This window comes from Bufo gargarizans, chromosome 2, assembly GCF_014858855.1.
Source record: "Bufo gargarizans isolate SCDJY-AF-19 chromosome 2, ASM1485885v1, whole genome shotgun sequence".
Lineage (NCBI taxonomy): Eukaryota > Metazoa > Chordata > Amphibia > Anura > Bufonidae > Bufo > Bufo gargarizans.
In genome coordinates this window covers 140,560,879-140,632,967 of record NC_058081.1, presented here as the reverse complement: position 1 = coordinate 140,632,967, position 72,089 = coordinate 140,560,879, and the positions used below count along the sequence as shown (strand labels likewise).

Genomic DNA, 72,089 nt, shown 5'->3' with positions numbered 1-72,089 from the left:
TTATTCACTGTGTGGAAAAGAGATTCAAAACACAGCAGTATATCACAGCAATGAGGCAACAATATTAGGTGGGGTATCGTCAATGGCAACACATTGTGGTTGTATAGCGCAGCAATAGGTAACCGGTAGCTGCATAGCGGGGGTATCATCTGTAGTAGTCATAGTAAATAATGAACAGCAGAGGAGAAAATGCTTACCTGAATGAGCCGCACTGTGTGGAGAATTGAAAGTAGGGTAAAGTACCCACAGCCAGTAGCAGATAGGGTAGAGGAACCAAAAATGGCCCTGTGTATTGGGCTCTGTGGCCCTAGTCAGCACTGGGTCTAAACTCGGCAGCAGCCCTATAGGAATGGTGCCATGAACCATGTGGAACGTGTGGAATTTTATATCCTGCCACATTGGTGCCAGGAAGGAAGGAGAAGGAATGTCAGAATAACGGCTACTACGTCAGGTAGGCTCTGGGCATGCGTGGGTGGGTGGTGCCCGGAGAGGAGGAATTCCTAAGATGGCGGTCGCTGCTCCAGAGTGGCACTGCGCATGCGCCATATGTTAGTTGAATGCACCCGGAGAGGAGGCGCATGCGCAGTGCTACTCTGAAGCAGCGACCGCTATCTTAGGAATTCCTCCTACCTCTTCCCCTCCTCTCCGGGCGCCACCCACCCACGCATGCCCAGAGCCTACCTGACCCAGCAGATGTCATCCTGACATTCCTCCTCCCTTCCTCCGCCCCTGAACCGCCCTCCTTCCCAGGCACCAATGTGGCAGGATATAAAACCCACACGCCCCACATGGTTCATGGCGCCATTCCTATAGGGCTGCTGCCCAGTTTAAACCCAGCACTGACCAGGGCCACAGAGCCCAATACAGAGGGCCATTTTTGGTTCCTCTACCCTATCTGCTACTGGCTGTGGGTACTTTACCCTACTTTCAATTCTCCACACAGTGCGGCTCATCCAGGTAAGCATTTTCTCCTCTGCTGTTCATTATTTACTATGACTACTACAGATGATACCCCCACTATGCAGCTACCGGTTACCTATTGCTGCGCTATACAACCACAATGTGTTGCCATTGACGATACCCCACCTAATATTGTTGCCTCATTGCTGTGGTATACTGCTGTGTTTTGAATCTCTTTTTCACACAGTGAATAAGCCACACAGTGAATATTCCAATCATTTTCCTTTACATACGGCTACATACTGTCACCACCAGACATCTGAGAAGCTCTGACAGATGCCTTTCAGAACCTCCTCCTTGAGCTTCCTTTGTTTTGCTTTCAGTTCCTCATCTCGTTAGCCTCTCTCAGCTGTCATGTAGTTGTACTGATTGCATCCCTTTAAATTCCTCCCCATAGTGCATCAGTGTGCGGTTTATATTTCTTCCTGGAGTGTGTGTGCATGCTGATCCTACTTCCCAGTCTTCTACAAGATAAGTGTTGTGCATTCATTTGTGTTTTTCTGTTTGCTGGATCCCAGGTGACCCTGACTCCCTCCGTATCTAGTGTAGGGAGCCGGTGGTCGTGTCCCCTCACTATTATAGGGTGTTCAGGTGTTATACAGTCGAGGTACGAGGATATGCGATCATCTACCATTGGGATTTTCGCATAGGCTGAGCAGTCAGGGAGAGTGCCAGGTCTGATGCAGGGGTCTCCCTTTTTGTTCCTTCGTTTTGGATCCAGTGAGTCGTATAGTCATTTTGTGTTGTCTTGTTTCCTGTACACCTTCCGTGACACATACCTATGTATATGGTTTTTATCCAGCAGAAGACATCCTTCCCCAATTAAGCAGATTGCTGTACAAAGATTATTATTGTTTATGGTCTCTCTGGATTACTCAATTTGTGATTTGATGTTTTGACTAGAACATTTTCTATTTGATTTTTGTCTTCTGCTGGACTAGAACATTTTCTATTTGATTTTTGTGTGTATATCACGCTACATTATATTATGCTTTGAACTATTTTCTAATAATTGCATGTCTGTAAATTATTCCAGTGTTCTGAAGAAGGCTCAATGCCGAAAACGTTCAGTACATTTTATTTGAACTGGAAATCCGATTGTTAAATAAAATACAACACTTGAAACAATCTAGGGTAGTAAAGGAGTTTTAATTTTTCTACCCAGGAGAAAAGGTGAATGTTTTGTATATGAACTTTTCATGTGCGTGAACGATCATCAAGCAACTTGCGTTTTTGTTTTGCTTTCACGTCTGAATAAACACTGATGTTTTGAACCAAAAACGTGTACTTTGCCTCTGTTCTGCACTCGCTAATTCTAACTATCAGAGCAAATCCCTGATAACCTCTTCCCCATGTACAGTTATCAGTGATTGACAGCTATCTCTGTATACACGCTTACACAGAAAATTTGATCCATCACTGATAACCTCTTCCCCATGTACAGCTATCAGTGACTGACAGCTATGTATACACACTTACATAGAGAATGCTATCAATCACTGATGCCACCTCCTCGTGTACAACTGTCAGTGACTGACAGCTATCTCTGTATACACACTTACAAAGAGAATGCTATCAATCACTGATAACACCTCCCCTGTGTACAGTTATCCGTGACTGACAGCTATCTATGTATACACACTTACACAGAGAATGTTATCAATCACTGATAACACCAGCCCCATGTACAGCTACCAGTGACTGACAGCTATCTATGTATACACACTTACACAGAGAATGCTATCAATCACTGATAACACCTGCCCCATGTACAGCTATCAGTGACTGACAGCTATCTCTGTATACACACTTACACAGAGAATACTATCAATCACTGATAACACCTTCCCTGTGTACAGCTATCAGTGACTGACAGCTATCTCTGTATACACACTTACACAGAGAATGCTATCAATCACTGATAACACCTCCCCTGTGTACAGTTATCAGTGACTGACAGCTATCTATGTATACATACCTACACAGAGAATGCTATCACTAATAACACCTCCCCGTCAACAAGTATCAGTGACTGACAGCTATGTATACACACTTACACAGAGAATGCTATCAATCACTGATAACACCTTCCCTGTGTACAGTTATCAGTAACTGACAGCTATCTATGTATACATACTTACACAGAGAATGCTACCAATCACTAATAACACCTCCCCGTCTACAAGTATCAGTGACTGACAGCTATCTATGTATACACACATACACAGAGAAACACCTCCTTCGTGTACAACTGAAGTCAGAAAGGTGAGAAATGTAAATGTATAAATTACAAGTTTTAGTGAATCTTTTCCCATAAAACTATATATCAATCTGCTGCGGCCTGCATATTGCACTTCATTATGTGGTGACAGGTCCTCTTTAAGCGTACAGATAATATAGGATCCATGTTTAAAGGGTATTCAGATTGTAACAAGATATCCGATATTCACAGGATGGAGATTACTATTAGATTAGCAGGGGTCCTACTGCTGGGACCCACAACAATCACGAGAACAGGGACTCCTTACCCCAAATATGAACAGAGCAGCAGGTCGAATAGAGACAGTGGAGTACAGTGCTCATTCTTTTCCAAAACATCCATACAGTTGAAAGGAGCAGCAGTGCAAATCCAGGAACGGCCGCTCTGGTCATTTTGGGGGACCCTGAGGGGCATGCGTTCTGCGTACTTATTATTAGTGGGATTAGTGGGGGTCCCAGCTGTAGAACTCTTGCCAATCTAATAGTTATAGATAGGGCATAGGGGAAACCTTGCCACAACCAGAACACCCCTTTATACAAGTATAGTGCCATAACCAAGATTGCTACATAAACACAACAGTGAAACTAAGCAAAGGGCCAAAATCTAGCACCGGAACCAAGCCTAGAACACAAGTACCTGGATACGGCCTAATAAGCCCTTGATCGGCACCGGTATCAAGACTTGAACAGAGTGCGGTTCCTCACCTCTTCACATAGAACACAAGTACAGCCCCAGAACCAAGTTTATGACATAAATAGAAACTTGTTTATCTGTCTATCCATCCTTCCGTAGAATAGCTGCAGGGGTGGGCAACCTGGGGCACTCCAGCTGTTGTGAAACTACAATTCTTAGCATGCTCCATTTATTTCTATGAGAGTTCTGAGATGAGCAGAGCAAGTATACATGCTGGGAATTGTAGCTTCACAACAGCTGGAGTGCCGCAGGTTGCAGATCCCTGGGATTAGGTCATCAATGTCAGATCAGCAGCGTTACAACTCCCATCCGGCGCACCTGCTGATATGCTTTTCTACAGTAGCTCTGGTGCTAGAACTACAAAGATTCATCATCTTCAGGATAGGTCATCAATATCAGATCGGTGGGGGACCAACTCCTAGTATGCCGCTGATCAGCTGGTGGAAGAAGCCGTGGGAGATAAATGTGATATCTATGAAGACCCATAACAGACATTGCTCTATGGTTATGACCATCCTGCAATCCGGCAGCGGTGGTCCATGCCCACTTTGGCCATGTGTATACTGTTAAAACACATCACTGCACATTACATTAATGATTCAAATGTTATGTTTTTGTTTGCGATCCGCAAATAACGGATCGCCTAGCGAAACTATACAGGGATTTTTTGCGGAACTACAGAACAGAGACGGAACGGAAACGAAAACACAACGGAAAAACGGATCCGTTAAAAACGGACCGCAAAATACTGAAAAAGTCATACAGTCGTGTGCAAGAGGACTGAAATTAAATTACTACTTTAAATGTATCAAACATTGTGCTCCTTGGCCTTCATCCTGGGGGCCTGGAGTTGCAATTGGCACAAAAATACTGAAACAATGATAGTTTGTTTTAAGCAGTTTTGTTTTCGCCTTGGACATCATAATGATGCCATTGGTGTCAGCTAAGATGGTGTGAAGTGAGAATAGCGCAGAATTACAGGATTGTACAGGCACACACTGCCATCTACTGGGCAATCTACACTCAATGACATTTCTTTTTCTGCCTATAAACCTAGTAGGGGTTCTTACTGACTCAAAGTCCATACAAAAAATCATTCCACTGAAGGTGCTGCCTGCACAGAACACAGGCAAGCAGCAGCTTCAGGAGTTCCTGAACAATTAGCCACTGAACTGTGGATGAGACGAGTCCTTAATTATAAAGGTAGGTTCAGACTTGCATTAAACGGATCCAGCAGGCTGTTCCAGCAGAGAGCAGCTTGCTGGTGTTCTCCAGATTCAACCTAGCCGGATAATGCCATTCACTGACATACCCCATTGACTATAATTGCATCTGACAGGGATCCGGCTGCTTTCTGACATAAGTGCCTGCTTGCTGAAAGTAGTATCTGGCTAGACCAAATCCGGTGAAATCTGCCAGACCGGTGAAACCTACCCTAAGGCCCCTTTCACACGGGCTAGTTTTCTGCGTGGGTGCAATGCGTGAGTTGAACGCATTGCACCCGCACGGAATCTGGACCCATTCATTTCTATGGGGCTGTGCACATGAGCGGTGATTTTCACGCATCACTTGTGCGTTGCGTGAAAATCGTAGCAAGCTCTATTTTGTGTTTTTCACGCAACGCAGGCCCCATAGAAATGAATAGGGCTGCGTGAAAATCGCAAGCATCGGCAAGCAAGTGCGGATGCGGTGCGATTTTCACGCATGGTTGCTAGGAGACGATCGGGATGGGGACCCGATCTTTATTATTTTCCCTTATAACATGAATACAGAATGCATAGTACAATAGGGCTGGAGGGGTTAAAAAAATTAATAAAAAATTATAAAAAATTAATCCACTTGTTCGCGCAGCTGGCATCTCTTCTGTCTTGTTGTGTGAGGAATAGGACCTTTGATGACGTCACTACGTTCATCACATGGTCAGTCACATGATCCATCACCATGGTTTTAAATACCTATTTTGGCCTTTCTGCTTCCATAAAACACAGCTCTTAGTGGAGTGATTGTCTGTTCAGCTTCTCTCTCTGGTGAATAATGATCCCAGCAGCTCCTGCTAGGGGAATTTCCCACACAAGCTGTGTGTGAGGCTGGCTATAATTGGTCAAAACTCCTGGGCTGTGTGAGGCTGGCTGTGATTGGTCTAGACTCCTGCCCAGCAACAACTGTTTAACTCTATGCTTTCTGTTGTTTCTGCTGTGTCATTGAGCTTACCTCACATCCATATAATGAATTTTAAAGGCATATTATCTTTTCTGCTTCTGTAAATACAATTTATACAACAGTTATATGATATCCAAACATGAAGTCACTGTAAATAACTGCTTTTGTCTTTAACACACAAACATAGGAACAGTATTAAGGGTTTTGGCAGGTCTAGCTGTATAAACATATAAGCTATACTAGCAACCTAGGACAGATCTTAGCTGGCCAGCTACAGTGAGTTCTTTTTTTTTCTTCTTCTTAACGCAAGTGGGGAAGTGCTTTTTGAGGGTGTATACTTCAATGCAAAACCACATTTTCTGCTCATGGTTTTTGGCAAAGATCCACACCAAAAACCAAAAAATGAATTGGCATGTCCCATGGGGCGTTTCAGAGCGGATTCCGCGGCAAGATAGAGCATGCTGCTTCTGTATTTCTGACATGCTATGAACCTTGCCAGAAAAAAAAAGCAAATGCTGTTTCCTATTGAAATGACTGGGAGGCTGCTTGGAGTTACAAAACATACCCAAAATCAGCACCAAAAAACTCAGTGTGAACAGGCCTTAAGGCTGAAAATACAAATAGGTACAGTATTCCTAGAGGTGAAATTTACCACCACACATACCCACCAAAGGCTTGGGCTCCCAGAGATCAGGGTTCCCCCCGTTGGCAACAAGTGATTGGCTGAAAGAAATTACTAAGGGGGCTCTGGGGGGCCATTCCTAGCTGCAAATCCGTAGCAGAAGTGCCCAGGCTGTACTGCTAAGCTGACAGTGGGGCTTAGCAGGCCAATGGGGGCAGTGTTTAGTGGTGGGTGGTGAGAAGCTTTTTAGTGCAACGGGAACTTCTAGACACAACTTTGCATGAGTTTCAGCCATGCCAAATACTTCCCTTGGAAATGTTCTGGCATTTTTGCACATAGGGTGTTTTTCGACGCAGCTTGTTAAAGCTTTTGGTGTTTTTTTCAGGTATTTTTCCATCCCTATTCTCTATAGATGAAAAATGGCTGAACAAAAAATGGCCATCCATACATTTGTTTTGCAAAATACATCACAAAAAAACCCATAAAACCTGCATGCTGTATGGATAAGTAAAAGTGTTCCAAAGTTATTACCACATAAAGTGAAACATGTCAGATTCGCAAAATGTGGCTTGGTCCTGAAGGTTAAAACTATCTTGGTCTTGAAGTGGTTAATAGTTTGGGTCTATATGATGTTTATTTTTATTTTGGGAAATGAGGGTGATGATTTTTATATTCTTTTTTTTTTTTAGATTTTTTAAAACTTTTTTTTAGCCCCCCCCCAAAATGCAATCATTAGGTTGCAATTTGTATAAGATAACGGAGTTTTACCCATTACCATATACAAAGATCTGTATATTACAATTCAGTGCTGACACCTGCCTGATTGTAATATACAAGTAATAAGTCTAGAAGCCTAGTACAGGCTCTGTCTCCCCTGTAGTTAACTCGTTGGTGGCCAGTGGGCCCTCTCCCCTCCCTCCCCCTCCTAATAAAAATGGCCCCCCCATCATTGGTGGCAGTGGAGAGTACCGATCGGAGTCCCAGTGTAATCGCTGGGGCTCCGATCGGTAACCATGGCAACCGGGACGCTACTGCAGTCCCGGTTGCCATGGTTGCTTAGCAATTTGTAGAAGCTTCATACTTACCTGCGAGCAGCGATGTCTGTGATCGGCCGGGAGCTCCTCCTACTGGTAAGTGACAGGTCTGTGCTATAGGCAATGCGCCGCACAGACCTTTCACTTACCAGTAGGAGGAGCTCCCGGCCGGACACAGACATCACAGCTCGCTGGTAAGTATGAAGCTTCTACAAATTGCTACGCAACCATGGCAACCGGGGACTGCAGTAGCGTCCCGCAGCTGTCAGTTTTCCTTTACAAGAGTTTTGATAAATCTCCATAGAATTTTGACGCGATGTCTGTGACAAAAATTCTGCCAGCAAATTCCATTGTGAGCAGGGGCCCTTAGGGTAGGGCGACACGGCAACACTGGTCTTATAGAAATTAATTGGGATCACAGTGTCCGTCACAAGAAATTCAACACGGCTGGATTTCTTGTGACAGGTGCGTTGAGCCCACTTATTTCTATGGGTGTCACGATGCGCTATGTGCGTGGTTCCAGGAGGTGGGGACGGCGTTGCGGTAACCACACTGGGGCTGAGTGGCGAGCTGATCACTCGGCTCTCTGCTGTATTGGAACTCAGGAGTCATGTGACGCTGGCCACGTCACATGACTCCACTAGCGCCCTATTTAAAAAGGCAATCTGCTGGCCACAGATTTCCTGTTAATGAGGTCCTTCCTGCGATTATACTGCAGAGAATACAACCCAGTTCCCTCCTGATCTATTGGAACCGGGATTAAGTAGGAGAGAGCATATCTCGGATTCTAGAGCCTGCTGTTTTTCCTTCTGAAGTAATGGTTTGTTGAGCATGAAATAATTTGAAGGTGGTGCACTGAACTCGAGCTTGTAGCCTTCTCTTATTCTATTACCCAGGGAGAGGTAGAAATATTTTCCCAGGCCGAGACAAATCTTGTAAGTCTGCCTCCTACCTAAAACCTGGCGTCATTGTGAGGGTTTTGCTGGGGTTTTTGGGGTGAATAGGAATTCTCTTCCCTTCCCTCTAGAGGGCTGTCACTTTCCCAAGCTCTCTTTCCTCTTCTGGTCAGATCTGGGTCTCCTTTGGTTATGAAAGGACAGTCTCTGTTGAAAATTCAAAATTTTGAATCTGACGGGAAACCTTTTTTCCTGTCTGATGCCTTAGCCAGGATATTATCCAGCCAAAAAGCTTATCCCCTTCACACGGGAAAGAGCATAGACGACTCTTAGCGATTAGCATTCTTATATTGTTATGAACGGGAAAAACCTTTCTTCTCTTTTCACCCAAAATTCCATCTTGAATAGACTGGGGCTCTTTAACCACTTCACATCCACCCATAGGATATAAACGTCCTACGGGTGGATGTTTATCTCTGAATGGACGTCCTGGAACGTCTATTCAGAGATGGCAGCTGCACGGTAATCGTGTAGCTGCCGAGTGGGGGGCCTGCTGTCAGTGTATACAGATCAGGAAGCGCTATGTGCTTCCTGTACCGGCCCGGTGGTCATGTGAGTGGTCCGGGGGAGTGCAGGAGCTGTTGGGTCTTCCATAGACCTCGATCAGCCCTGCACTGAGGCTGTACAGCCTCTCTGGGGGCTGTACTTCCCCTGTAACTGGGGCTACTATGTCAGTTACAGGAGAAATCAATAGTGGGAAAAAAAGGGAAGTTAAATGTCCCCCAGAGGTCTTGTATGAGGTCTTGTATAAAAATTTAAAAAAACTGTGTCAAAAAAAGCAATTTTTGTCACTTTACATCACAAAAAGTGCAACACCAAGTGATCAAAAAGGCGTATGTCCCACAAAATGGTACCAATAAAACCGTCACCTCATCCCGCTAAAAATGCCGGGCACTCGCAACAATGGTTCACTCAGAGAGCAGGAAATTTAAATAATTAAAATCCTATTTTATTGTTCTATAAACATATATATTAGGTTTAACGATTGCAAACAGTATACATGAAATATGTTGTAAACATTCAATAAAAATTAAATAAAACATAAATAAAATAAAACTTTAACATTTCTATGACACACTGTTGATATAATTCCTACAACACACTATTAATAAAGCTCCTACGGCACACTGTTAGTGAAAGTTGTTGCTGTATTGCTCCTATGATCAACTATTAGTAAAAGTTGCTAGTGTATTTTGGCTTTTGGACACTAGATGCCGTTTGTATTCAACTTCCAGTTTGAGCTGCAATGTATTTCTCATCAGCCAGATGGCGATAGTACTTGCAGTAATGGGTAATTGCTTGCTAAGTTCAGCTGTATACAGATCCATCAGTAGATGTTTACTTGCAGAGTTTAGCTGGAAATTTTGTATGCATATCAACTATTTTTCAAGATTATTCAAAAATCTGACTGTTGACTTGTCCTCTATGGAGAGGTGCACATGTGAGATTTATATGTATCTGTAAATGGAGGTAAGCAATTTAAGTGTACAATCTTAGTATGCTATATAGCTTTTTAACTGTTGTGGTGTCCCACATGTTAATATAATGTTAAATGCCTCTTGTTGCCATTGTTGGCTTTGTCTTGATACCATATTTATTACTTCTTATTCTCAATAGATCGGCTTGGCTTCAGGTCTCTATTGTTCAAGGCCTTCAATCCTGCATATACACTCACCTAAAGAATTATTAGGAACACCAGTTCTATTTCTCATTAATGCGATTATCTAGTCAACCAATCACATGGCAGTTGCTTCAATGCATGTAGGGTCGTGGTCCTGGTCAAGACAATCTCCTGAACTCCAAACTGAATGTCAGAATGGGAAAGAAAGGTGGGCTACAACAGCAGAAGACCCCACCAGGTACCACTCATCTCCACTACAAATAGGAAAAAGAGGCTACAATTTGCACAAGCTCACCAAAATTGGACTGTTGAAGACTGGAAAAATGTTGCCTGGTCTGATGAGTCTCGATTTTTGTTGAGACACTCAAATGGTAGAGTCCGAATTTGGCGTAAACAGAATGAGAACATGTATCCATCATGCCTTGTTACCACTGTGCAGGCTGGTGGTGGTGGTGTAATGGTGTGGGGGATGTTTACTGGGCACACTTTAGGCCCCTTAGTGCCAATTGGCCATCGTTTAAATGCTACGGGCTACCTGAGTATAGTTTCTGACCATGTCCATCCCTTCATGACCACCATGTACCCATCCTCTGATGGCTACTTCCAGCAGGATAATGCACCATGTCACAAAGCTCGAATCATTTCAAATTGGTTTCTTGAACATGACAATGAGTTCACTGTACTAAAATGGCCCCCATAGTCACCAGATCTCAACCCAATAGAGCAAGGCTGGCCAACCTGAGGCTCTCCAGCTGTTGCAAAACTACAACTCCCATCATGCCTGGACAGTCTACAGCTATCAGCCTACAGCAGGGCATGGTGGGAGTTGTAGTTTTACAACAGCTGGAGAGCCGCTGGTTGGCCATGCCTGCAATAGAGCATCTTTGGGATGTGGTGGAACAGGAGCTTCGTGCCCTGGATGTGCATCCCTCAAATCTCCATCAACTGCAAGATGCTATCCTATCAATATGGGCCAACATTTCTAAAGAATGCTATCAGCACCTTGTTGAATCAATGCCACGTAGAATTAAGGCAGTTCTGAAGGTAAAGGGGGTAGTATGGTGTTCCTAATAATTCTTTAGGTGAGTGTAGGTTTTCATCATGCCTCCATGTGGGTTTAATATGAAGTAAACCCTAGGGATTCCTGGCTATCCTGATTTCATTTCAATGTTTGATACGGGCCAATGTAAGTGTAAGTGAGCAGGTCGTCTCCCCAGACGCGTTTCGAAGTAGCTTACTTCTTCCTCAGTGGTTACCTGCTCACTGTGGCTTTCGTCTTTTTATATCTGGCTAATGGGTCTATTGTTTACCCCAAAAAGCCATACTAGATTGTCATTCCGCTCCATATTTTCTTTTACAAGTAATCCATTTAAATTGCAGTATGGCTTGATTATCATTCACTCCAAAGGCAGTGCAGCCTATGCAGTCTGTATTGGAAACTACGGGATAAGGTGGCAGTTTTGTTGGTGCTATTTTAGGGTACATATCATTTTTAGTTGCTCTATATTACACTTTTTGTGAGGCAAGGTAACAAGAAATAGCTGTTTTGGCATCATTTTTATTTACAACATTCATCTGACAGGTTAGATCATGTGGTATTGTAACGCTCCAACGGGTGTGGACCCGCTGTGCCACTTACCGGTTTGGCTTTGGGCCAAACTTGAGAGCGGAATCTAAGTGTTACCCTGGTCTTCACCCTTTCTCCCGCTCCAGGATGCAGAAGCTGGTCTTAGCTGCAGGGGAGACACCAGGTCGCTACCGCAAGAGTGGTCCCAGTTAAGTGGCAACTGTCCGAACAGGCCAGAACGCCCCGGTGCAAGCACTGGGGATACAGGCAGGTGGAGCAAGCTGTTGCTGGATGGAAGAAGCGCAGCAGCAGAGTCAGATGAAGCAGAGCTGAGTTAGTGGTTAAGCAAAGCTGGAGCTGTTAAAACAGCAGAGCTGGATAGCTCAGGTGCAGCAGGTGTAACAAGCTAAACAGCAGACCGAGACGTGGTCGATGATCCGAACTATACACTTTAGAGCAGCGAGGTACAGGAGGATCAGGCAGAGACAAGGTCAGGATACAGGCTATGGTCGGAAGCAGGATAGCAACACAGGAACTACGATCTGGAACCTTAGCTGTAGAAAACTACAATATTGCTCAGGCATCACAGGAAGAGGAAACATCCTTATAAAAGTGGTGCCTGGCTGGGATAGGTGAGAAGGTGGAATCAGGGGCGTGCACGAACCCTTAAAGAAACAGGACACGTGCGGCTCCTACAAGATGCAACTGAAGCTGTCGCTGCCTGCGACAGTGCAGGAAAGCGGGTTCGGAGCCTGCAGCGAAGAGGAGGAGCCTTGTGTACAGTTTGACTGAGGTACTGTCATGGTCTTACCTTCTTGCCGTCCTCCTTCGTTTGACATGTGCTGGCGGCCATCTTGGTTTCTGGGTTTCTTGTAGCCTCCCACCCTGCGGCTTCTCCTTCCCACTGGGAGGAGCTGGATGCCTAGCTCATATATATAGGAGGTCTGTGGCTTCAGTTCCTTGCTTGGTCCTCCTGTGTTCACATGCTTCTAAGACTGCTGCTGCTTCTGGTTCCTGATCCTGGCCTCGTCTGACTACCCCGCTGGTTCCTGATCCTGGCTTCGTCTGACTACCCTGCTGGTTCCTGATCCAGGCTTCGTCTGACTACCCTTCTGGTTCCTGACCTCTGGCTACGCAAGACCCTGCTTCAGTTTAGCCATCTGTTTGGACTTTTGCTTACAGCTTGATTTCAATAAAGCCTTCTTATTTCCACTTATCTCTTGTTGTACGTCTGGTTCATGGTTCCATGACATTAGGACCAAGCCATGAATTCTGACGGTACAGGGCCATCCTCGCTACCTACGCTGGTTGCCAGACTTGATCAGCAGGATCACCTGTTGGGTCGGTTCGCTGTGGCGTTGCAAACCCTGCTTGAACGCACGGCTCATTTCGCTTCCGTTGCCGATGGGTCGGTTGTCGCTCCTGGGCCCGCTCCTACTGCCGCTCCGGTTGTTGCGCCAGAGTCTACCCTGACACCTGTTGCTGCGCCTGCGGTGTCTCGGGGTATGACCGGTTCTGCCCCCCTTCCACAGCAGCTTTGGGGGAGAGCCAACTCAGTGCCGAGGTTTCCTTAACCAGGTGGGCATTTATTTCGAGTTGCTGCCACATGCCTTTCCTACTGAGAGATCAAAGGTGGGCTTCTTGATCTCGCTGCTCTCGGACAAGGCCTTGGCCTGGGCCAGCCCTTTATGGGAGAACAACAATCCGGTGGTTGCCGAGTTTTCCGGTTTTGTTGCTTCTCTTCGGAAGGTATTCGATGTGCCGGCTCGTGCTGCCTCTGCTGCGAAGCTCCTTATGTCCATCAGACAGGGTTCACGATCCGTAGCTGAATACGCCATTGAGTTTCGTACCCTGGCAGCAGAGGTGGGCTGGAATAATGAGGCTCTGGTCGCTGCTTTCTCTCATGGTCTCTCGGATGCCTTGAAGGATGAGGTTGCAGCTAAGGACCTACCAGTGGAGCTCGAGTCTCTTATTTCTTTCCTGATTTTGATTGACACCAGACTCAGGGAGAGACCTTCCTTTAAGGAGAGCCTGCGGAGGTCTTCTAACAGATTGGCGCCTACGTTTGCTGTCCCACCCGTGCCTCCCTCTCCTCCCACGCCTCCTGGGGATGACTTGTCTGGGGGTGAACCCATGCAGCTGGGGTTTGCTCGCCTGTCCGAGGGGGAGAGGGTACTCCGGAGACGCGAGGGCCGATGCATGTACTGTGGTCTCGGTGGGCATTTTCGGTTGGCATGTCCGAACCGTCCGGGAAACGCTCGCACCTGAGATCCTGTCGGGGGCAGATCTTGGGTGGAGTCTCCTCGTCCCCGGTTTCCCGTGTTGACAAACCACTGATCACTGTTGTCCTCTCCTGGGTCGGGGGCTCGGTGACGACCCAGGCGTTGGTGGACTCTGGTGCTGGTGGTTTGTTCATTGATAGTGGGTTTGCTGCCGCCAATTCCATTCCTCTGCAGCCTCGAGGTTCCCCACTGGCTCTTGAGGCGATAGACGGCAGACCCCTTCTGCCGCCACACGTGACTCATGAGACCCTTCCAGTGGGGATAGCCATTGGTGCCGTTCACAGAGAGTCGGTCTGTCTCCAGGTTATTTCGTCTCCACACTACTCGGTGGTCTTGGGGTACCCCTGGCTCCAGAAGCATAATCCGACTTTCGATTGGAGATCGGCCGAGATCCTCTCGTGGTCACCGCAGTGTGGGGCTAGTTGCATCCATGGGCCTGTCAAGTTGCTGTGTACTTCCTCGGACTCTCTGTTGCCTCCTGAATACGAAGAGTACCGGGATGTATTCGATAAGGTGCGCGCGGTTGCCCTACCTCCGCACCGCCCATACGATTGTGCCATAGAGTTACAATCTGGTGCCGTTCCTCCTCGTGGCAAAGTCTATCCACTGTCGGTAGCGGAGAATGAGGCCATGGAGGAGTACGTGAGGGAGGCGCTTTCACGCGGACACATTCGCAAATCCTCGTCCCCGGCAGGGGCTGGATTTTTCTTTGTGAAAAAGAGGGGCGGTGAGTTGAGGCCTTGCATCGATTACAGGGGTCTCAATCGCATCACGATCAAGAACGCTTACCCGATACCCTTGATTTCCGAGCTGTTCGATCGCCTCAAAGGGGCCACGGTCTTTACCAAACTCGACCTGAGGGCGGCATATAACCTGGTAAGGATCAAGGCGGGCGATGAGTGGAAGACCGCGTTTAACACCAGGACCGGTCATTATGAATCCTTGGTTATGCCCTTTGGGTTGTGCAATGCGCCCGCAGTCTTCCAGGAATTCATCAACGATGTTTTCCGTGACCTGTTGCAGCAGTGTGTGGTGGTCTATTTGGATGACATCTTGGTATATTCTGAATCCATGGAGGCCCACATTATGGATGTCAGACGAGTGTTGCAACGGTTACGAGAGAACAGGCTGTTCGGTAAGCTTGAGAAATGCGAATTTCACCGATCCCAGGTAACCTTCTTAGGTTACATCATTTCCGCTGAGGGGTTCTCCATGGATCCTGAGAAGGTTTCGGCTGTCTTACAGTGGCCCCCAGCCCAGTGGTCTCCGTGCCCTGCAGCGCTTTTTGGGCTTCGCCAATTATTATCGGAAGTTCATCAGGGACTTTTCTATGCTAGCCAAGTCTCTCACGGATCTGACCAGGAAGGGCAGTAATTTCCAGGTCTGGCCGCTCGAGGCCATCCGAGCTTTTGAGGCTCTAAAGTCCGCCTTTGTGTCGGCTCCGATTCTGTCGCATCCCAACCCTGGGTTGCCCTTTGTCCTCGAGGTGGACGCGTCTGAGACGGGAGTAGGCGCCCTTCTGTCTCAGCGTAGAACACCAGAGGGTCCTCTGCTTCCTTGTGGGTTTTACTCCCGGAAACTGTCTTCCTCCGAGTGAAACTATCAGATTGGTGACAGGGAGTTATTGGCCATCGTGCAGGCCCTTAAAGAATGGAGGCACTTGCTCGAGGGTTCGGTGGTTCCGGTTCTCATCCTGACGGACCACAAGAATCTGACCTACCTTTCTGAGGCCAAGAGATTGACACCACGTCAGGCCAGATGGGCTCTGTTCTTGTCACGTTTTAATTACGTGGTCTCCTACCTACCCGGTTCCAAGAACATCAGAGCGGATGCCTTATCACGGCAGTACTCCGAGCTGTCCGGGGAGGAGTCGATTCCGACTTCGGTCATACCTCCGAATCAGATCCTGGCCGCCATTCGCACCAGCCTGACCTCTCCCCTGGGTGAGCAGATTTTGGCGGCTCAATCTGGTGCTCCCTCTGGGAGACCCAACGGCAGATGTTTTGTGCCTGAGGAGTTGCGCACTCGGTTGTTGCGAACCTACCATAACTCCAAGGCCGCGGGGCATCCTGGAAAGAATCAGCTGTCCTGGGCTGTTTCACGTCTGTTCTGGTGGCCTTCTCTACGTTCCGACATCGCCGCATATGTAGCGGCATGCTCCGTTTGTGCCCAGAGTAAGTCCCCTCGGCACCTTCCGTTGGGCCTTTTGCAACCCATAGCCACCGGGGAGCGCCCATGGTCACACCTGGGGATGGATTTCATTGTGGACCTCCCTGCATCCCGAGGCCATACGGTCATTCTCATGATTGTGGATCGGTTTTCCAAAATGTGCCACTGTGTTCCTCTCAAGAAGTTACCCTCTGCACAAGAGTTGGCCACGATTTTCGCCAGGGAGGTCTTCCGGTTGCACGGTTTGCCCAAGGAGATTGTGTCGGATCGGGGGAGTCAGTTTGTGTCCAGGTTCTGGCGCGCCTTTTGTTCCCAGTTGGGGATTCATCTCTCTTTCTCCTCGGCCTACCACCCTCAGTCCAATGGGGCCGCAGAACGATCCAATCAGGCCTTGGAGCAATTCCTTCGTTGCTATGTCTCCGATCACCAAGACAATTGGGTTGATCTCCTGCCTTGGGCTGAGTTTGCCAGGAACACGGCGGTGAACTCTTCCTCTGGGACATCTCCCTTCATGGCCAATTATGGGTTCCAACCTGCCGTGTTACCGGAGGTATTCTCTCCCCAGGATATTCCGGCTGTGGAGGGTCACCTTTCCGTCCTACGTGCTTCTTGGGTACAGATCCAGAGGTCCCTTGAGGTCTCTGCGCAGCGCCAGAGACTCCAGGCTGATCGCAGACGAGCGCCCGCTCCTTCCTACCAGGTCGGAGACCGTGTATGGTTGTCCACCCGCAACCTCAACCTTCGAGTGCCCACTCCCAAGTTGGCGCCTCGCTTCGTTGGTCCCTTCCGAGTGCTTCGCAGGGTAAACCCGGTAGCCTATGCCCTTGCGCTTCCTCCTGGCATGCGGATCTCCAACGTGTTTCATGTCTCCCTGTTGAAGCCATTGGTGTGTAATCGTTTCACTTCCTCGGTTCCTCGGCCTCGTCCGGTCCAAGTGGGCAATCGTGAGGAGTATGAGGTGAGCAATATCCTGGACTCACGCCTGGTCCGCGGTCGGTTGCAGTTTTTGGTCCATTGGCGTGGTTATGGTCCAGAGGAGCGTTCCTGGGTTCCCTCCGCAGATGTCCATGCTCCTGCTTTGCTCCGAGCCTTCCACGCACGCTTCCCTCAGAAACCGTTCCTTACTCCGCGGAGGAGGGGTCCTTGAGGGGGAGGTACTGTCATGGTCTTACCTTCTTGCCGTCCTCCTTCGTTTGACATGTGCTGGTGGCCATCTTGGTTTCTGGGTTTCTTGTAGCCTCCCACCCTGCGGCTTCTCCTTCCCACTGGGAGGAGCTGGATGCCTAGCTCATATATATAGGAGGTCTGTGGCTTCAGTTCCTTGCTTGGTCCTCCTGTGTTCACATGCTTCTAAGACTGCTGCTGCTTCTGGTTCCTGATCCTGGCCTCGTCTGACTACCCCGCTGGTTCCTGATCCTGGCTTCGTCTGACTACCCTGCTGGTTCCTGATCCAGGCTTCGTCTGACTACCCTTCTGGTTCCTGACCTCTGGCTACGCAAGACCCTGCTTCGGTTTAGCCATCCGTTTGGACTTTTGCTTACAGCTTGATTTCAATAAAGCCTTCTTATTTCCACTTATCTCTTGTTGTACGTCTGGTTCATGGTTCCATGACAGGTACATAGCAGGATGCGCGGCAAGCTGGCGGCTGCAGGCTGCAATTGTTACAGGTATTTTTATAGAGCAGGTTGTTACGGACGCGACAATACCAAATATAAATAATTTTTTTAGTGTCTCCACATTCTGAAAGCCGTAGTTTTATTTATTTTTTGGGCTGTCTTGTGTAGGGGCTTGTTTGTTTCGGGATGTGATGACGGTATGATTAGTACTATTATAGGGTGCATATGACTTTTTGATCTCTTGCTATTACACTTTTTGTGATGTAAGGTGACAAAAAATGGCTTTTTTTTACACTGTTTTTATTTTTTAGTTTTTCACCTGAGGGGTTAGGTCATGTGATTTTTATAGAGCAGGTCATTATGGACACGGCGATACCTAATATGTAAACTTTTTTTGATTTATGTAAGTTTTACACAATGATATAATTTTTGAAACAAAGCAAAATTATGTTTTAGTGTCTCCATAGTCAAAGAGCCATAGTTTTTTCATTTTTTGGGCGATTGGCTTAGGTAGAGTATGATTTTTGCGGGATTAGATGTCGGTTTCATTGGCACTATTTTGTGATGCGTATGACTTTTTGATTGCTTGTTATTACACTTTTTGTGATGTAGGGTGAGAAAAAAATTGATTTTTTAACACCGTTTTTATTTTTTTACTGGTATTCACCTGAGGCGTTAGGTCATGTGATATTTTTATAGAGCAGGTTATTACGGACGCGGCGATACCTAATATGTCTACTTTATTTATTATGTAAGTTTTACACAATGATTTCATTTTTGAAACTAAAAAGATCATGTTTTAGTGTCTCCATATTCTAAGCCATATTTATTGATTTTTTTGGGCGATTGTCTTAGATAGGGGCTCATTTTTTGCAGGATGAGGTGATGGTTAGATTGGTACTATTCTGACGGTATACGCCTTTTTGATCGCTTGGTGTTGCACTTTTAGTGATGTAAGGTGACCAAAAAATGGTTTATTTAGCACTGTTTTTATTTTATTTTTTTGACGGTGTACACCTGAGGGGTTAGATCATGTGATAGTTTTATAGAGCCAGTCGATAGGGATGCGGCGATACCTAAATATGTGTACTTTTCTTTTTCCCCCTATTTTTTTACACATTTTTTCCCTTTATTTTAAAAAAAATTATATTTACAATGCATGACAATACTTCTGTAGCCTTCCTGCCTGTGAGATCCAGGGGGCTAGATCTCACAGGCTCTCCTGGAAGGCAGCCACGATGCCTAAGGAAGGCATTGTGCTGCCTTCCATGCCATCGGGTCCCCTTCACAGCAGCACGGGTCAATGCGCCGTCATCAGTGATTTCACAGATGCGAGCGCATGCAGCAGGGGTTCGGCTATCAGTGACTGCCGGACCTTTGCAGCGGATCGGATGGGCGCATCTCCTGATCCTTAAGTCACAGACATCTGCGCCGTACATGTACGGCGTGGGTCCTCTACGGGTTAAAACATAATATTTTTGTTTGAAAAATGCTATTATTGTGTTAAAGTGAAATAAATAGTACCAATCAAAATAGTACCAATCAAACCGCCACCTTATCCTGCACAAAATGAGACCATTCCTAAGACAATCAGTCAAAAAATAAAAAAGCTATGGCTCTCAGACTATGGAGACACTAAAACATAATTTTTTGGTTTACAAAATGCTATTATTGTGTAAAACTTAAATAAATAAGACAAAGTATACATATTAGGTATTGCCACATCCGTAACGATCTGCTCTATAAAAATGTCACATGAGCTAACCCCTCAGGTGAACGCTGTAAAAATAAATAAATAAAAACTGTGCTAAAAACAACCAATTTTTTGGTCACCTTGCCCCATAAAGTGTAATAATGAATGATCAAAAAATCATATGTACCCAAAAATGGTACCAATAAAAATGTAAACTATTCCTGCAAAATTTTAAAAAAATGGCGTTCAGAAAATTATTCAAAAATGCTTTATTGTGTAAAGCTGAAACAAACAAACAAAGTAGACATATTTGATCTCATTGCGTCCGTAACAACCTGTTCTATAAAAATAGCACGTGATCTACCCTTTCAGATGAATGTTGTAAAAATAAAAACTGTACCAAAACAGCCATTTTTTTGTTACCATGCCTCACAAAAAAAACATGCACTATTTTTGGGGGGAGCAACGGAACGGAGATACTGATGCGGACAGCACACTGTGTGCTGTCCGTGTTTTTCGCGGACCCATTGAAATGAATGGGTCCGCATCCTATCCGCAAAAAAAACGGAACGGACATGGAAACAAAATACGGTTGTGTGCATGAGGCCTTACACTGTGCGTCCACTTTGTCTTCAAGCGCACCATTCTATCTTTCTGCGCCTGCGTGTACACTTAGATACCAGCAAGATAACTCTGCCTCACTGCGCCTGTGTATGCACTTCATCTCACCATTCGTTTTCCTTAGTCACTGAGGCTGCGCGCTGACTTAGTCTCTCAGCGCTGCAGGTTGACAGCTTTGATCCCCATCACTACTTTATTTGAGTTACTAATAATACAAGGACATCAAAGGTGCCGATGCACCTAATGATGGCTGGGGTATAAATGTTTTACATTTTACTCAGTAGGTCAGGACGAGGGGTAATTTTTGCTCTATAAAAAGCTTTATGTAGAGTCTTTTTAGGGTATCCTCTTTGATGGAATCTTCCATACAGTGTGTCACTTTCTCTGAGGAACGCAGAGTCACTTGAGCAGTTGCGAGGTGCCCTTATATACTGTCCAACAGGGATTCCTCTTCTCAGAGGCAGGGGATGATGGCTCTGCCAGTTTAGCAAGTTATTTGTGGACGTGGGTTTGCGGTAGACTTCCGTATTGATGCAGCCACCAGGGTCAATGGAGATTCTAAGCAGGGCTGTGGAGTCGGTAGATAAATGGTCCGACTCCAACTCCGACTCCTCAGTTTTTGACACTTCCGACTCCTTTGTATTTAATATGCGAATGTCATTACCATGTCATTACCACAGAACTACTGGCTAGTTAGCTGCTGCCTTCCTCCTTTGTGTGCTGATCTTCTGCTGATGATGGGGCAGTGGGAGGATCCAGGAAGGGGACGGGGCATTCATTTTAAAACATGATTTTCCTAGTAGATTCCCATAGTCATGTTTAAAGTTTAAGCTAACAATCTGAGTTTACAAGTTTTTATAGCCTTAGCTGAATGACAGCAGTTTTTCAAATGGTTTACAGCTTCAGTCTTGAACTATTGACTATTCCCTTCACTTATACAAGTGTCTCTAGTCCTGCAAAAAACATATTTACTTAAAGGGATTCTGTCACCTCCCCTAACCCAAAATCGGATTTTAAAGCAGTCATGCAGCACAGCTTACCTTGAATAGGCTGTGCTCTTCTATCTTGTAATCCGTCCAGTAGTTTATGTGAAAATCGACTTTTATGGTTATGCAAATTAGCCCTGAAGGTGCCCAGAGGGGCGTTTTGTTCCCCTTAGTGAGCCCAGTACCGCCCCTCTTACAGTGCCCAGCCCGCCTTCCTTCCGACTGTGTAACCGCCCCCAGCCTCCCACAGCCTTTCATCCCTCTCCTCCAGCTCCCTCACGGCCGAACGAACTCTCGCACAGGCGCAGTACCCACTGAGGGCTGCGCCAGTGCGATCTGCAGGAGACTGAGGGCAGGAGCTTCATCCTCGTCACTGGGCATGCGCCGAGCCCAGTGACGTCCGATGCTCGCTCTTCCCTGCTGACTGAGGGAAGAGCGAGCATCGGACATCACTGGGCTCGGCGCATGCCCAGTGACGAGGATGAAGCTCCTGCCCTCATTCTCCTGCAGATCGCACTGGCGCAGCCCTCAGTGGGTACTGCGCCTGTGCGAGAGTTCGTTCGGCCGTGAGGAAGGGGGAGGAGAGGGATGAGAGGCTGTGGGAGGCTGGGGGCGGTTAGACAGTCGCAAGGAAGGCGGGCTGGGCACTGTAAGAGGGTGATCTGTCCATCACTCCTGATGAAGCCAGATTAGCTGGCGAAACATGTTGGGGGGACAGTTCTCCCAGGTAGCACAGCTTTGGGGGGGGAACCATCGGTGGATCTCTTTGCTACAAGATCCAACAGAAAGGTGCAAACGTTTTTTACCCTCTTTCCGAGAAACTTTCCTTCAGCGGTGGATGCCTTTCTACAGCCGTGAGACTGGGGTCATCTCTATGTATTCCCGCTTATTCAGTTGATCTCCAGGGTTCTCAAGAAAATATGGGAGGACAGTGCTTTGGTGCTCATGATAGCGCCTTTTTAGCCCCGTCGTGCTTGGTTCGTGTGGCTGAGGCTTCTTTCATTCAGGGAGCCTTGGGTGCTACCAGAGATCCTGGACTTATTAAGCCAGGGGCCAGTCATCCACCCTCTAGTAAAGGGCCTTCATATGACGGCCTGGTTTTTGAAAAGGTCACTGCTAATGCATAAGGGATTGTCTGAATCCATTATTTCCACCTTGCTTAAAAGTAGGAAACCGGTAACCACTAGAATTTATGCTACAACCTGGGCGGCTTTCTTGGGAATTAATCCTGTCCCACAGTGTAGTCTATCTATTCCCAGGATTTTGCAATTTCTTCAGAAGGGTCTTTCCCTTAGTACTATAAAGGTCCAGATTTCAGCTTTAAACGTTTTGTTTGACGTTGGATTAGCTGTTCATCATCTTATCATGAGATATTGTAAAGCAATTGCAAAGGACATTCCGACTAGGACTTTCCAAATTCCTCCCACAGACCTAAATCTAGTGTTACAGAATTGGATGAAAGGACCCTTTGAACCCATTTCTGAGATCTCTATCAGAATGTTGACTCTTAAATGTGCCTTTTTAGTAGCAATCACGTCAGCTAAAAGGATAGGGGAGATCCAGGCCTTGTCCTTCAATCCCCCATATACTTCCATCCAGGAGGATAGAATTGTCCTTAGGCCAGACCCAGCTTTTCTTCCCAAAGTAGTGTCAAACTTCCATAAATCTCTGGAAGTAGTTCTTCCGTCCTTTGGTACCAATCCCAGGTGTCAGAAGGAGTTGGAGTTTAGTTGCTTGGACGTTAGGAGATGCTACTTTGTTTGTTCAGTATTCAGGTCCTAATAAAGGAAAGGCTGCTAGCAAAAGTTCCATGGCCAGGTGGATTAAGCAAGCTTTCTGTCTAGCTTATGTTTCCTTACAGAAACCGGTACCTATGGGTTGGATGGCGCATTCCACAAGAGCGGTATCTACTTCGTTGGCAGAGAGAGCAGATGCGTCTATTCACAACATTTGCAAGGCGGCTACCTGGTCTTGTGCTCTAACCTTCTATAGGCACTATCGACTGGACCTCTCTTCTGTCTCCGACCTTTCCTTTGGGCGTAAGGTCTTGCAGGCTGTTATCCCACCCTAGCTCTCTATTTTTGAGATCTCTCCAGGTGCTGTCATAGGACGAAGGGAAAAATTATAATTATTCTGACCGGTAATTTTTCAAAGTCCATGACAGCACCCTTATATTCCATCCCTTAGTTTGGTGTTGGTGATGGGTCTTGGCTATGGTGCGCAGCAACAAAAAAATAAAATAAATACAAATAATTTCAGTGAATTATACACAATGGATTTAGATGAATCAGACAAATGATTAGCGGGGATGCTGTCTTAGTCTCTGAAGACCACTGAGGAATGGAGAGGCCCCTCCTTCTTAAATATCTGTGGGTTTCCTGTCCTGGGCGGGGGATCCTCTCTCCTGGTACTGTCATGGACTCAGGAAAATCAAATTACCGGTAAGAAATCATCATTTTCTTTCCCAAAAAAATCAAAGGGAACAACTTCAGTAGTGCTGTCATGAGGGACTCCAGGAAATTTAATTATCGGTAATCCCAATTCCCTTTTTCATCCTGGCTAGAAAAGTACATATCATTCCAAACTATTTTTAGAGCCCATTACGCATGAAAAACCAAAGATCAATGACAGAAATTGAAAACAATATGTTCTTAATAATACAGATATTATATTTGTGAGAGAAAACGGGCAAATAAAAAATAAAAATACTCCGAGTGAGGATCATAGGGACAATACATAGGAAATATCTGGACTCTGTACAATATAGTAAGCAAAATAACACTGAGGAAGATATTTTGTTGCCATGATTATAACTCCAAAATTTATAGTAGAACAAAACCATCTAAGCATATAAAGAAACAGATTAGAAAAGCATTAGAAAAACTGCTGAAACTACAACACTGGGCATCACACAGACAAGGCCTGCCTCGCTTGTACCTAGTAGTGCAGGGGAGCGTTCAGCTGAATCACCAGATTAAACATTTATCCTGATGTTACCTATAGAGGCCTCTACACATTAACTGTCCCAGAGGTGTGCAGGGTTAACTAGGCTTTACCGAGAGGCAGCTGTGCATGGGAAACAAGGGGGGAAATGGGCATAAAAATCTGAGAAGAGTGAAATTACTTGAAGGTAATCTATTACCAGAAAATTCAGTTTTAAAACCAGGCTCACTGCCTTGTGGGCTAGCTCAGCTGAATACAAATATATAGTCACATAGTTAATATGGTTGAAAAAAGACATAAGTCCATCAAGTTCAACCAAGGGATAGGTGGGGACGCGATATTTTGCTTAGCGATTTGTAATTTTATTCTGGAGAAAAATACTTTTAATCTAGTTGCACCAAGGGTCAGTCCAAGCCATTCTGTGCACCCTTGCTCCTCTGCCAGCCCCTCCCTCGTCTTCTTGATTGGGTTCCTGCACAGTAATTATGCCTGGCTCTGTCAATCAAGAAGAGAGAGTGGGCCTGGCAGAAGTGCGCACAGGGGCTCAGTCCCATCTTTGGCGTATTTAACTGTTCATTTGCATATGGAGAGAAAGGATGCAATACATTCAGCTGGGCTAGCCCTACAAGTCATTGCGCCTGGTTTAAAAGGGAATTTCCTGGTGACAGATTCCCTTTAAGGGTATGGTCACACATGGCAGATTTCCACTACAGAAATGATGTGGTAAATCCACGGCATAGTACAGTACCAACAAGCTGGATGAGACTTTTCAAATCTCATCTACATGTATGTAAAAAAAAAAAAAAAATTCACAGCATAAATTAACCTCTGGATTTAAAAAATGCAGCATGTCAATTTTATGCTGCAGCTTTCCACAGTAGATTTCACCCTTTGTAAATGCATAGTAGGAAATCCACTGCAAACTTGGAGCCACCTGTGCATGCTACTTCTGTATTTTGCAGAAGATGCAGTTTTTCTGCACCAAATAAGTCGTGTGTGGACATACCTTTAAAGACCAACCATCTGTTAGCAGGATCAACCCTACTACCCCAGGCATATTGCTGAGCTAAAACAATCTCATTTATGTTCCTCTCTTGTGCCATTTCTAGGAAAAATACATTTTTAATATGAAAAAAATTAGGTCTCCGCAGCATCAAGGAGCAGGGCTCAGTCTCTCTGCAGTTAAAACACTCCCCCCATTCCCTTGATTGAGAAAGACAAGTGATTTCACTTAGTCCTGTAATCTCATGCCTGTGCCTCTTCTTTCCCAGCAGTTGAGATGACTACTGCACATGTGCCAATGATGACATCCTCCAAGGGGAGACTCATGACTTTATTAGGGTGGAGGAGGGAGTGATTGACGCTTGTGCAGTAGTCATCTGCATGGCTGGGGAGACAGAAGTACTGGACTGATAGTGTACACTATGGTGCTGGCACAAGATAACAGGGCCAGGCAAGATGCAAGAAGTGCAGAGCGGAATAACTAATTTACATATAATAAAAGGGTTATGTTTCTCAGAAACAGATGAACCTGAATACGGTATTATAATCAGCAGGACCAACCTAACTAGGCATATGGCTGGTGTAATAGGGAAGATCTTGCTGGCCGATGCTATTTAAACTGGCATCCTATAATCTAGAAAGTCTAAAACTTCAGCATACAAAACAATGAGCAATATCTTAACACTTGATTGAAGAAGCAAAGATAATTATGAAATTCTTCACCTGATCAGAAGCAAGTCATACAGTAAAAAAACTAAAAAAAAAACAAAAAACACAAAGATGAAGAACTGCTCTGAGCACTCGGGCCCTTTGGCTTTGAGCATGTGTTGAGTCAAGATCCACAGAAAGTATAAAGGGATCTGTATTCATGTGCCCGAAAAGCAGAGCTGATGAAAGCCAAAGCACCAGTTCTGCGCCTTCGCTTTTTCATACAGTAGGTATAGTTACCCTTTAGGCTCCATTCACACGTCCGTAGAATGGGCCCGCATCCGTTCTGCAAATTGCAGAACGGGTGTGGACCCATTCATTCTCAATCGGGCAGGAACGGATGCAGAGAGCACACTGTTTGCTCTACGCATCCGCAATTCCGGAGCGCGGCCCCGATCTTCCGGTCTGCAGCTTTATTCTTGTCCGCAATTGCAGACAAGAATAGGCATTTCTATGGGGGTGCCGGCCGGGTGTATTCCAGATCCGCAATACACCACGGACGTGTGAATGGACCCTTAACCTGTGAAATCTGGAGCAGCTGCCTATAGCACATCAAACCACATCCTTCATTTACTAGCCAGCATTAGGGTACCTGCATAACTGGTGCGTGTGAACATGCAGAAGAGCCGCACAGATTTCTATGTGGCTTTCTGTGCGTTTCTGCACCCAAAACCGCAGTTTCTGATAGTATTTTTTCGTGCAAATTTGATGCAGTTTTGCCGCAGATCTCACTCTTCATTTGAAAAGGGTGAAATCCACAGTTAAAACTGCAAACATAATTAACATGCTGCAGATCTGCAAATCCGCACAGCAGGTCAATTTCCGAGCAGAAAATATCAACAAGGTGAAATTGGTCTATTTTCACACTGCTGGTACCGTACTATGCACACAGGAATCCATGCTGAAAAAACGTACATAATCCGCAACATGTGCAGGAAGCCTTAGTGGTGATATTCAATTGGTTGTCGCGAGCCTCTGGCGTTTTTGATGCCCTGTAAGATTAATCCTGGATTCTGAATAATCAGCCACATAAGACCTGTCCACATATTGCTGTACAGCTGTAAGAAACGCATCGTTGTCCTTAGAGTCTGAACATCAGGGCACGGTCATAAATCCTCCTTGGCAGCAGATGCTCTGTTTGTTTCCGTGGATGACTTTGATTTCTTGCTGTCACTTTTCTTATTTTTCTCCGGTTTGCTCTGGTTTTTGGTTTTAGTACTGCCATCTGCTCCCTTGCCCGGGTACACCTGTCCTTCGAGTGTCACATCTGCACACCTGTCCTGACCCACAAGGAAGTCCTTCACCTCCCAGGCATAGCCACCGTCACGTAGCATAAAGATCACTCTGTTTGGTCCCACAATGAACCTACAGTGAACCAAAGAAATTGTTACACTTGTGCTGTCATCAGAAACCAAAGCTGAAAAACTGGTCCTCATCTAGTCCTGCCCACAAAGTGCATTTGCTACAATGTATCCGTTAGGCCTTATGCACATGTGTGCCCACCATTCCATGCATTGGGGACCACAATTTGCAATCCCCAATGCGCGGGCACCATCCCATGTGGTTGCCGCAGACGGATGAGGACCCATTCAACTCTGAAGTGCTTTCCGTGCCTCTGTTCCGCACCGCAGACCCATGCTGCTTCATTTATCGTTCTTCTGACATATCAATAGCAATTTTTTATTTTTTTTTTAAACAACCTTTATTTTGAGCATCCATTATGCTAATTTTTTACCCGTTTTTTTCAGTCCAATTCCATCCCAGATTCGTTAGTTTAAATGGAAGAAAAAGTATTAAATGGGGGACTTTTTCTCCTGTTAAAAATAACGGATGGATCAGAAGAATGGAAAATGAAACGGTGATATGAACCTAGCCTTAGCAGTAAGTTTATTAAAATCACATTTGGGTATTTCTCAACATTTTCCTTCAAAAATAGGATGCCTCTGTCACCAGTCCACCATAAGTAAAGTTAACCCCCAATATTAAATAATGAGGCCACCCTGGTGCCTCTGGCTCAAAAGAACTAATACAAATGTAGCCACGGTTATTTTGATTGGCTTAAAGGGGGATGTCCAATCCTGCCATTCCTAAGGTGATATGAGACTAGGCGCCAACTACCAGGTGGCCAGTAAAAAGTGCAGCGAGCTGGCGCACCAGTGTCTCAGCTTCTCTTGCAGTGCACGGAAGCTACAGCTATGCTCAGAAATCCTAAGGACCTCTATAAACTTATCCACTTACCTCTGGATGTCATAGTTGGCATTGAACAGGCTGCCCTGCCACAAGCTTGTAATCTCCTCCGTATCCTTCTCTGTTGGGTTTCCAGATACAGTTGCAAAGATCATTATAGTCTTGCCCTTCTTGGTTACCTGCAAGATGCTCTCTGGGTTCTTAGGATCAAGCTTTGAGAAGTCTACTGGGGCAGGTTTTCTTTGGTGTTCGGGCAGGTCGCCTTCTTCTATGTCATCATCTTTCTGAGGAAGAGGAACAATAATGAATGGAATTGGAGAGATTTCGGTCTCCTATCCACATGATAACGGAAAGGCTGCTGGGTATACATACATGTACTATATTTGAAGAAATCCCAGCCACTGTGTCTTGCTTCCTAGTGTATTCCTTTATTTTATTGTCATAATTCATCCAATATGAAGTGTTGCGGCACAAAGCCTCTATCAATCAGAATACATAATCAAGACAAGCACATACCTATATAACAAAATCAGCAACCGGCGGTATCCGGGTCAGCACGAATCAATATCAAGGTTTCACTTTATACAAAACATAAACAGGTAAGAAAAGGATAATATGCTATCCATATAGAAGATCAGCGGACGATGAAGTCTATGAAACATTATAGAACAGATCAGTGATACTCCCTACAAACATGCAATCTCATATTCCCGATTTAAACCTCTGGGATGCATCGTGGTCAAGGTGTGAATCCAGTAAGCCTCTCTACTACCAGCTTCTTGATATCTCCCTCTCTTCTTGGTCTCTATTTGTTCAAGCACCTGAAATCCCGGCTGTGACACAGTATGTCTACATTTATCAGAATGATAGGGCAACGACAGCAGTACGTTTTCTGTTCTTATAGTGGATTTATGTTTCCCTATTCTATCTCCTACAGCTTGCCTTGTTTCCCCTATAAACGCCAGACCACAAAGACATTTTATCATATAGATAACATTTGTGGAGTCACACATGGAAAACCCCTTCACCTTAAAGGCTTGTCCCATGTGGGGACGGTGAAATTCTGAATCATTTATAATGTGAGCGCATTAGAAACAATGGAGGCACGGAAAGGTGCCTTTTCTCACTGTTCTAAATATGCTTTGTTTCATTGTTTCCATCGGGCTACCCAGAGCCGCATGTATCAATGTATCCCTAAAACGAGGGTTCTTTTTATTGCAGATCAAGGGAGGATTTCTAAATTCCTCCACACCAGGATATGCCTTGGTTAGTATATGCCTATGCTTCTTGATCATTCCATCAAAACCTGCATTATATGGATGAAACTTATGTATAAATGTTATCCTTTGTAGTTTCCCTTTTGTAATGGTAGATTTTGCCTCATCTACAATTGATCTGGGGTATCCCCTCTCAGTAAACCTGCCGGTCGTCTCTTCTAACCTGTGGTCCTGTTGCCCTGGGTCAGATACTAAACGTTTGATTCGCTGAAAGTGGGACTTAGGTATTGCTCTCTTAAGGCCTAGTTCACACTTCAGTGTTTGGTCAGTGATTTGTGAGCCAAAACCAGAAGTGGAGCCTCCATAGACATTAGGTAGAAGGGAAAGATCTGCTCCTGTTCTATGTTTAGAGCTGCACCTGGTTTTGGCTCACAAATCACTGATGGAAATCACTGAACAAACACTGAAGTGTGAACGAGGCCTAAGTGAAGGGGGGTGAGCACAGGATACTATTTCTATCTGTATTTTTCCTGTATAGATCCGTGGAAAGATGACCGAACTCACCCTTTATAACCACAGTATCCAAGAAACTCACCATTTGTTTATCAAAAGTGATAGTAAATTTCAAGCCTTTGCATGCATTGTTCAGGTGGTTAAAGAAAGAAAGGAGGGTCTCCTGTGGCCAAGCTCACACGCAAAAAAATGTCATCAATAATCCTTTTCAATGTCAGGATATTACCCTGATACTGCTCAGTATTATATATGTGCAACTCTTCAAAAGATGACAAACACATTAGCATAGGGTGGCGCCACATTCGACCCCATCGCGGTCCCACAGAGCTGCAAATAATAAGCATCTTCAAACATAAAATATTTCTCAAACAAAACCAGACGCAATATTCGTAGAAATAATTCCTGTTGTATAACTGAGTAGTCACTGGTTCCTAATAAATCAGCAACAGCCTTAACCCCTCCTTCATGTTCTATTGACATATGAAGGCTCACAACGTCTATGGTCACCAGCCAGCTGTCTGGAGGAACGGAGCCCAAGTCCACAATTGACCTCAAGAGATGAGCTGTGTCTAATAAGAAAGATTGTGTATTCTTAATCGACGGGGTCAGGATCTTCTCCAATACCATAGATAAGGGGGGTAATATTGAGTCCATTGAAGCCACAATAGGACGACCAGGGGGGGTCCACCAGTGTTTTGTGCACTTTAGGAAGTATATACAATACTGGAGTAACAGGTGACTGATTGATCAGGAAATTCTGCAGCCGCTCATCAATGACACCCTCATGCTTGTAATAATCCACCATTTTAATGATTTTTTCTTTAATGGAGAAAACCGGATCTCTCTGCAGCACCTCGTAGGTTTCTGTGTCAGATAGCTGGCGCATGACTTCCTTTATATATTTATTTCTGTCCATAACCACTATGGAACCCCCTTCATCAGCAGGTTTCAAAATTAAGGCTTTACCCTCCATTAGTGCTCTGATGGCTGCTCTCTGCTGTGTAGTAATATTATGCGTTATCTGCAAGTCACCCCGTTTGATGGAGAGTAACAGTTTCTCGGCTTCTTTAGAAACAAACTGTACATGTTTCCACTGGATGGTATGTCCTTGGTGGCATGAATGTGCTTTTCAGCTTCAGACCCAAATGTGTGAGGCTCAATTGTCCCTTCACCACATCCTCTCTTTCACTGGTTACTTTAGCCAATGATCTAGGTTCAGCAAAATTGGCCTTCAATCTAATTTTACGGAAAAACTGTTGCAAATCAACATCAAATTGGAAACTGTCAGTCAGTAGTTGGACTAAATCTCAAGCCTTTCTGCAATACCCTCATCTGTTCGGGCTCGAAACTTTTAGATGACAAGTTTATAACAAGTGAGTCATTCATACCTGGGAGCGGGTTTGTTCCGCCTGGCTCGATCCCATCACAGTTGTTCCGCCGGTGTTTGCGGCCCGCCCTACGCCTCCTCCTGTTGGGCGCCAGCCGCCTCTCCGTAAAAAAGAAGAATGGGATTCTTGCGAGCCGGCTGACTTGCTCCCAGAACTGGAAGAATAAAGAATTTTTCAAGCTTGGATTTTATTCTTCCAGTTCTGGGAGCGAGTCAGCCGGCTCGCAGGAATCCCGTCCTTTTTCTTACCCGTTTATGTTTTGTATAAAGTGAAACCTTTATGTTGATTCGTGCTGACCCGGATACCGCCGATAGCTGATTTTATTATACAAGTATGTGCTTGTCTTATGTATTCTGATTGATAAAAACGTTGTGCCGAAACGCGTCATATTGGATGAATTAGGACAATAAAATAAAGGAATACACTTGGAAGCAAGACACGGTTGCCAGGATTTCAAATATTTTATGTGGGGGTTCGCTCCTTCCCGTTGCAGCATGAACGCCGTGGTGTAGTGCCGGCTGGACTTGAATATAGGGGTATACATGGACGGCAGCCTGTCATAACCAAGTTCACTGTGTTCTGGAATCGCTTCTAATAGTTGACGAGGGCGATATTTTTTGTGCTGCTTTGGTCAATGGACCTTTGTACAATAGCGAGAAATATACAGACAACAGATTTGCTTTAAAGGGGTTGTCCAGGTTCAGAGCTGAACCCGGACATCCCTCCATTTTCACCCCGGCAGCCCTCCTGACTTAAGCATCGGAGCAGTTCATGCTCCGATGCTCTCCTTTGCCCTGTGCTAAATCGCGCAGTTCCTCGTGATGTACCGGGGCTCTTCGTGGGGCTGCCAGGAAGCTTGGTGACATCACCGGCACTGATGGGCGGGATTTAGCGCTGCCCTAGCCAGTAAAACGGCTAGGGCAGCGCTAAAGCCTGCCCATCAGAGGAGGAGGAGTGTGTTATTGTAAACAAAAGAGCCCATGCCCTGCGCGATCTAGCGCATTGGAGCAGGAGATGCTCCGATGCTAGCCTCAGGGGGGCTGCCTGGGTGAAAATAAGGGTATGTCCGGGTTCAGCTCTGAATACAGACAACCCCTTTAAGGGAAATATACTGATTTAAAGGGGAGTGGGGGTTATCGCCTGAGAAGTAAGTACAATTACACCCAGTCTGGGCGACCACTGCCCTCCATAATGAAACATGAAGCAAAGTACCAGTGCGGTGATGTCCAGCCATCACAGCTGGGAACAGAAACGGGGGGCAGTAGGGTAGCATTCCACAGACTGGTGGGTATCCCAGCAGGCGGACCCCACCTATACAGGCACAAATAGAAGAGGTCAAACTGCTGCTTAGGGCTCATTCAGTTGCAGTGTTTTGCGGTCCACAAAATGCAGATCTGCAAAACACAGAGGCCGCCTGCGTAGCCCCATTATAGAAATGCCTATTGATGTCCGCAAAACGGACACGAATAGGACATGCTCTATCTTTTTTTTTTTTTGCAGGGCCACGTTATGGAACCACGAATGACAACAGCACACCCTTCACAATCAATAGAAAGCTGCATCAGTCTGGGGGCAAACCTGCTAGTCTGCACTGTGTCCTACTGCATGGTGGCCACCGCTCCCGTAGGCTTGACTACCCCTTCAGTCTATGTGCAGGCAGCGATCTATACTCCCTGGGGAACCGGGTCCCAGTTTTGGGATCAGTGGGGATGTCAGAAGTTGCATCTCAAAGAACAATGATGGAGCACTGGCAATCCGCACTGTAATACCTCGATCCCAGCTGCTGAGTGCTCTTGGCTAAAGTCATCAGAACTGATCATTCTCCCATCCATTTAACCCTCCTGTGACCAGCTGAATGTGCAGCTGCTGACAACTATAGACGGATAGAACTCGCACGTTCCCTCCATTCACTCAGGTGTCAGCGCTTTACCTCCCACTGCTCCAGCAGCCGCGCCATGTCCGCGTCATTGTAATCCCGGACATCTTTCTTCTTTCTCTTCTTCTCCTCCGCCGCCGCTGTGAGACTCAGCACAAGCAGCAGACACACACACAGGCCCCTCACACAGACAGCCGCCATGACCCTCTCCACCCCGCGAGCATGCGCACAGCCCTACTACAGGCAGCCGACAGCAGGGGTCAGCTGGGCTACAGCTGGCGCTGATTGGCTGGATCAAAGTTGAAGACCCAATAGTTGAGCGCCGCCTGTTATTTCCTCTGATTGGTGGCTGTGGCGGCCATGTTTCTTTTGGGCACTTATCACTTTTTTCTGTTATTTGCCAGAAGCTTCAGCTTGGCATCTAATAATTCTCTAAAGGCAATGAATGTGTTAAGAGAAAGTGTCTTCTAAATTAGACTTCACTGGTCTCCTGCATTCATAGGTTCGTGTGTCAGTCCCATAACTAGAATCCAAATGGCCACACAGCAAAGTTATAGTAATGGGTTAGGCGCCTTAGAGGGAACCTGTCACCTCCAAAACACGTTTTAAACCGACATCATTACCTTACAGTAGCCCCCCGTGTGTTCCTAATCATGTTTTTCATTCCTCCACTGGTTGTTGTATACTTTATAAAAACGCTGTTTTAATCAGTGTTTTCGCTATCCTCAGAGTCAGCTAGTAGTCAAGGGGGCAGCGGCCTCCTTGCTTCAAGTCAAGCTAAGCCCGCTTCTTACCCATCCTCCCCTCACTGTAATTGACAGCCTGCTGTGAGGCTGGGATTGTGCAAGTCTCGCGCATGCGCGGTGCGCTCCTTGTCACTGCGTGACCCCCGTCTCTGGCTCCCGCACTTAGCCGGCCGCTTTTATGTGTCTGCGCATGCTCCGGGCGCAAGTACACGATGACAAAGCCCGCATGTCCCAACAAAAAATACACTTTTAATATATAAAATGCAGATAATACTGATGCACAGGCCTATACCAGTGTATTACTGTATTGCGGCGGCAGCAGGGAGCGCACGGCGTCATAGCAACCAATGACGCTGTGCGCTCCTGCTCTCAGCAGGATTCCAGCCCGTGGTTCCACGGACATCTCATGGCCGTGAAACACGGTCGTGTGCATGAGCCCTAAAACGCACTTTTTTCCCCCAAAAGTGGGGGGAAATGCCCCTGTGTCTTATGGGGCGAATGCTGCCATTTTACATCGCAGACTGCGATGTATCAGCTGGAGGGGGAGGGAGGGGGGCCGGTGTCATGCAAATGCGGCAGGGCGGTGCGGTCACTGTACTCTGGCCCCGCCAACCTTTTATAATAATAACTTTAATTGAAGTTCTGATCCCCAGCCCCATCTGTACTACTTACTAAATCTCCTGGAGCAGGCAGAGCAGGGCGGACGGCTGTAACTCACTGATGTCACGTGCCTGCGCCGCCTACTTCATTCATAAATGAAGTTGAAGTTGAGTCATAAATGAATGAGTTACGGCCGCCCGCCCTGCGCTGCCTGCTGCAGGACATTTAGTAAGTAGTACAGATGGGGCTGGGGATCAGAACTTCAATTAAAGTTATTATAAAAGGTTTAGGCAATAAAGCAGTGAGTGAGGGGCCGGAGTACAGTGAATCACCCCCCTATAACAGTGCCACCCACAGATCACCCCCCCATAACAGTGCCATCCACAGATCCCCCCATTACAGTGCCTCCCACAGATTCCCCCCCCCCATAACAGTGCAATCCACAGATCCCCCCCTTAACAGTGCAATCCACAGATCACCCCCCCATAACAGTGCCACCCACAGTTCCCCCCATAACAGTGCCATCCACAGATCCCCCATAACAGTGCCACCCACAGATCCCCCCATAACAGTGCCATCCACAGATCCCCCATAGTAGTGTCATGCACAGACCACCGTTAGTTAAAAACCCACCAAAAGCACACCTTTTGGTTAAAAAAAATTTTTTCTTTTCTTATTTTCCTCCTAAAAAACCTAGGTGCGTCTTATGGGCCGGTGCGTCTTATAGGGTGAAAAATACGGTATGTATCTGAATTACTGTAACTTTCATACTCCTCCTCGGCTACTAATACTCCTCCAAAATGGTAAGAGGAGCATTTTTACTATTCTAGAAAAACTGTAGTGTGACCTCTGGCTTTAACAGACATAATCTCATTCTGAAGTGCCAGCATAAAAAAGCTATTTTGTGCTGCTCTGTGGTATTTGGTTCTGCTGGAGCAGTATATTGTACTGTACTGTAAAATGTGGTTCTGATGAGGCAGTATATTGTGCTGCGCTTTAGTATTTGGGGGCTGCTAGGGCGGTATATTGTGCTGTACTGTGGTATTTGGTTCTTCTGGGACAGTATATTGTGCTGCCCTGTGGTATTTGGTTCTGCTGGGGCAGTATATTGTGCTGCACTGTGGTATTTGGTTCTGATGGGGAAGTATATTGTGCTGCACTGTGGTATTTGGTTCTGCTGGGGCAGTATATTGTGCTGCACTGTGGTATTTAGTTCTGCTGGGTCAGTATATTGTACTGCACTGTGGTATTTGGTTCTGCTGGGGCAGTATATTGTGCTGCATTGTGGTATTCGGTTCTGCTGGGGCAGTATATTGTGCTGCACTGTGGTATTCGGTTCTGCTGGGTCAGTATATTATACTGCACTGTGGTATTCGGTTCTGCTGGGTCAGTATATTATACTGCACTGTGGTATTTAGTTCTGCTGGGGCAGTATATTATACTGCACTGTGGTATTTGGTTCTGCTGGGGCAGTATATTATACTGCACTGTGGTATTTGGTTCTGCTGGGGCAGTATATTGTGCTGCACTGTGGTATTTAGTTCTGCTGGGTCAGTATATTATACTGCACTGTGGTATTTAGTTCTGCTGGGGCAGTATATTGTGCTGCACTGTGGTATTTAGTTCTGCTGGGGCAGTATATTATACTGCACTGTGGTATTTAGTTCTGCTGGGGCAGTATATTGTGCTGCACTGTGGTATTTGGTTCTGCTGGGGCAGTATATTGTGCTGCACTGTGGTATTCGGTTCTGCTGGGGCAATATATTATACTGCACTGTGGTATTTGGTTCTGCTGGGGCAGTATATTGTGCTGCACTGTGGTATTTGGTTCTGCTGGGGCAGTATATTGTGCTGCACTGTGGTATTTAGTTCTGCTGGGGCAGTATATTGTGCTGCACTGTGGTATTTGGTTCTGCTGGGGCAGTATATTGTGCTGCACTGTGGTATTTGGTTCTGCTGGGGCAGTATATTGTGCTGCACTGTGGTATTTGGTTCTGCTGGGGCAGTATATTGTGCTGCACTGTGGTATTTAGTTCTGCTGGGGCAGTATATTGTGCTGCACTGTGGTATTTGGTTCTGCTGGGGCAGTATATTGTGCTGTACTGTAATATTTGGTTCTGATGAGACAGTATATTCTGCTGCCCACTCTTTTTTTTCCATTTTTCCTTTAAGTACCCTGTCCACCCCCTGCCACTGATTATTTACTGGGGACTTCCCGGTAGCCTGGCATGCTGCACTGTTATGTCTGGTATTTTTTAAGTGTTTTTTTTTTTTTTCCACTTCAGCAAATGGCATTTATTATGTAGAGGAAGTTACTACAAGGCACTTACTATTGTATTGTGATTGTCCATTTTGCTTCCATTGCTGGCTGGATTCATTTTTCCATCACATTATACATTGCTCGTTTCCATGGTTACAACCACCCTGCAATCCTTTAGTGGTGGTCGTGCTTGCACACTATGTGAGCTCCCATGGCCCCGGCCACCAGAGAGGCCAGCACATTTTCCTTATAGTGTAAAAGCATGACCGCCACTGATGGATTGTAGGGTGGTTGTAACCATGGAAACGAGCAGTGTATAATGTGATAGAAAAATGAATCCAGCCAGCAAAGGAGGCAATATGGACAATCACAATACATTAGTGTCTTGTATTAACTTTCTCTACATGATAAATGCCATTTGCTGAAGTGAGACAACCCCTTTAACGGAATAAAGGCTCCAATCACAAGTATGAACAAAGCCTTACACAACAAATGTCAGGCTGCATTATATGGATGAGGCATGGGGCTCCACCACCTCCATCACCCACCCTCCCTGAGGGCAGTTCATGCATGTGGCTGTATAGGCTGGCTGTCGTCATGTGTGGGCATCTCTTCTATGTATATGGCAGTGAATGGGGTGCGGCCCCCCTGTTGCCATAGAAGCTGTCACAGGAGGCTGCAGGACCGCGGCCATGGTGTGTGCCCAGCCTCGTACACTGCCCGCACATACACGACAAGTGCACTTCACTGGAATTCCACCGCTGACACCCAGAGTCGCCTCTGGGTGTCGCTGTTCCCTACCGGGTGACGTCACAGGGCGGCGCCGTCCCACGTTCCTTATCCGGGCCGGGAGAGACAGAGCAGTTTTTGGGCGGGTCTCGTGTATACTGATTCTCCGGGCACCGAGGACCCTGCTGATCCCGAGATGCGGGAGGCACAGAGCCGACACCTGGTCTGATCATCCCTGCCGCTCCCGGGCTGTGCCCGCCACCCACCCATGGGATGATGCGGCGGAAGAGATCGCGGGGTACAGCTGCCACTGGCCGAGGTATGAGACGCTGCTCCCGGCGGGATGGCTAGCGGCGGCTCCGGTTCCGCCCGGTCTTCTGTGCCCTCTGGAGCGGGCCTAGGGGGCTCCCAGCCCCGCAAGAAGCTACTGACGATCTGTGACCAGTGCAAGGCCAAGATGCAGCTGGTGGCTGACCTGCTCCTGCTGTCCAGCGAGCCCCGGCCTGTCCGGACTGAGAGCTGTGCCCAGCTGGGGGAGGCCTTCGAGAAGTGCCGAGACACGGTCATTGCCCGGACCAAAGGACTGTCCATCCTCACCCATGATGTCCAGAGCCAGCTCAACATGGGCCGCTTCAGCGAGGTGGGGGAGAGCCTGCAGGAGATGGTGGACCTGGTGGTCTCTCTCATTGAGCTGTCTGCCCATGCCGCGTACCTGGCAGCGGTGGAGGTGCCCGGTGCCCAGTCTGCGCTGCCTGGTTTGGTGGATCGCTACAAGGTGACTCGGTGCCGCCATGAGGTGGAGCAGAACTGTGCTATCCTCAGGACGGTTCCCCTACAGGACCTGACACCCCAGCTCCTGCTGGAAGTCTCCCAGAACCTGTCCACTAACCTCAAAACCCTCACGGATGCCAGCGTGGCCGCCAGCGAGAAGTCCAGGGATAAATTTGCTAAGGAACAGTTTAAGCTTGGGGTGAAGTGTATGAGCACCAGTGCCACCGCTCTCCTGGCCTGCATCAAGGAGGTCAAGACTTCCCCCAGTGAACTCTCCAGAAACCGCTGTGCCCTCTTCAGTGGTCCCTTGGTGCAGGCGGTCCATGCCTTGGTGGGCTTTGCCACCGAGCCTCAATTCCTGGGCAAAGCTGCCATTCTGAACGCAGAGGGCAAAGCGGTGCAGACGGCCATCTTGGGGGGTGCCATGAGTGTGGTGTCTGCCTGCGTTCTCCTGACCCAATGCCTCAGGGATATAACCCAGCACTCGGACAGCAGCAGCAAGATGACGGACTACAAGGAGCGCCTGAGGAGCTCGGCTTGTGCGGTGTCTGATGGCTGCAACCTGTTATCTCAGGCCCTGAGAGAGCGGTCGTCTCCTAGAACTCTTCCGCCAGTACACTCCAATTCTGTGAAATCGCCCTAAATATGCCCTTCCCTCACTTTTACCAAAGAGTAGTCCGAGGAAACGACACTTTCTCCCATCTCGACAGAGGCCTCCATGTATGAAAGGATCATACTTGGGCTGTCGCACACTCCAGGTGCTAGATATTGAAAATTATTTCGCCTTGAAATATTTTGTAATGATATTTAAAGCTGTGGGTGGAGGAGAAGTGAAGTTATTGGTGCCAGCGCTGCTATGCGGGTGCTGTGCCACCTGTTCTATAGCGAGGCTTTAATATGTAGAAGGCTGGTTTGCACATTGCTGCCCCCAGTGACGTGATGGCAGATCTCTCGGGCTGGCACTCAGTAACTAACCTGCTATACATCCCAGACCCCAGTGTCACTTTACTGGCGAGGGGGCATACACGAATACAGAACTGTATGCATCGTGTACCCAGCTCATCCATGGCCCTAGTGGTTACATAGCGATCAGTTCATGCGGCTTATCAAAGGGTGAGCTCTGTGGCAGTGTATAGCAAGACCTGCGGTGGTCCGGTCCAAGAGATCTCTCAGGGACCACTGGCTGACAAGGTCACTCTGTCTCTGTTAAATATCGAGTTGGGGGCTGGTGGTCCCATAGACTTTATATGATCAGAAGAAAATAGACTGGATCAGCCGACAAAAGTCTATGGGCCGCCATGGCAGGATCGAGGTTCACTTCACGTTAGTCGATGGTCCATGTCAGTCCCTAAATAATTAGCAATGTGTAAACTGAGCCTTACTGATCCAGCAGTCAGATGACAGGAGGGTGGGAGATTTGGGACAAGCAAACAAATGTTAGCATTTTTCTTTATTAAAATCTCTTGGTTACAGTGCTGCATATTCTATTCATTTGGACTTCCTAACCTGTAAGGAAATGGTTAATCTGAATGGTCCCTACGAAATCATATGGGTAATATTAGTTTTCTGCAGTACTGATGTCTGTCCTTGGGTAAGCAGCAGTCTTCATGAAAGTAATAACCTTTTAGTGCCTGCAACCATGTGAAGCCTTGGGGTATTTTATTTTTTGTTTTAAATATGACATATTTTTTAAAAAAAAATTATTTATTTTTTTCTTCTATAAAAGGTTAATTTAAAGGGAATCTGTGGCCAGTCTTATGTTTCATTTTTGAGGGCAGTATAAGGCGCCTTTCAGACGAGCGGGTGTCGTGCTGCGGACTCCCGACCTGATCTTCCAGCACTGCGGGGGTCCACATGGCATTATATTGATTTATGATGCTGTGTAACCCTTACAGTTCTGGAATGTATTGGATAACACTGATATAATGTCAGTGTTATCCAATACATTCCAGACTGCTAAGGGTTATACATGGCATCATAAATCCATATAATATTATGCGGATCCCCCGCAGTGCTGGAAGATCAGGCCGGGAGCTGCGCTGCGAGTTCCGAGCGTGACACCCGCTCGTCTGAAAGGGGTCTAACCTGGAGACGCGGACCCCGATTGCAACACAGGACCACCTTATTTTGTAACTTTCCTTGATCAGTAATTTTCTTAGGGTAGGTTCACACCTGTGTCTACCTGATCCGGCAGAGAACAGAGGCCTAGCCGGATACTGCTGTTCACTGCCAGACACCACAGTGACGGCTAACCTCCGGCACTCCAGCTGTGGTGAAACTACGACTCCCAGCATGGTCCATTCATTTTTATGGAGTTCTGAGAACAGCCAAGCACCTTGGGAGTTGTAGTTTTACCACAGCGGGAGTGCCAGAGGTTAGCCGTAGCGGATCCATAATGTGATCTGCGGGGTCGGCTTTCGACCTGACAAAAACCGTTGCATGCACTTATGCCAGAAACCTCCGGATCCCATTGTATTCAAGGGGGTCCAGCAGTGAACGGCCGGATCTGGTGAACCCCCGGCAGGCCCTTCTATGCCAGATCGGTTAAATGCAGGTGTGAACCTACCCCTTAAAAATCCTGGGGGTGAGCTCCAGCGTGACTTGTACACTGGAGTTCTGATACTCATGAGCTCCCTCCGCAATCTGGTGGATAATTGAGTTTAATCCCTTTTATGTTGTATGGGAATAATCTGCCCATTAGTGTTTGGGGTGGTCGGGGCAGCTGGGAGCTTGTGAACACCAGGACTCCTGAACGGGTGCACTTCATGGAGCGGACTCCAGCGCCTGCATTGTAATCGGTGTCCCTGGTACCAGTTTACACAGCACTCGGGGCAGTATAGGACCGGTGACAGATTCCCTTTACAGCTTTATAACCAAGCACTAACTTTTATTTTTACCATAAAGCAGTGGTCTACAACACGTCCATGTCGCGCATCTACTGATGGCCCTAGGCTGTTAGTCATAGATGTTGCAGACTATTGATCTAAATTTTATCGACATTCACTCCCGAAGCCTCTCTTTTAGGCTGCGGGTGGGGACAACTAGTTATATTCTAGCTGAACGTAAGGAAGTGCACAAGGCAAGAAAAACTGCTGCTTCCCATAGTCCATAGATCTTCGTTCTGAGAGCTGTCATTGGTTTGACTGGTGTGATGAGGCATGTTATGGAAAATGACTCCTGACAGTGGTGTGTGATACCATATAACGGACATGCTGTAGGCTCCATCTTAGTAAGGCCACGTTCTGCCACTGAGGATACAGTCCCATGTAAGAGTTAAGAACCGCTCCCATGGACAAGGTGGTGCAGTGTTCACATGAATCCTGTGCTGTCATGTAAAGAGTTCAGCTGTACTGCAGCTCGAGGTCCTTAATGTCCCGGTATACAGCAGATAAAATGCCTGTAACAAGCGCAGATCGACTGCTCGTGCTTGCGACGGGCAGCTCGCCTGCTTTACTTTCATTTCAACATGGCAATTATCAGGAGGGGTTAGAATGAGCTGTTGTTTTTAGTTGTTCAATAAAACCCCTCGACTCCTAGTTGCGTTGTTTGCACCAGACAACAGTCGGGAGCAAACCTTTGTTTGGGAGATCCTCACCCCTGGGGACCTTTTCTGCAGGCCCCAAGCGTGGCCAGACCTGCGGTGGTAATCATACTTTCTTAAAGGGGTAGTCTCGTCACTGCTGGGACCTGCACCTATATTGAGAGCAAAGCCCTGAAAGTGGTCGAGAGCACACTGCCATTGCGCAGCCACCCTCCATTCATTTTTGGCTATTTCCGTCAGGCCCATAAAAGTGAATGGTCATGCGTGGTCCTAGCGATATGCCCCCATTGTCTGAGATGAGACAACCCCCCCCCCCCCCCCTTAATCCATGCCCCTTTGGCACTGCAGATCTTGGGTCTCCCTGTGTCAACATCTGGTTTGGCAGGGGTCACCCATATGTCATGTTAATTGGACACCTAACGCATGGGTGACGTGTCACCACTGTGACCAGTCATTAGCTGCAGTCTCCACCTAACACCCACTAAACCAGCTGTCGACATGGAAACCCAACACCTGCAGCACCCAAGGGGGCGTGAGGGAGCTGTAACCCAGCAGCAGAGATCAGGTAAGTATGATTCTCTCAGTGGGTCCGGCCACCACCTGCAGAAAAGGCCCCCAGGGGTGAACAACCCCTTTAATCAGATTCTCGTTGGCAGTCCAGTAGAGTTGGATTGAGTAGAAGAGCACGTGTGACCACCGCTTACTCCGGCACGTCATTCTTGTATTGGGGGGGGGGGGGGGGAGTCCCAGCGATAGAACTTCTTGCAGTGGGACAGCCCCTTGAAGGAAGCGTTAAGGCTGCAGCATGGTGCCCACTACTTGCTACAAAGTTGCACTTGGTGCTCTGTTAGATTTACAGTCCAGTTTAGGACCCCCTGTAAGTACAGAATGCAGACCCTCATGTCTTGCTTGTATTGTGGACATAAGCGGTGTCTTGTGTAATGGAAGAACGCCATCCTTTGCTTGCCCTATTGCAGTGTCTGATGACCATGACTGAGGCGGTGACCCTGTCATTGACTGCTTATTTCTAGTACCAGAGAGTGGTTCTTACTTTCTAAAGTTCCCCTTCAGCACTAAGCCCCATTTACTACAAGTCCTGGCAGAAAAGTGGCATTATTGAGGCCTTAAAATCCGCGCTGGGCGCAGTTTTTGAGCCGACGTCTTCCATGCTTCCCACCAAGGTGTTGCTGTGTATGATCGGCAGGAATAAAAGGGTTACCTCACTTAGTTTTAGACATTTTGTATGGCTTCTAGCTGCTGGATGTAGCCACCCTTTTTATCCTGCAAATGGAGTGTGAATGGAGAATGTGGAGTGCCCAGAGAGTTAAAGCCACCTCTCCCCCTTCTCCCCATGTGCTGACTTACTGTTGGGGGTGGGTTACAGTGAGCGTGTTTCCTGAATGTACACTATAATAAAATGATTGTCATTTTTATGTCAGTTTTTACTTTGCATGTATTTGGAGTATTTATTTCACCCATTAAAAAGTTTCTGAAACTCTTGAATGCGTTCTTCAATCTTCAGTACAAATTGGGGGTTTTCTCCATAAGCCCTAACAGTCTTCTTGAGCCAGCCCTTTTAAAGGGGTTGTAACAGATTTTGATATTGATGGCCTCTCCTCTGGATAGGTGGTCAATAACTGATCAGCCAGGGTTTGTTGCCCCCTGTTACCATTGTGTAGGGGGCAGAGCTCGAAATCGGCTCCATCCTCTACACCAGGGATTAGTAACCTCTGGTCTCCAGCTGTTCTGAAACTACAGGACAGGCGAGTATGGTGGCATGCTGGGAATTGTAGTTTGGGGCCCTTGCTGATCTGATATTGATGACCAGGCCTGATACGGCATCGGTATCAAAATCCTGGGAAACCCCTATAATCTGAGTTTGGAGCTATAATATGGCACATGCACACTTCTGTATGACCCAATTGTTGGGCAATATATCGGTAGGTGTGATATACTGCTGTATTAAGATATGGCGATATTTCTGTCCCTTAATTACTGCTGTATTTTTGTGACATCACGCCTGCTTCTGCCATGAGGCAGCGGGGCCACAATATGCTGTTGTCCCCGCCATTCAGTCCCATAAGCCTCAGGCCGCTAGGCCTGAAGCCTATGTGTCAGTAGAATGGCGCTGGTAGTTGCGATGACAATACATCACGCCGCCTGTGATCTGGCGCAACCACCTGAAGAAACCTGTGTCTTGCATCACAGACAGTCGCAGGTGAGTATAATATGATTTATTTATTAATATACTGTATCTATGACACTAGTGGGGGAAATACCGCGGGCAGGATAGAGAGCATTACATATGGATATGTTATATATGGGGGCATTATTCTAGAGAGAGCATTATATGCAGGGACATATATAGGTACTATGGCGGGGCATTACTATTATTGGGGGTACAGTATAAGGTAAATGTCTGTAGGGGATAACATTATTTTCAACTATACGGATGATGTAACTGTGTTTTGAACTCAATCATGAATAATCACACTGGATTAATCCCCTACATAAATATAGATTTGGTTTAACCCCGTTAGGACCATGCGCCGTACACGTATAGCACTTGTTTCTGGGCTTCGGTCTGGACACCATACATGCAGGAGCAGGTAGGGTCTGCAGCTTTTTTTTTTTTCCACCCTTTACACCGGTGTGATAACTCTCCCTCGTTTGGGAATGTTCTGTAAGGTAAGAAAATGAAAATAGCTGCACTATTGCAAATAATTTTTGTGCCTTATGGTTTCAAAATGACATTCTTTAACCTAGATGAATGGCTTCATGAACTTGTGAGGATGTTGGTGCACATGTGGTAGTATTTTAGCTTTACTATCACAAGGCTAGTTACCGTACACAGTGGGGATTTCCTGGCTGCTTGGGGATTTGATCAGGTTTTGTCAGATCCTGTTCAGGATTTCCCTAACATCACAGTGCCTGTGCTACCATGATGTAACATAGGATCAAAGCCAGTTGCATTTCATATATATTTGATTATAACATTGTGAGCATACATGTGCAGATGACATGAGTGGTTATCAAGTAAAGCTCACGGGTTAAAGGGAGTTTTAGACCGCTCAGATCGCGTTGTAGAATGTTTGCCTCTCATTAAAATAGTACCGCTCTTGTGTCTGTCCCACGTAGAGATCCAGAAAAAAGTACTTTATAAAGTAATTCTATTTAGTAGTTGCAAGTGCCCTGGCCCCCCAGCTACGTGCCCAGACAACCGCTCGCCTTGCAGTCCTCTTGCCCACCCTCCTCTCCTACTTTGTCCTCCACTGGCTTGGAGATATCGTGCAAGCACCGGTCACCGCCGGACCCACGCATACGCACTGCTCTGCCCACTATGGGTAGAGATGTTACTGCCCAAAAAAAACACACCTCTTTCAGCCCTCTGGCCCGCCCTTCTGTCCTATTATTACCTCCTTCTCTGCATCCAACCGGTGGACGTCACAAGCGGCAAGAGAAGTCAGGCTGAGAACTGGGCCGCACCTGCGCACTGCTCTGCCCATTATGGGCAGAGGAACAGCTTTTCATATTGCGCATGCCCCGGTCGGCTGTTTTTAGTTGGCCGGCGCATGCACCAGAGGGCTGGAAGAGGTGTGTTTTTCTGGGCAGTAACGCCGCCCTTGGGCACCTTCAAAAGCTAATTTGCATATGTTTAAAAAGTTTATATATATTTTTTTTTCAATATCTGGTCGAGGGACACAGAAAACAAAGGTAACATTGTAATGAGGGTCAAAGAGTCTACAACCTGATCTGAGCGGTCTAAAACGCTCAGATTAGGTGACACTCCTTTTAAATGTGCACATGTGCAAGATCTCCAAGCCAGAGGAGGATGATGAAGTAGGAGAGGAGGGTGGGCCAGAGGACTGCAAGGGGAGCGGTTATCTGGGCACATAGCGGAGGGGCCTGGGCACGTGCGGCCGTAACTCCACCCCTTGTCTGTTCATGGTTATATGTACAACTCGGTTGTAGGAAGGGAACATTGCAGATGTGTTGTAAATCCAAAGAAAATGTGCTTCTATTATTTTTAGCTAGCAATATGTTTGCACACAGCCCTGGCCTTACTTCTGGGAACTGGCGTGCTATACTTGCTCAACTGCGTTTATTGACAACAAAAAAAACGTATGTAGTTATGTCTCAGGCAGATATGTAAATGATTACAAGTGTGGTCTGATTAGACACCGTGCCTTGCCACAACGAGGGTGTAAAAGTGCTTCCCCCACTGCCCTGTAAAAAGGCTCTCAGAGGCTACTTTTGGGTAGTGTACTTGGTGAGAGGTATGTAGTAGACATGCCTGTACAATGCACTCAAAAGCCCAGTTGACAGACTTTGAGTGGGGGTGCATCATTGGAATGAGAGTTGTTTTAATGAATTTCCTGCCATTTAGGCCATTCTGACCTAGATGTTAGAAGGTGTTGGCAATGGTTATGTGAGGTCATGCACAACCGGCTACAGACAGACCAGCAGTAGAGAGGAACATCTGATCCACAGTCTATAAGTAGCTCCCATGGCTTAGTTTTCCACCATCCAGACAAAGGTGGCACCTTCTTAACACACACCTGTTTCTGCCCAGACCATTTCTAGGCACTTGGCAGAAGGGAATTTGGTGTTGCAGCACCCATTACATGTCCTGCCATTAACAGCCAGCCACTGTCGTCAGAGTCTGCAGTGGTGTCATGAATGAGAAACATGGACTGGTATTGTGTTAAGCAATGAATCTAGGTTGTTTGGCATCTGACTATTGTTGAGTTCAAATATAGAGGCCTGATCACGAGAACAGGAGCCTTGTACCCCCTGCAGCCCCCTTAAAATGAACGGCCGGTGTGTGCCTGCTCCATTCATTTCTATGGGAGTTCTGAAGGTAAAAACTCACTGAAAAATGTGGCCTAAACAGGTGGAAATGCTCCAAACCCAGACACTGTAGCGTGTCTATAACCGGGGGAGCAATTCCTCTGCATGCGGTCCGCAGATAACTGCAATCCCCAGCAAATAATTTGTACAATGGAGGATGCCGGGGCGGACCGCATGCACCACAAGGACATCTTACACAAAATGATACATTGTGCAGATGAAAAAAAATATACATACACAAAAAGTATACATATAAGGTATCGCTGCGTCCGTAACAACCTGCTGTATAAAAATACCACATGATCTAACCTGTGAGATGAACATTGTAAATAAAAAAAGAAAAACTGTGCCAAAAATCATGTATCCTAAGGCTACTTTCACACTAGCGTTGTTTTAATCCGGCGTTCAATTCCGACACTGGAACTGCCCGCCGGATCCGGAAAAACGTGTGAAAACGGATTACATTTGAATCCTGATCAGGCTTTCGATCACAATGGAAAAATGCATTGGAAAAAACGGATCCGCCATTTATGGACTTTAACTTTTTTTTCACATTTTTCGGGTTTAACATGCAAAAGCCGGATCCGTTTTGACTGAACACACGGGGCCGGATCCGGCGTTAATGCAAGTCAATGGGAAAAAAGCCTGATCAGGCGTTCAGTCAAAGTGTTCAGGCTTTTTGGCCGGAGGTAAAAATACTGCATGCTACGTTTTTCTGAAAAGCCTGATCAGTCAAAAAGACTGAACAGAAGACATCCTGATGCATCCTGAAGGACTGACTCTCCATTCAGAATGCATTAGGATAAAACTGATCAGTTCTTTTCCGGATTTGAGCCCCTAGGACGGAACTCAGCGCCGGAAAAGAAAAACGCTAGTGTGAAAGTACCCTAAAATAGTACCAACAAAACTGCTACCTTATCCCGTAGTTTACAAAATGGGGTATTTTTTTGGAGTTTCTACTCTAGGGGTGCATCAGGGGGTCTTCAAATGTGACATGACAGCTAAAAATTATTCCAGTGAAATCTGCCTTCCAAAAACCATATGGAATTCCTTTCCTTCTGCGCCCTGCCGTGTGCCCGTACAAGCAGTTTACAACAACATATGGGGTGTTTCTGTAAACTACAGAATAAGGGTAATAAATATTGAGTTTTGTTTGGCTGTTAACCCTTGGTTTGTTACTGAAAAAAGTGGATTAAAATGGAAAATCTGCCAAAAAAGTGAAATTCTGAAATTTCCTCTCCATTTTCTATTAATTCTTGTGGAACACCTAAAGGGTTAACAAAGTTTGTAAAATCAGTTTTGAATACCTTGAGGGGTGTAGTTTCTAAAATGGGTGGCCCATGCTCCCATTCATTTCTATGGGCAGATGGCAATAGCCGAGCCAGTGCTCGGCTATTTTCGGCAGCCCCATAGAAATTAATGGAGGGTGGCTGCGCATGCGCAGTGCGCCCTCTGTTCATTTCCCGTCTCCGTTCTCATTGTAGGTGCGGGTCCCAGCGGTGGGACCCCCACCTATCAGACAATGGGGGGCATACCCTAGCGATATGCCCCCATTGTCTGATATGGGAAAACCCCTTTAAGATTATTCGCAAGAGCTTTTGCCCTGTCTAACTCTGCCCGTAGAGCGATTTGTTTGAAGCGCTGGAATGGGGACACTAGTTTAAGAGCTAAGCTTTGTACAATTCCATGTCAGGGCGAATTTATATTTGGGCCTGTTTTGGTTGATTTGCTAGAAATGGCCTCATTCTCTGTTATCTCTTTTCAGCTGTACATCTCAGATGAGAAAACAATGTGAGAGCAGATTTTCTCAGCTGTTGTTGTCTGTGCCAGGGGGAATGGTCCCTAGATCAGAGAGTATTCGATCGGATAGCAGCCTTATGGGGTGTCCCAAAGATAGATCTTTTTGCCACCAGGTTAAACAGAAAGATAGAAGTTTTCTTTCCCTTTTCACAAAGGACGCCTTTGCTCAATCGTGTAAGCAGGGCCTTCTATACGCCTCCCCCCCTTAAAGTTGTTACCAAGAGTTTTCAGGAAAATCGGGGGAAAAAGAGCTACTGTAATAGTTATAGCCCCCTTTTGGCAAGGAGGGGGTGGTTTTATTGGCTCCACAAAATGTCAACTGCCACCCATTGGATTCTACCGGAATCCCAGGAGCTTTTGGCTCAGGGACCAGTTTTTCACCCACAGATAAGAAATCTTCACCTGACCGCCTGGCTGGCAGATTTTGGGAAAGAGAGGGCTCGCTGAGGATGTTATTACCACTCTGTTGACCAGTCATAAGGAGATCACATCTTCCTTATCTGCTTATAGTGGACAGTGCCCTTTATATATTTGGAGGATCGGGTAGTTATCTCACCTGATCCTTCTTTTTTACCGAAGGTCTCTTTCAGGTTTCACTGTTCCCAGGAGATAGTGTTACCATCCTTCTGTTCTTCTCCTAAAAATAAGAGTCAGTATTCCATTGTTTGGACGTTAGGAGATTCATTGTTCAGTTTCTGCAGGTCAAAAAACAAATGAGGACCTCCTCCCATTTGTTGCTATTATTTCAGGGTCTGAGGAAGGGTTCTGCTGCCTCATCCCAGACCATAGTTAGACGGATTAGGCAGGCTTTTGCCTTAGCATATTTTTCTTCAGGGTACGGGGCCCACTCTTCTAGGTCAGTCTCCACTTACTGGGCAGAGAGGGCTTCCGCCTCCATAGAACATATATGTGGAGCAGCCACCTGGAGATCTACTCACACTTTCTTTAGGCACTATAGACTTCAGCTTCCTTCTAATGAAGGCCTTACTTTTGATCGTAAGGTGCTTCAAGCTGTTGTACCGCCCTAAATAGGATTCTTGCCTATTCTCCAGGGGTGTTGTCAGGGGCGAAGGGGAAAATTTAGATTACACTTACCGGTAATCGGTCTTCTTTGAGCCTATGACAGCACCCGCATAATTCCCTTCCCTAAAAATGCTTCGTCTATGAAGTAATAAAACGATAAATAAAAATGACATTTTTATTATAAGAAAGTTGGATAAAATGTATATAAGGTTTTGTTATGATGTTATGTTCCTTAGTTCTTGCAAAAGGACTGGGGATAGAAGAGATGGACCCTCTTTTAAAGCAATTCTGGTTCCTGTTTCCTGTCCTGAGGGGGAGGAGGCAGTCTCTCTAGTGGTGCTGTCATAGGCTCGAAGAAAACTGATTACCGGTAAGAGTAATCTAAATCTTTTGTCCACAAAACAGACAAGAATAGGATGTGTTATATAATTTATGCAAAGGGCACACGGGAACGGACAGCATATCCACCGCCAGCTAAAGGAGGTATTAAGAACTACGTCTAAAACTCTGGTCTTAATAAATGACCCCCCCCCCCCCCCCCCTTTCACTTGTATTTATTTATTTTTTACACTTGTATTTTCCTTTCGCGCTTTTTTAGAATTTTTATAGTTTGTTTGCCCTCCTCCCCCATAAGCAGTGGCGTACTTCCAATAGAGGCAGACCACCCATCTGCTATGGGGCCCGGCTGTGGATGGAAGGCCCATCCTCTAATCATACAAAAAAATTGCAGTTTTAGTTGCCATCCTGAGTCCCTGCCTGGTGCTTGGGCCCTGTCTTCTGGTTCCCTGCTTCCCTATTGCTCAGGTAGAAAGGTGTGGGTGGCCTTCATCCTCCCTATCCCCCCCCCCCCTCACTCCGTGTCCTGCCCACAGTCACAGTTGCAGCCCTTACTCAGCCTAGAGCGCCCTTTCTGCAGTGTGCCCAGCAGGGAAACTTTAGCAGACGTGCCATGGGACTGCTTCTGCTGCCCACCCCTTGCTGCTACCTGACCTGACTGTGACTGGGGGGGCAGTCTCACCCCCAGAAACCAGTCACCCTCACCTGTGCTGCAGAGAGAGGGACTCAACCTCCAGGCTCAATGTAAAGATCTGCCATGGCCTGCCTGCTGCTCTGCCACACAGACAGCAAGCTACAATGGAGTGCACTCAGTGTCGGACTGGGGTACATAGGGCCCACCAGTAAAATTTATTTTGGGGGCCCACTGTACGGATACATTTGAATATAAATAAATAATTTAAGTATTTTATATGAACATATGCAGGTTGAGGTGCTGTACATTGAATATATGTATGTAGTGAAGTAAATCTAATGTGTTATGTGCCACTTGTGCAGGGGGTGGGAGACTAGGGGCCCACCTTGCTTAGGGGCCCACCGGGGGATTCCCCTGTACCCCTGTGAGCCAGTCCGAGCCTGAGTGCACTGTAAGTGAGCACAGCAGCAGTGCACTGCAACTTTAAATTAAAAGTTCATGAGTTTGGGGGGGGGGGGGGTTCATAAAGGGGCCTGATGGCACACAGAAGAGCAGACACAGTTCATAGGGCAAGGGGTGCTATGGTGGCACTTGCATACTATGATGAACTGTGCCTGTGTGCTGCTTATAGTGGACAGTGCCCTTATGAAAGTGCTTATTTTTCAGGTTTAATAACAAATCCATCTGCTTTTAATAATTAGCAAATTAATTGCATATTTAACAGAGCATAAGCTCGAAGTCTCTGCATTAGCATTCCAACAGTTCTGCACATCTTCGATAAGGCTGAGTTAACTTCAGTCTTTCCGTTCTCCTGCTCCATTGTAGGATCAGGAGAACGGAAAGGAAGGATTCAGCACATAACTGAGCCTATGGACCCCATAGACTATAATATCAGCGGTGTATGAGAGTACAGATAATAAAGCGCTATAGGCACCTGAGTTCAGCATCCATTTCTCATAGAGAAAGAAAGTCTTTAGAAAATGTCATTTTAAAGCACTTACAATAGAGGGTTAATAAGCTTTATGTAAAAGTTTAGGTACACTCTAACTTCTGTATCCTTTTAACCCCTTAAGGACCGAGGACGTACCGGTACGCCCTATTTCCCGAGTCCTTAAGGACCGAGGACGTACCGGTACGTCCTGACTTAAAATCTGAATTCCGGCGCCGCGGGGGTTAATCGAAACGGGATTTCGGCTGAAATCATTCAGCCGGCATCCCGTAACAACGCAGGGGGGGGTCATTGGACCCCCCCGTATCGGCGATCGCAGAAAACCGCAGGTCAATTCAGACCTGCGGTTTTCTGCGTTTCCGGTCCATTCGGGTGTCCTGTGACCCGATGAACCGGAAAAAGACTGCGATCGGTGGCGTAATTTTACACCACCAATCGCAGTCCGAGGATTTGCAGAGGCGGAGCTGGCCCTGGTGCTGAACGCCGCTGTCCAGGGTGCTGATTGGTGCAGGGGAGAGAGGCGCGAGATTCAAACTTCCTGCGCTCCTCTCTCCCCTCCTCTTCCTGTCCAGCACCCTGACCGTGCAGCATCGTCCAGCACCAGCTCCTGTGTCCCCCTAAATCGGCATCCATCACCCTCCTGCACCCATCGCCACCCAGGTAGGTTAGGGTCAGTGAGGGAGAGGCACCTTTAGGCAGGGATAGAAGGGAAAAGTTAGAAAAAAAAAAAAAAAAAAAAGCACATTTATTCCAAACTTTTTTTTTTCAACTTTCAGACCCCAGACCCCCCCTGCCACTTGCCCCCCCCCGCATCCCCCCCACCACCAGCCCCCCCCCCCCACCAACCCCCTCCCCCCACCACCAGACCCTTCCCCCACCACCACTTTTTTTTTTTTTCTGCGTGCGCTGACTGGCCGGCACTTTTTAGCGTCCGTCCACTGTTAGCGCATCGCCCGCCCCACCACCCCACCGACCGCTGATCAGCGTTGAACCGCAGATCAGCAAGTTTGAACTTTTTTTTTTTTTTTTTTCCTAACACTTTTTTTTGCCTGGACTTTTTAGTACGTGAACACCCGTGCCCCCACACACACGCACATAGAATAAAGGTTTACACGCACGCACATACACACGCACACACACACACCCATGGCCCGCCGGGTGTTCTCGGCCGAGGAGGCATATGCCCAGATTGCCTCCGACTCTGAGAGCCCCAGTGAGGATGAGGATGACCCCACGTTCCTTTTGTCATCCGCATCCTCCTCATCATCATCGGATGACGATGAGCCACCAAGGCAGCGGAGACGCCGCCAGGCGGAGCCAGGGGCCACACATGCTAGGGATCCTGTGGCCCACCCTAGTACGAGCCGCCCTGGGGTTCGTACTGGTTTCCCGGCCCACCAAATAAGTTCACCGGAGCCCCCTGCCGATGAACTTAGCTGGTGTCCCCCAGTGGACTTTGAGCCTGAGATTCCGGATTTCGCTGGCAATCCTGGAATCCAGATTCCCACAGTGGGGTTTACTGAAATAGACTTTTTTAGTTTTTTTTTCAGTAACCCACTGGTGAATTTGATGGTGGAGCAGACGAATCTGTACGCCCAACAGTTCGTCGCTCAAAACCCAGGCTCAGTTTTGGCTAGACCCGGTGGCTGGACGCCGGTCAGTGCAGCCGAAATGAGGACATTTTGGGGCCTCGTGCTGCATATGGGTCTAGTCCAAAAACCCAGTGTCAGGCAATACTGGAGTGGGGACGTCCTGTACCAGACCCCACTGTACAGTATGGTCATGATACGTCACCGGTTTGAGGCCATCCGGAAATGTCTGCATTATTCCGATAATGCAGCATGTCCACCCCGAGGTGATCCTGCCTATGACCGGCTGTACAAGATACGGCCGGTCATCGATCACTTTGGGGCCACATTTCAGCAGGCCTACGTACCTGGAAGGGAGGTCGCGGTTGATGAGTCTCTCGTTGCGTTCAAGGGGAGACTCAGTTTCCGCCAATACATTCCCACAAAGCGGGCGAGGTATGGCGTGAAGCTATACAAAATTTGTGAGAGTACCTCAGGGTACACTTACAAATTTCGTGTGTACGAGGGGCGAGATTCCCGGATTCAACCACCAGAATGTCCCCCCACTCTGGGTGTTACCGGGAAACTCGTGTGGGACCTTATGTACCCACTGCTGGATAAGGGTTACCACTTGTACGTGGACAACTTTTATACCAGCATTCCCTTGTTCAGGTCCCTTGCCGCCAGATCCACGTTCGCTTGTGGGACCGTGCGGAAAAATCAACGCGGCCTCCCTGCCTACCCCCTCCAGGTACCTATCCCCAGGGGTGAGACCCGTGCACTTACCAGTGGAAACCTGTTGCTGGTCAGGTATAAGGACAAGAGGGATGTCCTTATGCTGTCCACAATCCACGGTAACAGCACCACCCCAGTCCCTGTGCGAGGTACCGCGGCAACGGTCCTCAAGCCCGATTGTATCGTCGACTACAATCGGTATATGGGAGGAGTTGATCTCTCTGATCAAGTCCTCACGCCATATAACGCCATGCGCAAAACCCGGGCATGGTACAAAAAAGTTGCGGTCTACATGGTGCAGGTTGCCATGTACAACTCTTTTGTACTATCCCGAAGCGCTGGCAGCACAGGGACATTCCTCCAATTCTATGAGGCAGTCCTCAAAGACCTGATCTTTTCGGACCGGGAAAGAGCAGGCCGGAGTACCTCGGGAACTGGAGGCGCCCGGATCGTCCCTGGCCAACACTTTCCAGGTGTGGTCCCCCATACTGGAAAGAAGGGACGAACCCAAAAAAAGTGCAGAGTGTGTCACAAGAGGGGGATACGGAAGGACACCACAACTCAATGTGACACGTGCCCCGATCATCCGGGCCTCTGCATTATCGATTGCTTCAGGGAGTATCACACTTCCATGGAGTACTAAATTTTTATAATCCCCAACAGTTCACTAGAGAACATAAAACACTATGGCTCTCAGACTTTGGAGACACGAAAACAATTTTTCTTTCCCCAAAAAATATTAGTTTTAGTGCAGGCATCCTCAAACTGCGGCCCTCCAGATGTTGTAAAACTATAACTCCCAGCATGCCCAGACAACCTACAGCCATCATCAGGGCATGGTGGGAATTGTAGTTTTACAACATCTGGAGGGCCGCAGTTTTAGGATGCCTGCTTAGTGTCTCCAAAGTCTGAGAGCCATACATATTGGGCATCGTCGCGTGCGTAAAAGTCGTCGCTATAAAAATAACTTTTTACCAAACGCCTCGGATGAACGGTGTTAAAAATATAAAATAAAAACGGTGCCAAAACACCTATTTTTGGGCAAAATTTAAATTTAAATCCATTTTGCCGGTAATAAAGCAAGGGTTAACAGCCAAACAAAACTAAACATTTATTGCCCCAATTATGTAGTTTGCAGAAACACCCCATATGTGGTCGTAAATGGCTATATAGCCGCACGGCAGGGCATAGAACGAAGGGAACTCCATACGGTTTCTGGAAGGCAGATTTTGATGGACAGTTTTTTTTTTTTACACCATGTCCCATTAGAAGCCCCCCCTGATGTAGCCTAGACTAGAAACTCCAAAAAAGTGACCCCATCTAAGAAACTACACCCCTCAAGGTATTCAAAAATTACTTTACAAACTATGTTAACCCTTTAGGTGTTCCACAAAACTAAATAGCGAATGTAGAAACAATTTTAGAATTAAATTTTTTTGTTACATTGCCTCAAAAAAGAGTAATATAGAGCAACCAAAAATCTAATTTACCCCAAAAATTGTCCCAAAACAACAACCACCTTATCCCGTAGTTTCCTAGATGGGGTCACTTTTATGGAGTTTCTACTCTAGGGGTGCATCAGGGGGCTTGAAAGGGTACATGGTGTAAATAAACCAGTCCAGCAAAATCTGCCTTCCAAAAACCGTATGGCGTTCCCCTTCTTCTATGTCCTGCCGTTTAGCCAAACAGTAGTTTACGACCACATTTGGGGTGTTTTTGCAAACTACAGAATCAGGGCAACCCATTTTGAGTTTTGTTTGGCAGTTAACCCTTGTTTTACTCCTGGAAAAAACTGATTATATTGGAAAATTTTCCAAAAAATAGAAATTTCTAAATTGTTTCTCCATCTGCCATTAACTCTTGTGGAACACCTAAAGGGTTAACAAAGTTTGTAAACCCAGTTTTGAATACCTTGAGGGGTGTACTTTCTTAGATGGAGTCACTTTTTTGAAATTTCTATTCTAGGGGTGCAACAGGGGGCTTCAAATGGGACATGGTATAAACAAAACCAGTCCTGCAAAATCTGCCTTCCAAAACCCATATGGTGTTCCCCTCCTTCTATGTGCTACCGTTCGGCCAAACAGTAGTTTACGACCACATATGGGGTGTTTCTGCAAACTACAGAATCAGGGCAACCCATTTTGAGTGTTGTTTGGCAGTTAACCCTTGTTTTACTCCTGGAAAAAATTGATTATATTGGAAAATTTTCCAAAAAATAGAAATTTCAAAATTGTTTCTCCATCTGCCATTAACTCTTGTGGAACACCTAAAGGGTTAACAAAGTTTGTAAACCCAGTTTTGAATACCTTGAGGGGTGTACTTTCTTAGATGGAGTCACTTTTTTGAAATTTCTATTCTAGGGGTGCAACAGGGGGCTTCAAATGGGACATGGTATAAACAAAACCAGTCCTGCAAAATCTGCCTTCCAAAACCCATATGGTGTTCCCCTCCTTCTATGTGCTACCGTTCGGCCAAACAGTAGTTTACGACCACATATGGGGTGTTTTTGCAAACTACAGAATCAGGGCAACCCATTTTGAGTGTTGTTTGGCAGTTAACCCTTGTTTTACTCCTGGAAAAAATTGATTATATTGGAAAATTTTCCAAAAAATAGAAATTTCAAAATTGTTTCTCCATCTGCCATTAACTCTTGTGGAACACCTAAAGGGTTAACAAAGTTTGTAAACCCAGTTTTGAATACCTTGAGGGGTGTACTTTCTTAGATGGAGTCACTTTTTTGAAATTTCTATTCTAGGGGTGCAACAGGGGGCTTCAAATGGGACATGGTATAAACAAAACCAGTCCAGCAAAATCTGCCTTCCAAAACCCATATGGTGTTCCCCTCCTTCTATGTGCTCCCGTTCGGCCAAATAGTAGTTTACGACCACATATGGGGTGTTTCTGTAAACTACAGAATCAGGGCAACCCATTTTGAGTGTTGTTTGGCAGTTAACCCTTGTTTTACTCCTGGAAAAAATTGATTATATTGGAAAATTTTCCAAAAAATAGAAATTTCAAAATTGTTTCTCCATCTGCCATCAACTCTTGTGGAAGACCTAAAGGGTTAATGAAGTTTGAAAAAACAGTTTTGAATACCTTGAGGGGTGTAGTTTCTAGAATGGGGTCATTTTTGGGAGGTTTCTATTATCTAAGCCTCACAATATGACTGCAAACCTGAACTGGTCCATAAAAAGTGGGATTTTGAAGATTTCTCAAAAATTTCAAAATTTGCTTCTAAACTTCTAAGCCTTGTAACATCCCCAAAAAATAAAATATCATTCCCAAAATGCTACAAACATGAAGTAGACATATGGGGAATGTAAAGTCATCACAATTTTTGGGGGTATTACTATGTATTACAGAAGTAGAGAAACTGAAACTTTGAAATTTGCTAATTTTTCAAAATTTTTGGTAAAAAATGTATTTTTTTATGCAAAAAAATTAACTTTTTTGACCCAATTTTAGCAGTGTCATGAAGTACAATATGTGACGAAAAAACAATCTCAGAACGGCCTGGGTAAGTCGAAGCGTTTTAAAGTTATGAGCACTTAAAGTGACACTGGTCAGATTTGCAAAAAATGGCCTGGTCCTTAAGGTGAAAATGAGCCTGGTCCTTAAGGGGTTAATAACCTGGAAATTTTCCATTTTTTACCTTTTTTATTTTTTCATTCACATAGCCGTATGATGCACTTTCTAATGGTACCCTATACGGTTCGGAAAAAAAATCCAAATCAGGTGGAATTAGAAAAAAAACACAGTTTTAAGTTTTTTTTTTACACCACTTCCTATGCAGAAAAACTGACTTGTTACTTTTATTCTCCAGGTCAGTACGATTATGGCGATGCCACATATGTATAGTTTTTCTTACATTTTAATACTGAAAAAAACGTTGTTTATGTGAGGGGTCATTTTTTGCGGGGTGATCTGTACTTTTCAATGACTATTGGACAATATGTATATTTTTTTGTTACTGCAACAAAAATTATTTATCCCTAATGGCTTTAATAGGTTATTTCTACATTGTATTTCTTCATTCATTGGTAAATGGTGGTGTGGCAGGGGAGGAGCCAGGACAAGTAATGGGATGGGCTAGAGGTCAGTAGTGGGCGGAGTTAGGGGGCCCAATTCAGATTCCTGCTATGGGGCCCAATGATTTCTATGTACTCCCCGGCCCATAAGGTTGGGGGGACATTTAACCTAATTTTATTTCATTTTTTTTTTTTTTTCTGTTGATTTTCTTGTAACTGGGGCTGAGATAAGAAAGGCAGGGATGGCAAAAAAGAACAATGCATTCACTTACAGTGGAAACTATTTGCTTGCAGATTCTCAGATGTGCAGCATGCCCTATCTGTTGCAGAAATGCTGTCAATTTTCTCCATGGATTCCATTCATAACAATGCAATGACTGATATCCATCGCTAAATGCTGTACCAATCTGCGTGTAACATGTGGATTTCATAACTAATTTTGGTTCATATTTTTCGTTTTTCTTTTAAAATATGCAGTATTATGTTTTTGTGTCCTACCCTTAATACACTTTATCATATTTTTGTCACTGTCAAAACTTTTATAGAAGATGATTGTAATGGCTTTCTGTAAATAGGAGAAGCATTCGAGTTGGTGTTGCTAGGTAATGTTGTGATGTGTATACAGGAAATACACATAGAAACAGCATTGCCATCTAGATTTCAGCATTCAGTTCTGATATAAAACCTCTAAAAATGAAATGTTTCAGTAATAATAAAAAATCTAATCAGAGCCGTAAGATTGTTGGGCTGGGTGCTATGAAGAGGTCAGGATGTTTACCAGAATTTTCAGCCTTAGGCCTCATGCACACAGTGGCCGTATTGCGGCCCGCAAACAGTGGGTTCGCAATATGCGGGCACCAGCCATGTGCTCCCCGCTTCACAGATGCGGACCCAGTCACTTGAGTGAGTGCTTCCATGGTGTTTCTGTCCGTGCCTCCGCACTGCAAAAAAATAGAACATGTTCTATTTTTTAGCGGTGCGGACGAATCACGGACCCATTCAAGTTGAGCGGGTTTCGTTCCGTCCCGGCCGCCGCACGGATGTTGAAAATTGCGATCCCCAAACGGATGTGTGCATGAGGCTTTACTTTATTATGTGACATCTGTAAATTTCCATGAAATGTGGAACCTCTAATCCTATATGAGTATTTGTGTAGATCAGGCATGTCCAAAGTGCGGCCCTCCAGCTGTTGCAAAACCACAACTCCCAGCATGCCTGGATAGCTTACAGCTATTAGGGCATGCTGGGAGTTGTAGTTTTGCAACAGCTGGAGGGCCGCAGTTTGGACATGCCTGGTGTAGATGAATGACATCTGTAGCCACTAATACCTTCACCCTGTACCCTCAGATTTTACATGTCACCCAGAATGTGACTATAATGTCTAAATCAGATTTGCCTGCAGACAAAGCAACTCATGTAGGCTATGAATTTCACACATAACTTACTATTACAGTTTTCAGTAGCGTCTTAAATCAGATTTCCGAGCATTCTCGGCATTCCTCAGTTATTAAGAAAGAGAACACTGTTGTAGGGATTATACATATCTCAGTCACACTGGTCTGTGAATTTCCTTCTGTAATATGGTGTGCGGAAGAAAATCATATTGCATACCTTACTGTGGTCAGTACCTTTCTATAGGTGCGCCATGTTACTCAAAACCCTTAAAAAGGGAATACTCAGAAAAAAAAAATAGAGCATGCTATGTACTGAAAAAATACATAGTGCATGTGAGAAAACAGAGGTATGGTCACCTTTATAAAATAAGAATGGTTCCATATTCTGCACAGAATACAAGGGACATCAGATTACTGTAAGTCTCAAGGCCCCATGTACACAACCATATTATAACTCCTTCGAAGTTCTGAATTGTATTATATAATACAAACTATGCCATGCTCCATCAGCTGCTGCATTGCTGTTGATTTTCCCTATAGGGTCAGAACTCCATACAGAACACCTTGTTGCATCATTTCTTCACTGAGATCAGGTTATGTTTCTAAGCAGTGGCTGATCATAATAGAGGTGCATGGGTCGGAAGTCCCATCGCCTCTCCAGATTTCCACATTACAGAATGCGGGGCCGGTGCAAGGATTTTTGCCAACACAAGCGAGGCCCTGGTCCCAGCTGGCTTCTCCTTATGTGTGGTCCTGGTATCTTCTCTCTGCTTCATACAATCGCTGGTTTGAGGACCATATTTTTCGCCCTATAAGACGCATCGACCCATAAGACGCACCTAGGTTTTAGAGGAGGATAATAAGAAAAAAGTTTTTTTCCATTACACCTCGGGTCAGACCAGCAATCGGACCCCAATGATAATCAGACCCCCAATGTTAATCAGACCTCAGATCATCCCCCCAATGCCTCAGATCAGCCCCCCATTGTCAGCCATCAGCCCCCCATTGTCAGCCATCATGCCCCCCCCCCCATGTCTGCCATCAGTGCAAATAAAAAAAAAAATAGCTTACCTCTCCTGCTCCTGGACGCCACCGCTCCTCTTCTTCCTGGTTCTCGGCTGTCAGCTGTGAAGGCTGCATACAGTGAGGTCACATGGTGCGCAGCCCTGCACAGCAGACAGCCGAGCGGAGGACCAGGAAGCAGTGAGTACAGATCTTTCACCGCTTCCCGGTCCTCCAGTACTAATGAAGCGCTTCATTAGTATTTGCCCCATAAGAAGCAGGGGCATTTTCCCCCCACTTTGCGGGGAAAAACTGCGTCTTATGGGGTGGAAAATACAGGGTATTTAAAAAAAGAAAGTTACATTTTTCCGCCCCTCCGTCTCTGCGCCCTAAGGCAGCTGCTTGGTCTGCCTTATTATAGCGCGGGGCCTGACAGAATGCACAGTCTCAGCAGCATCTTCTCAGGATGTTCTGTGTGGGGCTTAAGGCTAGCGCCACCTCCTCCCTTTTGCTGCGTTGCTGATGTGTCCTCCTCCTCCTCTTCTGTCCGGGGTCACAGCAGCAGCGCTGCAATAAGGTGGAGGCAGCTCTAGCCTTGAGCTCTGCAAAGAATGTCCCCCTGATTATCGTACCTAGAACTGGGCCACAAGACACAGGCCATTCTGGGGTAATGTCTACGTTATCTGCACTCAGAGAGCTATCACTGTATTATCTGTGGTGTTACATAGGACTGCAGGTAACATCTACTACGTTATCTGCACTCAGAGAGTTATCACTGGGTTATCTGTGGTGTTACATAGGACTGCAGGTAACACCTACTCCATTATCTGTGATGTTACAGATAAGTATTCAGAGTTTTGAATAGAGGTGGCTCACTCCCTGAACAATGAGTAGAATGGGTGCACCTACAGAAAAGATTTCACCCAATCTTCAAAAATGGTAACAATATAGAAAAAGTAGTAGGGCACACCTACAGTTGGGTACACATAGGAGATTTATTATACATTTATTCATACAACAGTATATAATAATGTCACATAAAAACAAATTAAACAAATATTAGCATGCGGTTACTGCGTAGATAAAAAGTAAAATCGCTTAAAAAATACAAAATGTCACTGGACAGAATAGTCCTAAATAGAGGAGTCTTTTCACTAAGTATTTCTCCAAGTTGTAATATTAATATCGCAAGTCTAGTTCCTCAGTCCGCATAAAGTAAAGTTCCCAGAGCAGTTTCAATGTAATAGAAGGGTAATTTTGTTACTTATATTTCTTTTACTTGAATCACTTTCTGTGTGTATATCGGTTCGACATTTATTTGTCCACTCACACTTATGCTGGCTGTGTTGCGGTTTACCGTGGCGTCCCACGTATGGTCTTATGGGATCCTCTCTCACCAAACGCGTTTCGGAGTTGGCTACGACTCCTTCATCAGCCACTGATATTATTATATACTGTTGTATGAATAAATGTATAATAAATCTCCTATGTGTACCCAACTGTAGGTGTGCCCTACTACTTTTTCTATAATGTTACAGATAAGGTTAGGTTAGGGTACGGCTGTGACATGGCTGTATGAAAAACAATGACTATGGGGCAGAACATGAAAGGGAGGATGGTCAGGGAAAAATGGAGGACAGGGGGCCGGCTCCATCCATAAGCAGAGTAGGCCACCGCATAGAGCGCACTCTGCCTGGGGGCGCCGGCACTCTGAAGTCCGAATCCCAGGCAGTAGCACCCGGCCACCCCCTACTTGTGAATCATCTCCTTGACTCCTTCTGTTCCTGTACTTGCCGGCTGGATGCGCTGCGAGTATGAGTTTGTTCAGTCTCTTCGGGCAGCACGCAGCTGACACTGATGAAGGAGTCGTAGCCAACTCCGAAACGCGTTTGGTGAGATAGGATCCCATAAGACTGGATATGCAGCTGGAACATTGAAGCGCTTCAAACTAACCACAAGGAGAGGGATCGGTATTAAAAAGAATTGGCAGGAGAAAGCAAACTCTGATTGCCGGAGTAAGAACAAACCTGCAGCTTGATTCAAGCACCTGGCAGTGATTTTCACATACAAATCTTTATCTACGGCACCCCTGCAATTCACTACCGAAGATCCCTGGATCCACACTCAGGAAGCGATACCGCTGACTGCAAGCAGACCATACGTGGGACGCCACGGTAAACCGCAACACAGCCAGCATAAGTGTGAGTAGACAAATAAATGTCGAACCGATATACACACAGAAAGTGATTCAAGTAAAAGAAATATAAGTAACAAAATTACCCTTCTATTACATTGAAACTGCTCTGGGAACTTTACTTTATGCGGACTGAGGAACTAGACTTGCGATATTAATATTACAACTTGGAGAAATACTTAGTGAAAAGACTCCTCTATTTAGGATTATTCTGTCCAGTGACATTTTGTATTTTTTAAGCGATTTTATTTTTTATCTACGCAGTAACCGCATGGTAATATTTGTTTAATTTGTTTTTATGTGATATTATTATATACTGTTGTATCAATAAATGTATAATAAATCTCCTATGTGTACCCAACTGTAGGTGTGCCCTACTACTTTTTCTATAATGTTACAGATAAGGTTAGGTTAGGGTACGGCTGTGACATGGCTGTATGAAAAACAATGACTATGGGGCAGAACATGAAAGGGAGGATGGTCAGGGAAAAATGGAGGACAGGGGGCCGGCGCCACCCATAAGCAGAGTAGGCCACCGCATAGAGCGCACTCTGCCTGGGGGCGCCGGCACTCTGAAGTCCGAATCCCAGGCAGTAGCACCCGGCCACCCCCTACTTGTGAATCATCTCCTTGACTCCTTCTGTTCCTGTACTTGCCGGCTGGATGCGCTGCGAGTATGAGTTTGTTCAGTCTCTTCGGGCAGCACGCAGCTGACACACAGCTACGAGACCCGGGTGTATTTAAATCTCATTTAGTCTGTCTTTCAGAAAAGTTTCTCCAGGGTTTCGAATTCGCAACCTTTCACATCAGAGGCAAAGCATTTACCCACACAGCTATGAGAGCTGTACAGCCAGTTACTTAAAAATAAATAAATAAAATAAAATATAAGACTTGTACTGTAGATAACTTTGATACCTAGTGTGCATCCATACACATGACAGCTGCCCCAACACACCCAGGGGAAGCTGTCATGTGTATGGATGTACACTAGGTGTCAAAATTATCTACAGTAAAAGTCTTTTTTTTTTTTTTAAGTAACTGGCTATACAGCTCTCATAGCTGTGTGGGTAAATGCCTTGGCTCTGATACAGAAGGGCATGGGTTCTAATCCCAGCATAAGCTGTTCTGAAAGACAGACCAAATAAGAACACGAGCACCAAATCTTCAACACAAGAGGCTGACATGGAGGAAGGTATTTTTTTAAATACCGGACTGTTACTTTACTGCCAGGGGGGAGGGGGGGGGGGGGGAATTGGCACCATGATACTGGCATATGGAGGGGGGAGGAGAGAGGCACTTGATCCCAGAGGTGGGTCTCGCGGGATTACGCGCCGAAGCCAAGGCAATGTGGACCTGGAGCACAGCGAGGAGCAGAACCTGGTGAGCACCCCGGGCAACCGCACTCTGACAACCTGCACAAGGGTGTCAGAGGCTGCAGGGCAGTGACTGGCAGAAGGGTGGCACACACTTGTGTACAGGAGTCAGGGCACACCTGCTGTTTGACTAGGGGCCATAGATTCTGACTGGCACAGGGTGCCCAGCAGTGGCATATGGAGCCGAATAGGTGGCACAGTCTGTCTAAAGGGCTATGAATGGTACAGGGTGCAGGACAGTGCCAGACTGGCAGAGGGCACAAGGCAGCATACTGTTTTATGTTGCCCTGGTGGCACAGGATTTCAGACAGTGGCTGAATGGCGCCTGGCAGTGAATAGGTGACACTGCTCGTGTTTGGTGTGCCAACCTGCTGAACAGCGCAGAGTGATTGGCATCACTGGGATGGTACTAGGTGGCAGACAATGGCTGGATATTATATATACATGACCATAGTCAGACTGGCACAGGGTACACGACCATAGTTAAATGTTGCATGCAATAGGTGGCTGAAAAAGGGGTGGGTAAAAGGGTGTGGTCAATGGGCAGAGTCAAGGGGGCGGCAAAATTAGCTTTTGCCTGGGGTGGCAAAATTCCTTGCACCAGCCCTGGGTATACGGCCTTGGGACTATGATGCACTTATCCACCCCTGTTTCTGAGGGCCCATGAGAAACTATTGAGTCCTGATCATTACCAGCTTATTAAAACATAATTTACATGCGTCAATCATCCCCTCTGCTACTGCGATCATTCATCCCCATACAAATGTATTGTTTGTAGCACATCTCTGGCGATAAACAATCATATTTTGCACATGGAAAAAATATAAGAATCACCCGACAGACGTTTTGCTTGTATGTTGGGTGATCCGTGGCACATTTACACTGGAATGTGCATTCATTGGAACATTTGTTCCTAATAATTGGAACCTCAGCCCAATGAGGTTGGCTTGGGATGTATACAGCGAGTTATGGGTTCATTGCTGGGACATGTAAAGTCATTCAGTAATCCACAAGTGGTTATATAAACTGAAGCCAAACCCAATGTGACACTGGTATCTCTGTGTGGTAATGAGGTATTCTCCCCAGATAATATCTCCCCAATGCGTCATCTGATGGAACATTGCACAGTTTACTTTTTTGTATTGTTTTGTATTAGTCAGGATGAAATCAAATGCAAACCAGGATACACTATGACCCATAGACTTCTGTGGGTGCAGGAATTTGCAGATTTGAGCTTGTATAAAATACTGATGGTCCCATCATATGGCACCATACAGTGAAGAGACTCCCGAGTGCCACCCTACAGGCCCTGTGCACGCGCCAGACCTGTACTACAATAGGTGGGAGTTTGATTAATCTATTATTTTTATTAATATACATAAAAGGTTTTCTTCTTTAATTAAATTGAGTTGTCTTTTGAAAAAAAAAAAAAGGCGAAATATATCCCACAGTACAAGTAATGGGCCTCTGTAATGTACGTGGCACCATTTATTTAATAAGCACATAGGTAGTGAAAATATAACGCGAGAGATGCATTAATCTGATGCTAAAGAAAACTGGTTTAATTGCCCATAACAACCAATCAGATTCCACCTTTCATTCTTTAGAACTCCTTTGGAAAATGAAAGGTGGAATCGGATTGGTTGTGGGGGCAACTAAACCAGTTTTCCTTTGCACCAGTATTTTAGTACCAGAATCCGACCACAATTCTGCCCTAAAACTCTGCTAGAAATACAGCAATATGTCCAGATTTATCACCCAGCCTGAGCCCCTGTGATAAATCTGGAGCAGGTCTAGACTGCCTAAGTGTAGTACACAATCTACAGGATTAATGAACCTGCCCCCATCTATTTACTTGTCAGTTCCTCTGCTTGCTGGATAAGTATTCCAGACCTTTCTTTGGGTGAGCATATTCACTGTATTTCCCTGCAGTATTCTGTCTGTGACCTCCTCATCCTCTGCCCTTCCTGTCCATTTTAGGTAATGCCAGGGGAAAATTGTGAACAGAAAACAGGAAAACAATAGTCGTGGCTATCAGAAGACATTTCCTACAAAGTAGAAGCGTCTGAGTAATATTTTCAAGTAAGGCTTCACCCATTTCCTGCCAGCGTAGGAAACGTTGCCCATCCCTGTACCTTAATTTTAAACTTTTGTTTCATCTTTGCCCTCGGTTGCAGCAGCCTGCCCTGCTGTTTGGGTATGTATGTGTATTTATGCAGAAAAGGGATTTTTAATGCCCCGTCTACACAATGTTGCTGTGGATTCTGAGCTGTCTGCATGGGTCATATTTATTGTAGTAAAAGCATAGGCACTCTCTGTTTAACCCCTTAATGACCAGGCCATTTTGCACCTTCGTTATTTTAGAAAATCTGACATGTATCACTTTATGTGGTAATAACTTTGGAACGCTTTTACTTATCTAAGCCATTCTGAGATCATTTTCTCGTGACGCATTGTACTTCATGATAGTCATAAATTTAAGTCAATATATTTCACCTATTTTTTATGAAAAAATCGCAAATTTACCCAAAAATTTGAAAGATTTGCAATTTTCTAAATGTCAATTTCTCTGCTTCTAAAGCAGAAAGTGATACCTCATAAAATATTTATTACTTAACATCCCCCATATGTCTACAGTCATTTTATTTTTTTGGGACGTTAGAAGGCTTAGAATTTTAGAAGCAATCCCAAAACCCACTTTTTAAGGAGCAGTTCAGGTCTGAAGTCACTTTGTGGGGCTTAATTAGTAGAAACCCCCCATGAATGCTCCCATTTTGGAAACTACACCCCTCCAGTTACTCAAAACTGATTTTGCAAACTTTCAAAATGGAGATAAAATTTCAATTTTTTTTGCCAGATTTTCTATTTTAATCCATTTTTTCTTTAACACATCAAGGGTTAACAGCCAAACAAAACTTAATATTTATTGCCCTGATTCTGCTGTTTACAGAAAACACTGCACATGTGGTAGTAAACTGCTGTATGGGTGCATGGCAGGGAGCAGAAGAAAAGGAGCGCCGTATGGTTTTTGGAAGGCAGATTTTAGTGGACTGGTTTTTAGACACCATGTCACATTTGAAGCCCCCCAGATGCACCCTACAGTAGAAACAATGAAAAAGTGACCTCCACCCACCAGTGTTCTTCCTGTCCCTACAGGAGATAGATGCACAGAGGTTCTCTGCTCTAGGGTTGAAGAGATTCTACAAGAACATTTAGGGCCTAAGGCTGGGACTAGGATTGGGGGTGTCTCTCCTTCCAGGTCTTGAATAGCCTTGCTAATACCTCTCGGGGTAGATGGCCCTTCGCAGCCCGGAACCCACCTGACAGAGTCTGAGCCTATAGGTGGGTTCTCTGATGGCCTGGGTTCGATCGTTGGGTTCATCCTCATCCTTCCTACGCTATAGGTGGCTGTGCCAGTACCTCTTATGTGGAGGTCCCCTGGCTTGGTCCTAACCCTGATGAAGTGGGCAGCTGGTGGTTACCTCACTATGGACGGCTATAGGTTCATGGAGCTTAGATCCGCTGTTCCTTAATGGAGTTCTGCAGGATCGAGCCACAAACAGTCAGCAGCTGGAATGGGGCCTTTTCTTTTCTTCTTACCAACGCTTCGTATGCAAGTGTTGGCTTGGTGCTTGCTTTGGCAGCACATACTGCAAGATTGGTAAGTAAACTATGCAAGCTATTTGTCATGTGTTTTAGCCAGCTGGATTGCCTCAACAGTTCTAATTACTTTAATTGAGAATCTGTGTGTAGATCTAAATGGGAACTCAGGCGATAGTAGCATCACCTGTTTCTTTAATGAGGACTGAATGTGGATTTAAAATTTTTAGGCTGCATTCAATTGACAAGGCCACAGACTTAAATCTTTCAGGTCTAGCAACCTGGCTTAGTTATGTCTGACTTGATTCCTTTATCTAGAAAAAATGTATACTGTTCCTGGCGTGCCGCCTCATTGCCTCTGTGCCTGGCGTGCCGCTTCATGGTCTCTATACCTGGCGTGCTGCCTCATGGCCTCTGTGCCTGGCGTGCTGCCTCATGGCCTCTGTGCCTGGCGTGCCGCCTCATGGCCTCTGTGCCTGGCGTGCCGCCTCATGGCCTCTGTGCCTGGCGTGCCGCCTCATGGCCTCTGTGCCTGGCGTGCCGCCTCATGGCCAGGGAGCTACAAAACGGTAATAGAGACTGTGCATTCCTCTGTCCACATTCACACATACAGCCATGCTCACACATATAAGCTGCGGCTATGTACGCTGCACAGGTCATGTAACCTTTGGCCACTCCTCAGTCCCTGTGTCTCCTGGCTAGTGCCATGTAAAGATCTTGTGAAACCCTTAAGACTGCCTCTGACCTTGAAGCTATGCGGGCAGGTGGGTTCTCAGTTGGTCTGGTTTCGTCAGGAGGGTTCTTTCTCCTTTCTTCTCCCTTGAGTTCATACCAACACCTCCTGGTACAGGATCCCAAGCTTGTCCTGGACCGGTATGAAGTTAATGGTACAGTTTGGTTACCTCATCGTTGATGTCCATGCCTGCCGTGTGCCAGTGTGGTCAGCTTGGCTCGATTTCTTACATATATCTTGTAGACATCCGGAGTTAGCTGTGTATCATGTTATAACAATTAAGCTCTTGGGAATGAACTGCAATGGGGGTCTACAGTAAATTTTCACTCTGTGTAGTGGTTATATTTGATGTTACAATATTTTATCTAGTTTTAGAGCAAATCGCTTTTACGCAATAGTACTTACCATATAGACTAGGCTTACAGGAAAAGGGCATCCTTTTTATGGCCGATGTCTAAGACAATTTATTCTTCCTCTAATTACGGCGACTTTCACACTGCCGTTTTGGCTTTCTGTTTGTGAGATCCATTTCAGGACTCTCATAAGCGGTCCAAAACGGATCACTTTTGTCCTAATGCATTGTGAATGGAAAAGGATCCGCTCAGAATGCATCAGTTTGCCTCCGTTCCACTTCCATTCCGCTCTGGAGGCAGACACCAAAACGCTGCTTGCAGCGTTTTGGTGTCCGCCTGACGATGCGGAGGCAAACGGATCTGTCCTGACACACAATGTAAGTCAATGGGGATGGATCAGTTTTCATTGAGACAATGCAAAACGGATCCGCCCCCCATTGACTTTCAATGTTGTTCAAGACGGATCCGTTTTGGCCAATGTTAAAGATAATACAAACGGATCCGTTCTGAATGGATGCATGCGGTTGTATTATCTGAACGGAAGCGTTTGTGCAGATCCATGACAGATCCGCATCAAACGCAAGTGTGAAAGTAGCCTAAGAATTTAAGTCTATGAACAGAGGTAATTCTGTTGATCAAGCATGCAGATAAAGAGACATTTCAGATTTTTACAAATTCTGTCATCAAGATTTAGTTTGCTGGCAGAATCAAAAAGTTTCTGTCTCAGGTTTATTCCTGATTCTATGGAATGGTATTTTTATCTAATGATAAATATCTGACATATGTTGTCCCCCCCTATTATAATTTGGTACGTCTCCTGGAAAATTGGAATTAGATTTACCGGTAATTCGGTTTCCAGAGATCCCCTCATGACAGCACCCGTACATTCCCTCCCTTACTAACTACTAGGTAAATATTGCAAATAAGATTTTCTTATGATTTTAATAAATCGGTTGCATCCATCCTGGTGTAGTAATCTGGAAAAACACTGGTGGGTGGAGGCAGTGGTGTATCTTGGTTTTGTGCTGCCCTAGGCGAGACTAAACTAGGGCACCCCCCTAATATAAATTTGACCCACCCCTTCCTAGTTAAAAAAACAATGTGCAGCTAGAGTTAGTACAGTATTAACCCCTCCCTAATTCTCCCCCCTCTAACCACACAACGGGTCCCCAACCCCCTTACCCCATAAAACAACTAAGTAATTGATTTTTTGTGAATTACTGTAATTTAAGTACTTACAGTTTTTGAAGACAGCAGGCTCAGGGATCAGTGCATTGGTGGCCGGGGCCTGGCCTCAGTGTTCACGGTGACCGTGTGCAGGATCTGCTCTGCACTTGGAGATAAGGCTCACCCTAGCATTGCCGGCCCGTGACTCCACCTCCGTGTGACGCCACGACAGCAACGCGCAGACGCAAAAGGCAGGGGAGGTCGGGAGGAAGTCAGGAGGGGGAGGAAGTACGTTTTTCAACTCCTTCACTATGCGGCGCCGGCGATGCCGCTCGCATAATAAAGGATCGGACAAGGGGCAAAAAATATATTTAGCATATTGTGTAACTATCACTAAGCAAACAAGGCATTTTGCCTCCCCCTTTTCAAGTGCTGCCCTAGGCAAATGCCTTGTTTGCCTTGTGATAGATACACCCCTGGGTGGAGGTGGGAGGGACCTTTTAACCTCTCTGTTTCCTGTCCCAAGAAGGTCAAAGGGGGAACAACCTCCTGTTGTGCTGTCACGAGGGAATCTCTGGAAACCGAATTACCGGTAAGTCTAATTCCTATTTTTTTACAACGTTCATCTGACAGGTTAGATCATGTGCTATTTTTATAGAGCAGGTTGTTACGGATGCGATGATATCAAATATGTTTACTTTGTTTGTTTGTTTCGGTTTTACATAATAAAGCATTTTTGAAAAAAAAAAAAGTTTTTGTGTCTCCACTTTCTGAACGCCATATTTTAATTTTTTCTGCCCATCGTCTTTTTCAGGGGCTAGTTTTTTGCAGGAAGAGTTGATGTTTTTATTGGTAACATTTTTGGGTACATATGATTTTTTTGATCATTCATTATTACACTTTTTGGGGCAAGGTGACAAAAAAAATGGTAATTTTGGCACAATTTCTATTGATTTATTTATTTTCACTGCGTTTACCTGAGGGGTTAGGTCATGTGATATTTTTTTAGAGCAGGTTGTTATGGACATGGCACTACCTAATATGTATACTTTTTCCTATTTATTTAAGTTTTACACAATAATAGCATTTCTGAAGCAAATGCCATACAGAGCCATAGCTTTTTTATTTTCTGGCCGATTGTCTTAGGTATGATCTCATTTTTTTGCGGGATGAGATGACTGTTTCATTAGTACTATTTTGGGTGGCATACACACTTTTGATCGCTTGGTGTTGCACTTTTTGTGCCAAAACCAAACATGTTTAGGGTATTTTATTTTCTTCATTTTCACCCAATTATAAATGTGCGTATATGGGAAAATGTTAGATTTTTTTTTACACTTTTTTGACTCAGACCTATCGGTCTTGAAGATCCAGTGGGTCTGATGGCTCCACAAAACACTGCAGTACACTACTGTATTTTCATTCAGAGTAAGCCTGATCAGTGCGGTGACACTTTGATTTCATGACGTACTATGTATATCAAGATGCGGTAACTAACACCACATCATGATGTACACAGTACGTCATTGGTCATTAAGTGGCTAATCATGTTTTAAATGGCTCCACACTGACATTGTTGCTTATGGCTAGGACATGTCACCAGTGTCCAGTCAGTGGAGGTCTGACATCATTGATCCCTGTCAACTGCTAGAACAAAAGCTAGAAAAGCTCCATGCCAATTCTGTCAGTTCTGCTTGGCCAATTGTACATTGGTGGCATATCCTATCACCAATATCTGGCATTAAAGGGGTTGTCCAGATTTGAGGACTTTCCTAATATACCAATGCACCGTAAAAGCCCTACTCACCTGCTCCTTGCCACTCCATTCTATCTCCCTTCACAGATCCCTTTTCAGTCCCAATCCTGTGAACTCCTGAATGGAGGGGCTCACATGCACAGCTGCAGCCAATGACTAGCCTCAGTGGGGACGTGTCACCAAACAGAGTGACATGCTGCTTGAGGACACGTCACCACTGAGGCCAGTCATTGACTGGAAGGGACATAAGAATCATCCGTGTGCTCTCCAGATCTGCATGTCCGTTCTGCAAAAAGATGTCCACGGACCCAATGAAATCAGTGGGTTTGCAAAAAAAAGTGGATGAAACACAGGCGTCACAGGCACGTCATCCATATTTGGCAGATACGCATTTTGCAAACCTTAAAATACATAAGGTTGTGTGCATGAGGCCTTAAAGTGGCCATACAGTTAGGAAAACCAGCTATCTAATGTGTATTGGGGTGTGCCAACTCTCCCCCCGATGGCAAAGCGGGGAATCAGGAGAAATGGCTGCACGACCAACAGCAATCTGAAGTGTATGGCCAGCTTTAGACTGTTTTCTGTAACCATGAATTTTAGCAGCCATTCTGCACCAGAAATTCTGTTATGTGAGGTACATCAGCTATTAGCACTTATACTGTATAGCGCTAGTATATTCCGCAGCGCTTTACAGACATTAGCATCCAACTGTCCCAAGTGGGGCTCACAATCTAAGGTCCCTATCAGTATGTCTTTATGAATTCTAGAAAAGTGATATGTGACTGTGATGATTGAGATCATTTTAATAAGATAATTATTTGTAAAAAAAAAAAATACATAATCAATTGCTTTCATTATACATACAGTGTATA

At 45.9% G+C, this 72,089-nt stretch overlaps 2 protein-coding genes across 2 annotated transcripts; one reads left to right on the top strand and one right to left on the bottom strand.

Annotated features, from left to right (window-relative positions):
• Nucleotides 1–26,289: 26,289 nt before the first annotated feature.
• On the bottom strand, nt 26,290–33,294 carry MESD (mesoderm development LRP chaperone). The gene is made up of 3 exons (XM_044283233.1): nt 33,129–33,294; nt 28,132–28,364; nt 26,290–27,258 (listed from the first exon to the last, which is right to left on the bottom strand). Exons 1-3 carry the CDS (start codon nt 33,273–33,275, stop codon nt 27,000–27,002), a joined length of 639 nt encoding a protein of 212 aa, XP_044139168.1. The 5' UTR covers nt 33,276–33,294; the 3' UTR covers nt 26,290–26,999.
• Nucleotides 33,295–37,508: 4,214 nt separating this feature from the next.
• Nucleotides 37,509–43,216, top strand: TLNRD1 (talin rod domain containing 1). Its single transcript, XM_044279515.1, has one exon. It carries the CDS (start codon nt 37,753–37,755, stop codon nt 38,821–38,823), a length of 1,071 nt encoding a protein of 356 aa, XP_044135450.1. The 5' UTR covers nt 37,509–37,752; the 3' UTR covers nt 38,824–43,216.
• The last annotated feature ends 28,873 nt before the right edge of the window (nt 43,217–72,089 follow it).

Bases quoted from the DNA above. Each gene is read 5' to 3' on its own strand.
- MESD (XM_044283233.1), bottom strand. From the start codon at position 33,275: ATGGCGGCTGTCTGTGTGAGGGGCCTGTGTGTGTGTCTGCTGCTTGTG. The intron at 28,365-33,128 runs GTAAAGCGCTGA...CCTCTTCCTCAG, and splicing joins GGCTGCTGGAGCAGTGGGAG to AAAGATGATGACATAGAAGA. The intron at 27,259-28,131 runs GTAAGTGGATAA...GGTTCACTGTAG, and splicing joins GCCAACTATGACATCCAGAG to GTTCATTGTGGGACCAAACA.
- TLNRD1 (XM_044279515.1), top strand. From the start codon at position 37,753: ATGGCTAGCGGCGGCTCCGGTTCCGCCCGGTCTTCTGTGCCCTCTGGA.